The sequence below is a fragment of the Onychomys torridus genome, chromosome 5 (genome assembly GCF_903995425.1).
Source record: "Onychomys torridus chromosome 5, mOncTor1.1, whole genome shotgun sequence".
Classification (NCBI taxonomy): domain Eukaryota; kingdom Metazoa; phylum Chordata; class Mammalia; order Rodentia; family Cricetidae; genus Onychomys; species Onychomys torridus.
In genome coordinates, this window is record NC_050447.1 from 66,670,772 (window position 1) to 66,742,860 (window position 72,089).

Here is a 72,089-nt window from a genome sequence, read left to right on the forward strand (position 1 = left end):
ATGAAGATTCACAGATGCTGGGAATCTGAGCCCTCTGCATAACTAGGAGGGAGTTTAACACTTGATAGTCACTTAGTAGCAGTCATTCCTGACTATCACCTTGATGAAGGTGGGGAATAAGAGTAATTGGGGGCTTTTTCATATGGTAAGTTTTGTGGACTTCCTGAAACTTTTGAGTTGTTTATTTCCTGAGTATTAGTTAGCCTCCTGCCTGGATAGAATGTTTCAACTCAAAGGAAATTGCTGCTCAAGAGACTTGAATTTTGATATAGAATGATAAAGAACAAGAACAAAAACAAAAAAACCTAAGTTTAAATATGCCTGAAATATATTTAAACAAGGTAACAGAAAAATCACCATAAATTCCTAAGTCTTCCATTGAATGCAATAAAAGCATTCTAACATTTTGTTTAGCAAGTACTTTTATTTTAATAAATAATATTACCATTGAACTATGAGTCTCAATTATTTTCTTTGAACTTCATAGGAAAAAGTATGTTAAATGTTTTCTATTTTCATTTCTTTATTGTCTTTGACTCAAGTAGGTATCCTATATGTGAATCATCTTCATGTAAGGTCACAAATGGACCAGGACAATGTTTCTACTCAACTAGTCAATTCTAGTTTGAAATATATATATATATATATATATATATATATATATATATATATATATATATATATATGTGTGTGTGTGTGTGTGTGTGTGTGTGTGTGTGTGTGTGTGTATAATCACAATATGATGTACAATTTGTCCAATAATTATGTCCTTCAGAATTAGTATGCTGGATCCTGAGTCTCAAAGTAATGGTATTAGATGAAGAACAAGGAAATTTATTATTATGACCATGAGGATAAAACAATTATGTTTGGAATAAGTGTCTTTATTTAAAAAAACAAAACAAAACCCAGAGATCTAGCTTGCTTCTTTTACCACTTAAAGAAAGGGTGCAAAGTCAGATATGTACAAGGTGATAGTCCCTCTCCATATTGGAATTCTCAGACTCAAGAAAACTGTAAGAAACTTTGCTGTGGATATCGCTCTGTGTAAATAAAGTTCTGATTGGCCAGTGGCCAGGCAGGAAGTATAGGCAGGACAAGAGAGTAGAGAATTCTGGGAAGTAGAAGGTTGGAAGAGACACCGCCAGCCACCGCCATGAGAAGCAACATGTAAAGACACTGGTAAGCCACACACCATGTGGCAAAGTATAGATTAACAGAAATGGGTTAATTTAAGATAGAAGAAGTAGATAACAAGCAGCCTGCCACGGCCATACAGTTTATAAGCAATATAAGTTTCTGTGTGCTTTCTTGGTTGGGTCTGAGCGACTGTGGGACTAGCGGGTAAGAGAGATTTGTCCTGACTGTGGGCCAGGCAGGAATACTCTAACTACAAAACTTGTTTTGATTATAAGCCATTCAGTCTATATTATTTTGTTATAATAAGCCAAATCAATAAGGTGATAGATATTTATTTTCTTTGAATCAACTTTTTAGGGCCATGTCTCTTAAGCATATTAATTTCTTTTATCTCAAAGTTATTGCTGCTGCTCCCATTGTTCAAATAAGCTTGTAATTTGAGGACATTATTTGTTAGCTGATTAAGAAATAAGCTGATAGCATAAGATAATGAAAAGAGTGAGTTTTCACTCTCCCTTATATTTTTAATAAAAGCTCTTTGTAGAGTATTTCTCATATGTTAATTAGTAGTTGATTAGTGGAGCTGCATTATGAACTACTTGATTCACTTTTAATATATTGGCTATTCAATATTACCACAGCTAATTAAACATGTGATTTCTACAACTAATTATTATTATCTAAAGAATTAAGAAGTAAAGTCATTGTACCCAACAAGACAAATCATTTAGAGAGTGGGAAAATAAAAGCCTTATATCTACTACCCCTAACATTTTCCTCTTCACAATTTGCCCTATCTTCACAAACATTCCTTTGTCTAGAATATTGAAAGTTTACTGACTTAGGGAAGGGTACATTTGAGATAGTATCTTTGATAATCAACTGTGCTGATTTGTAAAATTAAAAATTTGAAGGAAGTAGCTATTTTAGGAATTTAAGAGAAGATGAGGGACCAGTAAGCTTTGCACCACCCCACTTTCCAAAAATGAAATCACATTATAGGTCATCAACTGATATCATCTGGGCACCAAGTATTCAGATGCTCAGTACATCTGATTAAACCATCACATTTATTTAAAGCCTAATAGTAGGTACTCATTCCTCATCAGGAGTCTCAACAGACCTGATTCTACTTTTTATTCTTCCACAGATTTTTCCACCTTTCAATATGTTATAATATATTCTTATATCTATTATTTAATGGCTCATGGCACTGAAAACAATGATCAACAGGGTTTAGCTTTGAAAATTAAGCACCACTATCATAAGATGGAGAAAATATTCATGAGGAATCAATGTTTATTTTTGTAAAGTGCTTTGAAGACTGTTTTCCTCAAATAAATACCATTAAAGAAATGTATTTAATAAGAGAGGTATATTAAAAAAATTGTTCAAAAAGAAAGGTCTTTGATAAGACATTGCTAGGATGGTTGGATGTGTTATTCAATGATGAGGTCATATCCATCATGTATGAGGAGCTTGATTGCAGAAGGAACCTAGACAAAGGTTCACCATGAATCCCACCATGATGACACTAAGATCTTCTGAATCTTGCTGGGCCCTTAGATAGACCTGCCATTTGACTTCCTAAGAATACAAGAATTAATTTCTTTCATTTTCATTCCATTAATTTGATTTTATGTCTTTTCAAATTCAATCTGTACAACCTTGAATAATACCCATGTTTATTGCTGTTATCTGAATTTGATATTTAGATCATTGGTGGGCATGCACCAGTGATAACATCTGAACGGCTCAACCATTCATTGAGTACCTTTTATAGATCAGGCTACACTAAGTTAGAGACATGTGCTACTACCTTCCTAATGCTTGCAGTCTAATCAGAGAAGCAAAGGCTAAAATGATGAATTATGTTACATATTATAAATCAATAGACTGAGCACAGCAAATAAGAATGTGATATTTGTTGGCTTTGCTTACCAAAGGAAGTCCCTTTTATGTAACTCCTGTTAAGCTGCTTATACAATTAGAAAAAAGCAGTAGGTAAAAAATTCAATAAGAGGATAAAAAGAAAAACAAGGGTGGAGACCAGAGATGCAGATTTCTTTGGTTTGTTCATGGATTTGAATGAAGATGGTATAACCAGTTCCTACTGGGTATGTTGAATTATGCAATAGAAGAGTGGGAAGAAGTAAGACAGAGATGTTGCCTTATTATTTTACAAAGGAGTAGAGATCAGTGAAGATGGGAAGGAAGCTGGGGAGATGTTTTTCTAAAGTGCATAAGGTTTTCCATTCTAGCATCAATGACAACAAAGCTTCTATAGAAGAGCAAAGGAATGTGCAAATAAGGAGATGTGAAAATGTGAGAGATAATGTAAATGGGATTGTTTAAAAATAATCTAGTAGATCAGGACATGCACACCACCATGAGGAAAGGGATTAATTCCTTTTTAATGAGAATTAAAACTTTTCTGAAATTTATTAAGATCCCCCTGCCTGGAGAATGTCTTTGGTAATTGGTGAGAAAGTATACAGGGATGATCATTTGCATATTATATTATATTATATTATATTATATTATATTATATTATATTATATTATATTATATTATATTATATTATATATACATATGTATTTCATATATACTAATGTGTATGGCTGAAGATATCCCATACCTGTGACATTCATAGAGTAAATATGTAATGCTCTAATACCACAGGTCATTTTATATCCCTTTCTTAACTCAAATAGATTCCTTGTCACTCTAGAAACTGCACTTTTGGACTCATGTAGTTGCAATATGCATAGCACACTGACATAAGTCTTAAATAGCATTTAATATACCCATGATGTGAAAATTTCTAAAGATGTATGCAGTAGTTTTGACAATACCTTTGGCTTGAGAAATCTCTGGAAACTTGCCCATCTAGTAATTATGAGTATTACTTCCTCCATGGACAGAACATTATCTCTGTCTATCAACCATATCAGTAATTATTAAGAACATGTAATCTGATGCAGATATTCCCATTTCTTATTCATTCTTAATTGCTTTCTAAGAGTGTATTTTTTCAATTGATATCCATAGTCTTTGGAAATATTCAGAAAGTTTAAAAAAAAAACTGTTTTTCATGCTTTTCTTTTATCCTTCTAACACAGAGAGGGGTCTTTTCTAGAACTTTACCAAATTAAATCGGCAAAGGAATAGTAGACAATCTTCATATGTATGCATGGAAGTGAATTCCTAATTCTAATTGTTGGAGGATGGGTGCTGGCCAAGTTAATAAATAATAAATAGTGCAACTAATCATTTACAAGAATGATTTCTTCATTCATAGGCTAAATCTAACTCATCTCCTAAGAATATCTATCAATCCCCTGCTTTTCTTGCTTTGTTCTCTAGAAAATATTTGACATGTTGAAAATGCTGTAGAAAGATAAAATTGTCTTTTTCAGGGACAATACTCTTTTAGAAAACAAAAGAAGACTCAAAGAAATACAAACTCAAAAACTACAGCACTACACAGTAAAAACTCATGATACCAGTATGTAAATGAGAACTTTCTGGATGTTAGGCCATACTGCAACACCTATGAACCACAGCAATGACCAGAATAGGAAGACATCCATAAAGATGAAACAAGTGGCACTTACTTGTTGGTGGCAACCAGCAGTTCTCTAGTTGAACTTAGGGCCCACTCAACAGGAGGGCAATTCTTCCTGGCACGGAAAACCTAGCCAGCTTCCTGGAGCTAGTGATGTCATGCACTTTAGAAAAGAATCTCCTACCTCCACTTGTTAGACCAGCATAATTCCTTATTACATCCTTAATCTTATCAGTACACCTACAAATACGTGTAGCTGCCACACACACACAAAAAAAAAAAGACTATAAAAAAAATGAAGATCTTAACCGGAACTCACAACTAGACACAATGCAGAGATCAACAGATCGTGGGGAGACCAACCCTGCCAGGGTAGAAAGGTAAGAGAGAATACCAGAGAGTCTGCAGTGAAACAGTCTCTTAGAAATAGAGGCACAAGCAAGACTAGAATAAGGGAAATATCAATGGACACGTTAATGTGGAGGAGAGAAGACTTCATGGGGGTCCCTTCTAAGCAAAGGAGTACAGGCAATTAATTACTGCTGAGAGGAGAACTGCCCTCTCCTAGGGGTGAGTCTCCTTATTGCTTGTCCAACACAGAGTGTTCAGCCTTGAAACCATATGCATACAAACAACAAATACGGACTAAGCATGTTGTAGTTATATATTTATACATACACACAGGCAAACAGACAGCACACACACACACACACACACACACACATGCACGCACGCACGCACGCACGCACGCACATGCACACATACACATGCACACAAAGTATATTGTATGTAACAATAATAATCAAAGAAGAAAGCTATCAATTTGAATGTGGGGAACATGGGAAGGACTAGAGGAAAGGTAGCTGGGAGTAGCTGGTAGGAGGGAAGTGATATATTTTAGTTATGAACTTCTTAAAAATATGATGAAAGAAGTTTCTAGAAACAAATGATCTTTTTGTAAACACACCAGTGAGGCACCACATACAGATCTGAATATATGCAGTGAACAATTGGAAACAAATTAACTTTAGGGTGTCCACTTTTCTCCTTTCCCCTCTTATTCTTTCTTGCTATTCTCTCTCTCTCTCTCTCTCTCTCTCTCTCTCTCTCTCTCTCTCTCTCTCCCTCCCCCTCCCCTTCTCCCTCTCTCTCTCTATATATATATCTCATCTCTTTTCCTTTCCTTTTTTCTTTCTTTAAGAGTGACAAGCCAGTCAGTGGACTGACACTATAAAGACATTGGTTGTGTGATCTGTGAAGAAAGGTGATATTGGCTGTGTAATGTGTGTAATTATAGCAAAGTTATTTGAAATGGTTTTTCAGTATTGACTCAATTTGTATCTTTGTGTACGTTTGCAGCTTGGAATTTCCCTCTGCAAAGTAGTTCTCCAAAGCATGTTTTCAGGAAATTAGAAGGTTTTTGTTGTTGTTGTTTATAAAAATATTAATTAATTTAGTAATTTAAGGTAATTATGTTCAAATGGTAATTTTTATATTTATTAAATTGTTTTTTATTTTTAAATAATTTTCTCTGGAATATCTGAAATCTATTGTTGAATATGTAACTTGTGTCAACTGTAGCACAAATTGTTAGAAGGTCTTACTAATAAGAACAAACCTGGAGCCAGGTATTGGGGTGAATGCTGAAAGATCAGAGAAGCAGAACAAGTCACAGCCACCTCACCTTGCCTGTTCCTCAGCTGATCCTGTTTCCTCAGATTGGATGCCTCCCAGCTGAATTGTGCTGCTCAAAAGCCTAAAAGCTTAACCAGCTCTATTTACTTGTCCTCACACCTTAAATACCTTTCTGCTTTCTGTCATCACTTCCGGGGATTAAAGGCTCTTGTTACCACACCTAGCTGTTTCCAGTGTGGACTTTAACTCATGGAGATCCAGGTGGATCTTTGCCTCTGGAATGCTAGGATTAAAGGTGTGTGTGCCACCATTTTCTGGCCTCTATATCTAGTGGCTGTTCTGTTCTCTGACCCTAGATAAGTTTATTTATTAGGGTGTACAATATTTGGGGGAACACAATATCACCACAGTCAACCCCTATATTCAATGTTGAGGGCAAAACACATGTCAGTATTCTGAAGGTGAGAAAGAGCTTCCTGCCTGTGGGGACATTGCTGAGTTTTTAATGTAGTAAGCAAATGACTAACATATAACACTTGAATTGGACATATTGAATCATGTAGGAAGGAAATTTGTCTTGGATCAGAATAATATGTTAATCAGTCTAGTGTATAGCAGCCAACTGAGATTTCTGTATGTCTAGTCATGTTGGTTGTCTTATTGGTGGAAAACAGGAAGATTCTTGCTTCTTCATTTCTTTATCACACTAATATTGTCATAGACTCTCTATCTTCCTGGCATTAGCTGGACTCATTTGCACCCCAAAAGTCATTATCTGCAGATATTATTGTATTGAGGAGAGTGACATTAAGGAATGAATTTTGATGTCGCACAACATTTAGTCCACAGTAAATTTCAAATTTCACAAATACAAAAGAGTATGGGACCTTTGAGGAAAAACACTACTTGAAGAGTTCTACTCATTTTTACCAAGAGTTTCTTAAGGCAGGAAACAAGTGATGCTTTAGTAACAAGTATAAAGTAGATGAAGAGACAGTGCATAGGCACACCATGGGACAGAGATATGCCCTGATTCACAGTTTGTTTACTTCCTGATAAACTCATCATAAGCTGAAAATAAGTAAAATGCATTTAATGTATTTAACCTAGCCATAGATTTGCAACACAGTACACTATACCTTGTTAGTTGTTTTACCTTATAGATCTTTGCAGTCCCAAAGCATTCCCAAAGAGCATCATACCACATATTGCTAGTCTGGGTAAAGATGAAAAAAATGAAACTTTGAAGGATATTTTAACTAATCCACAGTGCTTTCATACCATATTAAAATATAAAAATCCATCAGAAGCTGAAGAATCACTTTGTTCTCAAGCTTTGCTGGGCATGATAATGACAAGGACAGTTTGATGAAGCACATATTTCTGAGACCTACTTATGGGAATTTCATTTTGCAGATCTAGCCTGGGACCTAAGAATTTGCATTACAAACTAGATGTGAGGAATTGTTGATGCTATTGATCCCGAGACCACTCTTTGATTAGTAGGGTTATATGGTAATGTAAAATAATGAGATACAATGTAAATGAATTTCAGAAGTGTAGAGAGGAGAGCCAGACATGAAAGCAGACAAAGGTAGACAAAATAAACCGGTGCCATTCAAGGCCAAAACAATGGTTACACCATGGCAAGAAGGTGGGAAGACAGCAGGGGCTACTGGGGAAGCTTCTAGCCAGCTGATAATGGTCTATATCTTTATCTTTGTGCTGACTGCACAACTCTATGCAGCTACAAAATAGTCATAGAAGTGAATAAAATATCACCCATCAAAATTAATCAGACCCGAAGTCTATACAACTCAATGAACTTCTTTCTGGTTGGACCATGCCTTTAGAATAGAGACTATGGAGTATCAGATAAAGTCTTTTTTTTTTTTTTAATTTTGTTCTTTTTTTTTTTTTTTACTTTCTTCATTTCCAGTTACATTTGACAAAAAATAATGATGAGGTACAGACAAGTCTGGAAACACTAGTTACTCAATATTTAACTGACTCTAGATGCCATCATAGATATTGTCAGAAAAAACAAAACACAAAAACTGAAAATGACATAGTTTCCACCTTCAGATATATCATAGTTTAATCATGGAATGAGACACATCAATAAGAAAGATTATTATTTATGTCAAAAAATGGTGTAAAGCACTTCAGAGCTTCAAATGAGAGAAATATAACTCCTGATTTAGAAGTGCCACAGAGCTTTTGATGAGGTGATGGGAGTTGAGATGGGTCTTGGATTGATGTGTACTTTTCACAATTGATTTGCCTTCATATTTAAAGCCATTCTGTATCTTGGGTACTTTATGTTTCATATTTTGTTGAGATGACAGCTATTCAGCCTTTTTATTAAAGTTCAGACCCAACTGAGTCTTCTGGTCATCACTTTCAACATTAATTTGATTTACCCCATGTTGGCACTAGTTCAAACATGATTTACTTTGAAATTTGCTGAAGGTATACCTAGTTTATCTGATGCAGAAATCTGAAAAATAAAAAGGAAATGAGAATGTACAATCCATTTTTTTTTTTTACTAATTTAGTCATTGAAATGAGGTATATTCTTTCAGTTAATATCCAAGGGCACACAAATTCATTCCTTCTTTTTCACAAAATGTGGTCAGTGATATTATTAAACATATGTCATTTTAGATTCTACATTTATAGAAAAATGACAAAAATACAAAACAAACATAATACATTTTCAATCACAGAAATGCTGCAAATATGGATGTAAACATTATAGTTATGAAATTATGAATAAATTTAAGTAAAAGAGTATACGCCCACAGGGCTACAGAAATAACCCAAGGTTAGGATCACATGCAGCTATTGTGTAAGACCCCAATTCTGTTCCCAGTAACCATAACCAACAACTCACACACATGTATAATTCCAGCTCCAAGAAATCTAATGCCCCCTTCTGGGCTTCGCAGATAGCAGCAGGTATGTGTGCCTGCCTATGCATACACAGACACATAGACATACAGACACACAGACACAAACAGACAGACAGACACACATGCAAAAAGTAAAACAAATAACTATATCTTAGTTTTCTTTTCATGTTCCAAGAAATTCAGAATTGTAGATAACACAGCCTCAACCAGGCTTATATTTTTTCCAATGAAAACTCAGTTTTCATTCTATTATCTGGACATATTATTGGTTGTGATAATTTTTATGCCCAAAATGTCATGGATGAGGATTCTACTTGTTTGCATCCTCATCAATACTTGATAATACCAATACTTTTATGCAGACATTCTAATAGTTATATATTATCTTATTTTAGTTTGCTTAGTGTATGTTTTGTTAATGAATGCTAATGAATATCTTTCTTTTTTAGTATTAATGTAACATCTTTATCAAAGCAATAGGCATTTAACTCTTTTGTCATTTTGGGTTATCTGTTTAACGACTGACATTTGATAATAGTTATTTGCCAATTTAAAATGTATTTTAAACTAAATAATCCTAAAATAAATATGAAGCCACAAAAATACCTCAAAAGACAAAGCAGTTCCGAGTCAAAATGAAGAAACTGGAGTTAGCATCAAACCTGGTTTTTGAATATATTATAAAGCTATTTGTAACCAAAACAGTAGCTTCGACTACAAGTAGACTCAATGACTAATAGAACAACATACAAATTGCAGAAATCATCCAAACACTTATAGTTAAAGGAAATATGTTGAAGAAAATATAGTCTCCTGAATACTATATTTGGGAAAAGCCAATCACTACATGAATAAAATTGGACAAAATTATTTCTTACAGAGAAAAATTTTGTTGCTGTTATTTTATATATGTGTAAATTAGTACATAGATGGTACTGAAACAATGCACATATTCTTGTTTTATTTATCACCCGAAGAAACAGATTTAACTAGTTGAATCAATCATTATTATGTTTTTAGATTAACTATTAAATATTTTAATTTATACTATTATAATTGCTATTATATTTGATTAGTCCAATTAATAATTACTATACAGAGAAAATAGGATTTTTAAAATTGTTCTTATAACTTGAAAATTATTAAAGTCATTTAATGACATATTTTAATCAATATTTTATATGGCCCCTATAAACAATGGCAATATCTCAGAATTGAAATATTTTTCTTTCTCATACTTTTTCCCATGTATGTGGTGAGATGCTACGTATGTGGACTTCTTTGGAGCATCAACCCACAGAAACATGACTTTGAGACTTATTATTAATTATGAAAGCTTGTCCTTAACTTAGGCTTTTCCCCAACTAGCCCTTTTAACTTAAATTAACCTGCATTTATTAATCCACTTTCTGTCATGTGGCTTTTGACCTTCCTTACATTTTTGTGTCTAACTCCATCTGTGTCTCACTGGCATCTCTGCTTCTCTTCTTCCCGGAAGTCCCATCTACTCTCTTCTGCCTAGGTAGTAGGCATTTAGGGCTTTATTAAATCAATCAGAAGGAACCTTAGGCAAAGACAAATATTTACAGTATACAAAAAGATTATCTCACAACAGTGCTACAATGAATGCTTCTCATGAGACTGTTAGTATGATAACCTATATTGATTGTATTTTTGATATTAAACTAGTTTTGACTTCCTAGGAAAAGTCATACTTAGCAACTCTACATCTTGTTAGAGGCTTTTGCATCTACGATCAAGGAAAGCATTGTTCTAGAGTTCCCTTTTCTCATAGTGTCTCAGTCTGCTCTTGATGACTGTTCAATGAAGACATCATGACTTTTTTTCTATAATAGTTTGTCATCAACTGGTATTTTCTTAAGTGTTAAGTGTTAGTCACTCTCCATCTTTGAGGACATTTAGTTCTGGAACTTTTTACTGTTGAAAGATGTCTTCCCCTGTTTCTTTTTTAAGGTTTCTTTGTGATCTGTCTGGACTTGAGTTTTAGTGCATTCATTTGGATTCTGTTTTGGATTTATTTTAGTATTACATAGCTTCTTTAGGTTTAGGTTTATAAAAAGTTAGCAATTATTTTTCAAGTAAATTTTCAGTTCTACAATTGTTTCTCTCTTTTTATGAGATTTTTTTTAGGGTTTAGAACATTTATTATTTATGATAGAAGGTCCAATAGTAACTTATGCTATTATATAAATTACATGCTTTCAGTTTGCCCATTTGTATGCCTTTTCTTCCCAACCTCTCCACTTTATTTCTAGGTAACTTCATTGAGAGATTGTTTTCACTCAAAAAACCACTCATTTTAATAAAAGTATAATCCACTGGGGTTTGTTTTAGTGTAGTTATGAAGTGAAGCCGCCTGCACATCCAATTTCAACATCTCCAGCCATCTCATTTTTCAGACCTGAACACTAAACAACTTCTATCCTATTCTGTCTTGTAGAGTCCATGTTCTAAACATTTTGTAGGAATAGTAATTGGTTGCTGGCCTTTTTCAACTTAGCATACTACTTGAAACTAAATATTAGTGATTAATATTTCTTTCTGTGTACATTAGCAGGAACATAAAGAAAGAAAGACAAATCAATAAGCAAAAACACTAAGCCATCTAGCCAGATAAGAATTCATGTGTGAGAATCCTGCCTCCATTAGATCTTCCTGATGCAGCCCACTGCACACAAGATGATCCCAAGTTAAGTCATTTGAATCGAAGCCTTGTATAATACTAAAAGATAAAGATTCCCAAGCTAACTAGATGAAAGTATTATAAAATAACCCATTATTGCAGAATTTCTATGTCAAAGTAAAGGTTCCAGATGAAATCAGAGGGGAAAGATGACCTCTCCGATGGCTTTCAGCTGTTCCAATTGCTTCTTCTTTTTCTTCTTCCTCCTCTTCTTCTAAGCAAACTTGTTTATGGCATTTAGCCTTGGTAGACTTTAAGAGGGGGGTTCCTTATTTCAAAAGAGAAGTGCACTAAACAATCAACATATTAAATAGATTTTTGTTTCATAATGTCTACATCTATCAAAACAACAGGTTGTAGCCCACAAATACAATTCATTTGTCTTTGTCAATTACAGCGATGAGAGATTGCTAGTTTGTTTTTGCTGTTTTCCAGGAACAGTGGCTCAGGAAGTTGAAACACTGTAGGCAATATCAATCATCCATTATGAAACAAGGCAAACAATTTTCAGTGGCTTTCTTTCTCATCTTAGTAAAAGTGACAGACATGATTAACACTGCTCAGGTGTCACTGCACATTAAAGGAGTCAATGCTGACTTCAAAGTGACAGAGGAATAAGCTGCTGTGAATAGTCTGTGTGGAACAGCTTCAGGTAAGAATGTTTTCTGAGAAATTGCTAAAATCCACTCTCTAGTACAATTTGGCAAGGAATTTGCTAGGATGTGTTACAGATGATGGTGGTGGAAACACATACATGAAGAAAAGACTTAGTTGTATAAATATAAAAAACGAAAGGTGTAGGATGTTTAGCTTACCCATTGTAGCATTTATGGACAAATAGTATTCAGAAGATCATCTCATTTATCACACATCATTGAGGAATAGGGACAATAGGGACATTTAGCCATTCCCAGAGACTTAGCCATTATCTGTCAAGAAGAGTTGAAAGCCTAACTTACCCTACAGTATGTAACCAGCGATCTGATTCATCCCCTGGAGTTGTTTTTCTTAGGATTTATTTATCAAAAGATGAAGAATAAAACTTACCTGCACAAAGCGCTATCCTAGTCTCTCTTTGTGAACCCTGAATAGTTTTGGAAGTGAATTTTTGTTCATGCTTGTGGTTAACTCCACCTAGAATTACAAGGCAAAACAATGCATTCTGTGAAACTGCCAACACAGGAAGTTGTTTCCACACGAAACTGTTGGAATCACAATTGGTATCAAGCTGCTTTGTACATTTTCTTGCCCTGTCAAAAGTTAAATAAAAAAGCGAGATCTGCATTCCCTCATAAATTTGCATGGAATATATTTTCTGAACTGAAACTACAGTTCTAGCAGCATTTTATGACCTCAATACAAGTGCAAAAAAATCTCCATATTTCACAATCTATTTAAATGTGCAATCCAGGACCTTTCACCTAACCTTCATTTGGGAACAGGTTAATATGCAATATAACCACATGCTAAAATATCATTATCAAGTTGGAAGCTGAAATAGACTTCTATAAATGCCTTCAAATTGATGAATATGCTCAATCAGCATCACATGCCCACTGAGTGGTGTCTGCATTTGGAGATAGGTGTCTTTCTGAAAAGACATTTTAAAAGATAAGATATGCAAAATCTCATCAGAGATCAGTATCAATAGATGCGCATATTTCCCATGTATTTTGATTATAGTGAACACTAACTCTGAATTCTAATTAAAGTATTGTCTCTTCCCAGAAGTATTCCATCCTTCATATTAGAACCCATGTTACCAAAAATCATAGTTGAACATTATTGAAAATATTGACACTATTTTCTTTTAATGTAGAAAGGTGTAACCCAGGATACCCTGGAATTCCTTATGTACACAATACATATGAAGCACAGGCTGGTCTCAACTTCAGTGTACCTCTTTAGCCTCCTGAGTGATGGCACTGCAGGTGTGTGCCACTACTCACAGCTAACAGTAAATTATTTTGTGGTCAGTTATTTCAATCTTCTTATATAATCTATACCCTGTATTATGCCTCTTGAATTTTGAGGGCTTTTTTTTTTATCTTATAATTAACAATTTATGCATGGACACATAGAACAGTCATACTAATGTCCGTATAAATACTATACATAGAGTGGATCACTCCATTTGCATTATTAATGATAATTTTCTAGAAACAAATTTCCTCTAGTCATATTTCTAGGGAATAATTACAAAGTACTCTATAGACAAGTTTGTTAGCATGTTTCATTTTGTCTCTATTTTCTGACCTGACTTCCAACTGATTAACTCATTCACCATTGTAGACAAATGCTTCAAGTCGTCTTTCTTTTTACATAAAACAGGATACCTACTGGGACTGTATAAGTGTATTGGTCACTGTTCTATTGCTGTGAAGAGACACTGAGACCACAGCAGCTCTTATAAGAGAAAGCATTTAAGTGAGGCTTGATTAGTCTTTCGGAGGTTTAATCCATTGCCATCATGGTAGGGAGCATGGTGGCATGTAAGCCATGTAAGTGACATGATATTGGATAAGAAGCTGAGAGTTCTTCATCGAGCTATCCAGATCCACAGGCAGGACAGAGAGAGAGAGAGAGAGAGAGAGAGAGAGAGAGAGAGAGAGAGAGAGAGAGAGAGACTGGGTCTGGATTGGGCTTTTTAAACCTCAAACACTACCTCCAGAGACACACTTCTTCCAACAACATTACATCTACTCCAATAAAGCACTTCCTATTCCTTCTCAAGTATTGCCACTCCCTAATGACTAAACATTCAAATGTGTGAGCCTATGGGAGCCATTCTTATTCACACTACCACAATATGTTATTTGTCCTGTTACTGTAACTAAAGCAACTTAAGGAAGAGTTTATTTAGGTTCATTATTAGGAAGCAGTCCAGCATGGTGGACCAGTTTAAGGTGACCAGGCAGTCACAGTATAGCCATACTTTGGAAGCAGAGTAGAAGAATGTGAGTGAGTGTTCAACTCATTTTCTCCTTTTTATTCAGACCAGGCCTTCAGGGCCATTAAAACTTGCTGTCTGTGGTTGAGGTGCACTTCAATCAACCCAATCTAGACAATCTCTGACAAACATGACCATAGACTAACTTAATACTTATTCCAGCATGCCCAGCTGCTTGCCTCTTAAGTAATTATACATTAGGTTAAGTTCACAATCAATATCAAACGTTGTACAGACTGAATATAGACATTAGGAAAAGATATCCTTTCATAGTGATTCCAGGGCTTCTTGTAACTAACATCTTTTAGCTGGTATTTGAACACTGCATAAATTCAGATGTAAAACAGAACTCCAGATCTCTAACAAGTCATGAAATTTCAAGTCAAGTCCAGTCAAGAGATATGGCAACAAAGACCTATGAAGAGCTGAGATGCATGGCATTGAAAGACATCTGTCAGAAGCTCATCACACCTTCTGGATCTGTTCGGACCTGTCTTATTAAATGCATTTCCATTCAAAGATGAAGTCTCCCTAGAAATTCATTTAGTTCTGTGTTATGTAGACTAGACACCATCCAGATAAGGAAGGAGAATTCAAGATGTGTAATTGGTAGAGTCATAATTCCAGCAGCCATGGACTTCCTGAAAGAAATAAAAGTACAACGCATGTAACCTGTTGTTAAGGTCGTTACATTGCTTGTACATGAAGAGTATAAGAAGATCCTATTCATTTAAAAACTTCTTATATAATGTCATCATATTTAGTAACAAGCAATTCTGAATGTTGCTATGTACCACTTCACAGTCAATTTCTGATCTTCCCTGGTGCAAAAGCATTAACATTGATAGATAGCATCAAAAGACTCCCATGCCTCTTGTTTCTAGTTGGTGTCTTTAGCTAACAAGAGAGTAGGGGGATAGAGAATGCATCATATTTTAAATCTTCCTTCAATTAGGAGTGCAGAGTTTGTATCTTCTGGGTGTGCATTCTCTCACCAGGGCTGTGATGTGGTCAGAAAAGTTGCTATCTCACATCAGTCAGTGTTATCTACCTTTTGTCCTTCTTGCTTCCTCTAATGCCTATTAATTTAAAAATACTTTCCCTGTTAAAGCTATTCAGTTGACAGGAAGCATGCTCTCTCTTTCTTCCTAAGAGTGTGATGGCACAATAATTTTCACTAAAAATGGTCTCTGCAGATAGATCTTTCTATATCTGTAAGTTGCTCCCACTTTTGAAGAGGTGCCAGATAACATTCTTCTTGGTACAAATGAAATGTCATCATGTAGAGACAGCACAAACACACACACACACACACACACACACACACACACAATCACAACTACTGTGTTAGAGGAAAAAAGGTAAGGATAGAGCAAGATGTCTAGAGAATAAGTGTGCACTTCTTTCATGAAAATGGTGATTTCATACCAAAATGAAATATAAATTTGAAAATATTCTGTGTTCAGAGTAGATTTAGAGAGGAAAGAGTAATGTGGTTTTTTGTTATAAATTGTGTAATTTAAAAAAAATTATGTGTGAGGTACCAGAGAACAATAGTTATCAATAATTATCAATATCACCTGGTTACCAACCCTGTGGAATACAACAGTGACCTACGTGCAATATGTGTGTGTGTGTGTGTGTGTATACAGTAGTGGTACAACTATTATGGGAGAAGCTAACCACCTTTTGATTGGATTTTAGGACCACTTCATGAGGTGGAACCCATACCTGAAAGGTCTCTAGTGGCCAAGAAACTCAAGCTAGACCTGTCATGGCCTACAGGAAAAGTTAGTACTGATATTCTGCTAAAAGAACATAGCAATAAAATGACTCCTAATCACATACTACCATAACCACACATCTGCCTCAGCCAACCCATGTCACAGAAGCTTGTAGTATGATGGAATGAACTGGAGAGCAAGGAACTCTGGAACACTCAGTTCTAAATGAAATATTTTCATCAAGGCCCTCCCTTCAAAGCTCAGGTATCTATTTTGAAGAGGAGGCAGAAAAATCATAAGAAGCAGAGGTGATGGATGACTCTAAGGAAATAGTGTCTTTCAGACACAGCAAGACTGATGCATACATGAACTTGTAAAGCCTGTGGCCACATACACAAGACATGCATAGAGCCAAACCAGATTGAGTCCCAGTGCTGAGAGGAAGAAATAGATATGGGCTGCCACCTCTAACTAAGAAGTGATCTGCAATCAATAACAACTGGCTAAGGGAAAACTAGTTTTCTCTAAAGAGTGTCACTAGGTATGTCAACCATTCTCCAGGGTAGGCAGCTAGCCAAGGAGTAATTGGTTAGCACAAAATGACCTCAATGGTATGTTTATGAAATTATTTTTAAGGAATAAGAGAACATGATAAATGAAGAGCACATGAGACTAGGAGAAAGCAAAGTGCTAGAGAGGTCCCCAGAAATCCACAATGATACCTCCACAATAGACTACTGGCAATGGTCGAGAGAAAGCCCCAACTGACCTAGTCTGGTGATAAGATGGCCAAACACCCTAATTGTCATGCTAGAAATCTCATCCAATGTCTGAAGGAAGCAGATACAGAGATCCAAGGCCAGGCCCCAGCTGGAGCTCCAGGAGTCCAATTGTGCAGAAAGAGGAGGGATTGTATGATTGAGAATTGTTGAGACCAAGATTGGAAAAAGCACAGGGACAATAGCCAAACAAATGGAAACACATGAACTATGAACCAATAGCTGAGGAGCCCCCATAGAACTGGATGAGGCCCTCTGGATAAGTGAGACAGTTGATTAGTTTGAACTGTTCGGGAGGCACCCGGGCAGTGGGACTGGGACCTGTCCTTAGTGCATGAGCTGGCTGTTTGGAACCTGGGCCTTATGCAGGGACACTTCGTTCAGCCTGGAAGAAGGGGACTGGACTTGCCTAGACTGAATCAACCAGGTTGAGCTGAATCCCTAGGGGAGTCCTTGCCCTGAAGTAGATGGGAATGGGGGAGTGGGCTGGAGGGAAGGGGGAAAGGGAGGACAGGGGAAGAGGGGAATCCATGGCTAATATGTAAAATTAAATTAAATTATAAAATAAAAAGTTAGACATTTCATTGTGACAAATTTCTGAGAGATAAAATTTAAACCTCATGGTTTCAGTCTAGTCTTCGGATCGATCTTCACCTCCATTATGGCAGGGACTGTGTAGCAGAGCAGAGCTGTTCATGTTATAGGAAGTAGTACAGAGAGATGTAGAGGTGGATTCAGCTCACTGAAAAAAATCTGTTCCAGAATTAATCCATTCTTCAGGGCCAGACCTTTGGGATCCAATTCACTTTGCCAAATTCCATCAGCTACCAACTAGACCCTTAGTAACACATGAGTTTTTGAGGGCCATTTCATAATCAAGTAGCAATAGGTAATACCTGCTTCTACTTACAGTAGGATCTTGTTAGTGCCCAGAAGGACCAGAAAAGCCAATGAACTTTGTTCACAAAATAGCTTGAGTTGATTTTTCTGTCTTAATGAAAATCTCAAACTTTCATTTGTTCTGTGTATGTATTCTGAGTTGGAATTCTATTCTCATGTTTTTTTCCCCAATTAACAGTTTCTTTATTATAGATCAGTGTTCTTTTATTTTTCTTTCCTTAGCTATTTGATACCACCATTTGCTCTGCTGATTACTTCCCAGGAGCATAGCACAGTTTACCCAATTCTCTAACATGTTCATATCTGATATCTGGTGGCTCTTTTCTTGAAAGCTGCCACCTGAATACACTGGCTGCTATTTGTATCTAAGACATCTGCAGCTTGTCTTGTCAATTCAGCTCCATAATGTTTGTGAAAATTTGGTGACACATTTCTTTAACACTATCATATCTACAAGGGTTTTGCTGTTTCTCTTTTTCTCTAACACTTTGATGGATAACCCTGTCATAATTTCTTGCCAGACCATTTTGCTTTTTACAGCCCTTATTCAACAAGAATTTGTGATTATAGACCTTTCCTAGTTTAACTGGCACTATCATTTTTTCCTGATAACCTTGGACTTCTAAAGAATAAAATTTATGACTAAATTCCTAAATTGAATCATTATTTAAACAAATAAATATTCTGACTTTTTGCAAATCAATCTTCAACTAGCTGAGTATGTGATGATGATGTGGGATTATGTTGTTCCATAGAGAATAGAAAACATCATAAAGAGAAAGGAAGTGATATGATGCTTATAGAAAATGTTTTAATAAGAAATTACTTGTTTTACAAAGAAGTAGTTTTATGACTTTTTCATAATAAGTCATATTTTTTAATATTTTTAAAATCAAAACTTTTTTCCGCTAATCACAGTGTCAAACAAAAGGAGGAAGAAAGAACATGAAAACAAAACTCCATGATCACACTACAGGGTAGCTAGAAAGATTCTCTGCTTCAGCCAGTAAAACAATTTTTGAATGAGACCTACCTATTTTAACCACATAGATACTTATTGTTTCCTAGATTAAGAATAAACACAGAAAGGGAAAATCTCACCAGGCTCCAAAATCTAGACAAAAAAACTATTAATGATTAATAATGCTGACAGTGGAATAAATAATACCTCACATCCCCCATATCATCTCTCCATTTATCTAACACCAAGTAGTCAGCCCTGAAATCATATACATACAGGTAATGTTAAGTGTGTGTGTGTGTGTGTGTGTGTGTGTGTGTGTGTGTGTGTGTTTGCAATAATAGCTAACAAATAAGAAGGCCATCATTTGACAGAGATGGAAGGACAATGTTGTAATAAAAATTTGAATGGCCAATAGCTAGGCAGGAGGTATAGGTGGGACTTCCAGGGAAAGAAAAGACCCTGGGAAGAAGAAAGGTAGAGACCCTGGAAGACACAGAACAAGCAGGAGGAGAGGTAACAGCCACGAGCCACATGGAAGAACATAGATGAATATAAATAGGTTAATTTAAGTTATAAGAACTAGTCAGAAACAAGCCTAAGCTATAGGCTGAACTTTCAAAATTAATAAAAAGTGTTGGTGTCATTATTTGAGATTTGGTAGGACAGAGAAGGCTTGTTACACAGGGTGACATGGGAGAATTTGGGGAGAAGAATGGAAAGGAGGAAAATTATGTAAATGCATTTAATCAAGAAAAGAACTCAAATTTGATCAAGATTCTCCATTTTAATGATGTTTATAGTGTTACTAGTATGACATTTTCTCAACATTATATTAATAAGAACACTGGAAATAAATGTCCATTGGAATTACCTTACCAGGAATCTAGGCACTATTCAAATCTGATCTCTGATTTCTTCTATGACAGTTTGCCTATATTTTTAGGAGATATGTAATTAATGAGACTGGTGGAAAAAAGAATTTTTCCCATTTTTCAGCCGGGCGGTGGTGGCACATACCTTTAATGCCAGTACTTGGAAGGCAGATCTCTGTGAGTTTGAGGCCAGCCTGGGCTACAGAATGAGCTCCAGGACAGGCTCCAAAACTACACAGAGAAACCCTGACTCAAAGAAACAAAACAGAACAAGAAAATCATAAGCTCATTAATTGTATTCTCTGAGCAGGAAAAAGAGAACAAATTTTCTGGAAAAAGTCACACTTCACAAATCATACACCTATTCCATTCCCTTCGGAACCAGACTGGTGGGTTTAGTGTAGCGTTTTCCACTTTTGTTTATATGTTTTAAATCTCACAATGCTGTTTAATTTCTGTGGGATTCTGAGCCAGCCATTCTTTCTTTCTTTATGTGTAAGAAAAAATAATAGAAAAAAGTTAAGAGTTTTACAAAGACCACAAAGCTAGTAACAGAGAGGGTAAGCTGGTTCCAAGGTCAGTTAATTTTAAAATCTCATTCTTACGGATTCGTCCCTGTTTTTCCTTGGTTTGGTCCTGTTAAGAAAATGTCATTTATTTATATATTTTCTGAGAAAGTCCTACGTCACTCCAGAAGCCCAATGTACAAAGCAAATGTTCCCTAGTTGAGAGCTGTATTTTAGTTCTTACTTCCATTTTTTATTTCTTATTTTATGTGTGAATATATGTTTGTGGTATGCATGCATGGCTGCAAGTTATTCACCTTACTGTGGACACAGGTTTGTGTACTGAATGCATGAACACACATTAAGTGTTTTTGTAGATAGCTCTCCACTTTATTTTTTATATGTATTTACAAAAATTATTTTATGTACTATGCCTTTATAGATGTGTACCATGGGAATGCTTATTTCCCATGAAACCAGAAGAAAGCACAGAACTAAACTTATGGACAATTGTCAGTTGCCATGTGGATGCTAGGAACCAGACCTGGGTTCTATGCAAGAACAGTAACTGATCCTAAGCACTGAGCCAACTCTCCGTTTATTTAGGAGAATTCCCCCAGTTAAATGCAGAGTTCACTGATGGGCTAGTCTAGCTAGCCAACTTGTCTACATGGGTTCTATGAAGCTAAATGTGATACTCACATTTGCATCACAAGCATATCATATGAGCTGTCTTGCCAGGCCCAAGAATTAATTTTAGGGAAGTTTTCTTTTTCCTATATGTGCTGCCCCTATAATTACTTCAAATACACTATCTTTCATAGTTATTGAAATAATATTTCTTAAACTGAATGTATTACTGCTAATATAGGTTATTAGTGTTTTTAGACAAAAACTATAACTGAAGAGTTTTAGACAAATGTTTTAGTATCATGAAATATTAATTTAAGATTTGTTACATTTGTTTATGCTGTGAAATATTTGTTTAATGATGCAAAGATGTGTTGTATTCTTTTATGTTGCATTTGTTTAACTCCATAAAACTGTGTTACTTTGCCTGTCTCAACACCTGATTGGTCTAATAACAAGCTAAAGAGTTGATAGCTAGGCAGGAGGGAGAAATAGGTGTGGCTGGTGGGCAGAGTATAAATAGGAGGAGAAATCTAGAGAAGAAGAGGGAAGAGCAGAAAAGGAGGAGAGGAGGATGCCAAGGGGCAGCCACCCAGCCACACCCAGCCACATAACTAGTCATGGAGTAAGAAAGGAAGAAAGACAGACATATAGAACAATGAAAGATAGTCCAGACGCAAAATGTGTAACAAGAGAAACTAGTTAATTTAAATTAGAAAAGCTGGCTAGAAACAAGCCAAACTAAGCCTGGGCATAGCAAAAATAAGTCTCCATGTATTTATTTTGTAAGCTGAGTGGTGAGCCCCTAAACGGCCAAAAAGAAGAAGAAGAAGAAGAAGAAGAAGAAGAAGAAGAAGAAGAAGAAGAAGAAGAAGAAGAAGAAGAAGGAAAGACAAAAAACAACTATGCTTTTGAACTACCCTTCCTTCAGTATCTAATTTAAAACAGTGTTTGAATTATTCGTTCCAGTAGAACCCAAAGTAGAAGCAGGAAAGAACCTTGATGTAGACACTAAATATAAGACATTTAGTGAGGTGAAAGCTGCTTCTCAGATACTGGAGATGACACTGGTCAAGTTTAGACTCAAGAAGACTAGAAACAGGATGTGTTGGGGGGGAGGGTGTTGGTAAGGAGCCCTAGGACAGAAGCAGAGTGTACTTTCAAACAGTGCTCACCAGTAATGGATTAGTTGGGCTTGATGACAATAGTAGCAAAGGGGAAAGGTAGAAGACTAAGAGCCCATTTATGTAGAACCCACAAAATGCTACAATTATCCTAACTGGGATTTCAAATTGGAGTACAAGTAGAGATTCTTAGTGATTAAAAAAAAAATCTTTCCCATAAGACTGTTATGTTGATCAAATATTCTTAGGCAAAATGGAGTAATCCTTGGTACAATTATCTATTCAGCAACACAGACATATAGAATAAATTTAAGTAGAGAAAGTAAAATAAGTATGCTCCAATATTTTAGGTTTGACCTTTTCAACAGCTATGGCTTCATGAACCCTTCTTTGTCTGTTTATGTCAAATGTTACATCGGAAACTCAGGGACTTCTTTGATGACAGAAATAACTCATAGTAGGTAAATATACCGATCATCTTTGAAGGCTGTCTTTCACTCTCCCAAAAAAAGTAATTGAATGGTGTTAGATTGGTGATAAAACTCATTGGGAACATTTGATACTTTCACATTATCGGGAAAGGCATGTAAGGTAGAATAAAGCCTAAAGAAAAGAATCATTATCAATCAAGTGAGTTAAAATAATATTCATAGGAGTTAAGAGATGGCAGGGTCTCTTGCTAAATTATAGATTAGGAATAATTTAAGCTTCTGTGTGTTGATAATGCAACCATGACATTTATTTTAACAGTGTTTTCTTATACATCATTTGTCTTGTGTGTCTTGTTTGTACCAAATTGCTTTCCTCTCCCCATCTCCCCCTTTCCTCCTCCCTCTTCCCTCCCTCTATCCCCATCTCAATTTATTTGTTATTGGCCTGCAAGTTTTAGGGCATACAAGTTGGTGGGGAAGACATCCTTTGAGAGTTTGAAGTGCTTGGTTGGCATTGTGTCCCTAGTGAGAAAGTTAAAGAAGATGATTGCTGATGCTCAGACAGTTTTCTCTTCTTCCCTGTTTATTCATTATAGCACTCCAGTCCATAGGATGGTACTACCCTCATTAGCAGCATGTTTTACCCTTCTACTAAACTTCTATGTAAATGTACTTACAAATACACCACAAAATGCATCTTATGAATACTCTAGGTATTCATTATTTCAATCAACATGACATTAAAAACTGAGTGCTCCCCCACAGAAACATGCACATACAGACACACACAAATGCACACACATATATACATACAAATACACACATCACAAATACCCTACATTGCTATTTTATTATTATTCCAGAGGAACTGCCAATGTGTTAAGCATACATCAAGAATTTAATACACAAGCCAATATGTGCTTTTCATAAAAATATCAGACCTATTAGCTGAATCATTCTGAGAAATACACATTCTTTTGTAATTTCTTCATTATTTATTAAATCTTTTGTCTTTGCCAGAAGTAAAATCATGCCGTGCCAGAATCCAGAGCACTCTGATTGCGAAGTTCTCCCTCAGGGACATTTGTGGGCTAGAAAGACAACTGAACATTAACAAAATAAAGTCATTTTATTGTCTGAGCTGGAATACAGCACTCTTTTGAATATCAAAAGGGAAGGAGATTTAGATGAGGGAGGGGAGGAAAGTAGGGAGATCTACAGAGGAAAAGAAGAGAGAAGAGGACATGGGTGAAAGACCAGGGCAAACTAGAACAATACAAGGACAACACATATAAAGACTCATTATACTAAGTAAAGTAAGCTCACCTGGCTGCACAAGAAATAGACAAAGGCCAAGGGCATTCAGGCTTGGTAAATGCAATAGCAGCGTCCATGAGGAACAAACTGAAGAGTCCATAGACATGGTCAAGGGATGACCAAGAAATTGGGACTATTGATGATGTAAGGTTGTGAAGAGTCAGAATGAGGAGCCAAGACTACATGTAGCAGTGATCAAAATAATTTGATAGAGCACCACCAAAGGATAAGGAGCCAGAGGCCTGACATTTGAATTGCTCACTACAAGAGCATGGTAAGCTACTGGGTATTGGAACTCTAAGTCTTGGGCTATGAACCTGTAGCTTGTGTCAAAGCAATAAGGCTTCAACTTAGAATAACTGGAGCTGTGACCCTCTGGTTCTTATGGCCTTAAGCAAAACATCCCTGGGGTTTGAAGACCATTCTGTGATCCACTGAAAAGGACATAAGTGACTCTGTTTCTGTCCAGGTAGAGTGAAAGAAACTTTGGACTGATAATCATGACATCTAGAATGGAATGAAGTTGGTCAATACTATCACACACAGAATTTAAGGGAAGGAAATGTTCTAGGGAAGAAGATGCCATAAAAACAGAATGAAGACTAAGGAATCAACATGAAAAACATCCATGGAGGCTATGGATATCTAATAATGGAAGAACTGATGGAATAGCAATGTTTTATTGCACAACCTATTTCCAGTGGCTTTGTTGATCTAAAGCCCTTCACTTAGGAAATAGAAGGTATATTAAAAATTTGTACAACATAAAGTAAGCATGTGATTATGAACTACAGAAATGATCCCTGAAAGTATAGTCTTTGTAAGCATGTGATTAAATAGAAAACACACAAACAAAAAAAATCCAATATTTTACTACAAAATATAAACAGAAAGAATCAGAAGCATATGTGAGGCTTCTGTAGTTCAAAAAGCTAGAATTTCATGTTTTCCTGAGGAAAATTAGGGGAAGAAATCAGAAAACAGAAACAGTTATTTTAGCAGGATAAAGAAAGAATTGAGGACAGTTAAAGGTGTCTGTATTGTTAGTAAATATAGCTTAGCTTTCTAGGACTAAAATCTAACTTTACCTAAAAGACTACATAGACCTAAGTAAAATTTAAATATTATAATTTATATCTATATATATATATATAAATTGATGTCTCTCTATATAAAATCTGACATAGTCACACACACACAAACTCATATATACCCAAATACATATATGTGTACAGAATGAGGTTTTTGATCTGCTCAATTACACCAATACCATTGGCTTTAGATGCTATTATGTTGACTCGTCTTTATGCTAAATCACATAATTCTCTTTTCAGTGATAAATGTTGATCATTTTATCTACACACTAATAACCGTGTTTTATTGTTCAGCATGCCCAGAAAACATGCTCTTCTTTTAGATTATCAGACTCACACACAAGCTAAGAAGGTTTTATTTTCAATATATAGTTGATTTAAGCTCTCTGATTTTTTTTGGCTTTTTTTCCTTCCTTATAATTAACTGCACTGGTTGGGGCTGGAGAGACAACTTAGCAATTGAGGTCACTGGCTACCCTTTGGTAGGAGCAGAGTTTGGTTCCCAGCATCCACAGGGTTGGTCACAATCCTGTATAACTTCAGTTCCAGTGGATTTGCTGCCATCCTATGGCCTCTGTGGGCACTTGCATGCATATGATCTACATACATTTGTGTAGACAAAACTTCTACACACATAAAATATAAAACTAATTTCTTTTTACTCCAATGGTTTTGTAAGCACTTTTGCTGTCTCTTCTGATTGTTTTTCTACAGTCTGAAAAAGAAAGATAAGTTATCTGATGTGTTTGTCTCAAGAATTAGTGCCAGTTTCCTACTTAAGTGTATGTGAGCTATTTAAAGTCATACACTTGGAGTATGATAATTTTTATCTTTCTATATACTGGAACAGAGATAATGTGTAAATAAGTCCTAGTAAATGTGTCCTGTCTTAATCAACTAGGACTGTGAAAAGTGTGTTACATTGTAAAGTGATCAACTTGTTTCATTTTAAGATTAAAGTACATACAGAAAATGGTTGAACAGCTTTTGACAACCCAGATCTGACACAGGATAGAAACGCTGCAAGCCAAGTCATGCCTCTGCCATACTCATCCCTAAACAGCAAAATGTCAGTCCACAACCATTGCCTGCTTCATTCTGGATCCTCCTTTAAACGCTGGGCGATGGTGGCACACTCCTTTAATCCCAGCGCTTGTGAGGCAGAAGCAGGTGGATCTCTGTAAACTCAAGGTCAACCTGGTCTACAGAGCAAAATTCAGAAAAGCCAGGACTGCAGAGAGAAACCCTGTCTCGAAAAACTGAAAAACAAAACAAGCAAACAAGTTAAGACAAACTAAGAAATCACAAGCAAGTTGGCCTTTTTCATGTCAGAGAGGATAGAGCAGACTGGAAGCCACGCCCTTTTCTCTTCCATGTAAGCTTTGCTTGCCTTCCTGTGTTGACTGAACAAAAGTGATAGTAGCAGGTTTGTCTTCCATAGCAAGGTCAGAATGAATATCTGTAGTTTAAGCTGAGTGGTCTTCATTTATTTATACAAATACATTTTTGAGTCTCCTTGGAAAACCAAAAAACACATGCAAGTTAATCCCCTCCACATATCTTGGTTTCTGTAATTCAAGACTTTCCTCTGTTTCCTTTTTCCAGGATTTTCCTCAAATCTGTAAAATATGAATAAGTTAACTGACACAGGAAGCAGAAATTGATACCAGTTTCCCTTGTAGGTGGATTTAATCTCTCAAAAGCCCTAAGCATGAGATTTTTGAAGATTTTCCTTCTTCTTCCAATATATGGAATACAAGAGGCAGTGACCTGAGTAAAATAGATCTGTCTTTTTCAGATAGCCTGATAAAACAAATTTTCATGGATCAAATGATCAAGCAAACAACATGAATATATTTCCTAAAGTTCTAAATGCTGGAGGTTGAAGAAAAAAGTGATGCTATAGTCATGTTAATATGAAGACTTTCAAGGTGATATGTGGTTATTGTCTTGCTGTAGCGACAAATACAGGGATGAGTGCTGGTGAGCTTCTGGGGTATCTATCCTCCATAGGGACACTAATCCCACCCCCAGGAGCTCCAGCCTCATAACGGAATCACTTCCCTGAAGCTGTGCCATGTCAGATCATCAAACAGATGATAAGGGTTGCAAGAATCAATGAATCTTTGAGGAGAAACACATTCAGCCTATACAGTTTGTAAATACAGTATGTCCTTGTTGTAAGTACTTAGAGTGTGTTAGGTGGCGAATAAAGCTGGTATCTGTGAACCTGGGCGACAAGGGGCTCTGAATGATCATCTACTCCTATGTTGGAAAACATTTGAGTTATCCTGTTGCTCCAAAACAAGTTCCCCAGATTTACAACAAAAACAACAAAGAGGATTTCAGCTCTCTCTGTTCCACAGAGTACAATTCTGAGAACTATAAGCCCTGTTAGAATTGAAAGAAGTTTTATTCCTGTGGAACAGGTTCTGTTATTTTGTTTCTTTTCCAAATGCTTTGATTTGTAAAATGTAGCCTCTTCCTTTTTCCCCTTGTAGTTTTACAAATTTATGATATTTTTACTTTGAGTGTGTGGGTGTGTGCAAATGAGCCTCATGAGCTTCTGTTAGTTTTCACACTGTTTCTGCTGTGTTCTTGCTGAGCTTCTAAAACCAACTTGCAAAAATTCTGATTGCTACTATCTAAGTATCAGAAAAATTGTTATATCCTTCTTTGCCTTTCTGAACAAAATTGTATTTAGGAAGGCTAAATGCTTCACATATTTTTTTAAAATCTAAACCACTGGATTAGCATGCATGTGCTTCAGTATTAAGGCTGTATTTCAAATGATGTTCTAGGCAGCAGGTGACAGGGTACAGGTATGTGCTAAAAAATTGCTCAGGTTATGATAAACAGATTTTTTTAAACTAGCACTATTCAATTGCCCTCTCCAAGTCTGGACTACATTTTTCTTTTTCTTTTTGTTATTTCTCATGTTTGTCCCATTTAATATTTTATATAAGATTTATTTAGGCAGCTCCCAGACCCATTCCTCCTGATGTAAAAGAAGATGAGACCTCCAACAAGGTAGGACTTGTAATTTCCCTGTCAGGCTAATTTGGGAGACATCTGATCAGAAGGGAAGGCGATACGTCCAGAAACTTCAGAGCTACAAGTTTCTAGAGTTTGTAGGTGTTTTGCTCTGGGAAGAAAACAGCCTATTCAGGATGCTTCATCATTAGATTTTTTTTTTTTTAAGAAAGAAAAGAAAAATAGTAGGTAAGATAATGAAAATATTTTCTTCTATAAAACTAGATGAGAGAAAAATCTAGAAATTCTAAATTTTATAGCATTATTGACAATGGTCTCTGAAACCAGAAACTCATCTGGGAAGCACTGAAGTTTCTTTCAGGAGGATGAAGAGTTTCAGAGAAAAGAATTACTTGTATCAATGACATAAATATTTAAAATCATGCTTATTGAGTCCCAGTATTTCTAAGTGATTACAAGCAGTCACGTAAACCCCATAACAGCCTATGTAAGTACTAAAATAGCCACATACATACAAAATGATATAGTATCAATTTCACCTGGAGATTTTGATAGGAAATATTAATGAAGAGTTTTCTATAAACAGAAAAACATATGGGCAGAACAATGAGGCTAGGTGAAGAAGGAAAGCCTAGAAAATGTCCATAGAGACCCAGGGCTGGTCTCTCCAAGTGTGCCATTGTGAATATATATGTTCTGGAGTTGAAGATTTTCCAGAAATCAAGGACAGTGTTCTAGCTGGCTATAGAAGTCATCCTGAGTTAGGTTATTTTAAAAATAAGAGATGAAGACATGACACCATCATAAAGGGAGAAGCTTTAGTTGCAACAGAAAGTGCTGCCCACCTCACTTTCAAGGAGTATGAAGATTCTGAAAATCTAGCTCATAAAGGAGCATGCAGCAAAACAAGGAGGCATGTTGAAGAATAAAATCACATGATAACAAAAAGTTAAAAGGGCTGGGTGGTGCATGCCTGTAATCCCAGCACTCAGGAAGCAGAGGAAAGTGGATCTCTGTGAGTTTGAGGCCAACCTGGTCTATAAAGTGAGTTCCAGGACAGCTTCCAAAGCTACAGAGAAACGATGTCTTGAAAAACCAAAAAAAAAAAAAAAAAAAAAATGGAAGCTGAAAGTCTGTTTGATCAGAAAAATGTAAAGGGAACTCAAAACAGGGTGTCACAGAAGTATGCACAAAGCAGCTAAGAACTATCGCCCTAAATTCCAAATGAAATAAAGAGTTAGTTTTAATAAATTTCATAGTCGTATATTATATATCCTTTTGTATTAGAAATGAAATACTAAGTTTAGTGAAGAACTCAGCACAAGGCCTTTCTGACAGAATGGATCAAGTCTGTATGAAGACTTGATGATAAGATGGACGAATTAGAACATTGACAATGAAAAAAATAGCAAGAAAGTACAAACAGAACATGACTGAACTCCAAGACGTCATTACAAAACAAAATTTATGAATCACAAGCATAGAAGGATAGGTACATAGAAAAGTCAAAAAAGCACATTCATTAAAACTGTAGAAGAAAATTTCTCCAATGTAAGGGAGATGTGAGCATTTTGATAGAGGAAGAATTTAGAATGTCACAGCATCTCAACAGGAACAATGCCCTGAGTCATGTCATATTACAGTTAGGATGGATACTGTACAGAGCAAAGGATGGATAGGGAAAGCTAAAAACCAAAAACAATTCCCATGCACAGGCAAAGCTGACACAACAGTGGGGTTTTCAACAGAATCCAGGCTAGCAGAGAAGCATGGCATTCGAACCTTATCAGAACAATCGCAAACTACAGTAATCCATGACCGTAAAGCTGGTGCCACAGAAGACCTTTGTAAGAGTCACATGCAGTGAAAAGAAATGCAAGCCTAGTCCCGTGTCCACAGGAGAGAACACTTACAATGTACCAGTGGAGAAACAAACACAGATTAGAAAAGGACCAAGTAATACAAAACCAATAAAGGGCAGAAATCAATTCCCCAGTGAAAAGACATAGACTAGAAGCTTGGTCTAAAATATGGCTCAAATATCTGCTGCATTGTTTCTGCATAGCCCTGGCCAAGCAAACACCAGCTGAGTAAAAGGATGGATGACCCATTAGAAAGAAATGGAGCTAGGAAGCAGGAGTGTCCATACTCGCATCTACTGAGGCAGGAGATGATTTTATATTGGTCAAGAGAACAACAACTTTTAGTGAAGTTGGAAACACTTACATACATTAAAAAATAATTACTATAAAAAGGCCATCAACATGAAAGAGGGTGTGTAGCAGTACGTTGGAGGATTTAGAGGGCAGAAAGAGAAGAAAGAAATGTTATAATTAAATTATAAACTCAAAAATAATGAAAAATAAAATAAACAAAAAAGAGAGCAATACATCTTGAAGGTATTAGTATTCTAAAAATATATGCACCAAAGAGCAGCAGATTTCATAAATTTCATAAAACACCACTGGATGTAAATACAGATGATTTCAACACAGTAATAAGGGCTAGCTTTAACTCCAGTCTTTCACCAATACACTGGAAATCCAGTTCTCCTCCCCTCAACAAAGGAGAACAACAAAGAAACATCACAAGTAAATGACACTGTAGAGCAAGATGGACATAACAGACATTTCTATAACATCTCTCTCCACCACTGTAGACCATACATTCTTCTCAGCAGTCTAAGGAACTTTTTAAAACTGACTGTATGTTAGGACATAACAAACACCATAATATAGGAAATTTGAACTGACTTTCTTGGGTTCTGTTTGATTGTATGAGAAAAAATAGAAATAAAAGAGAAACAGTATGAAATACAGAATCTCACAGACACTAAACAATACAAAGGTGAAGGGGTCCTAAAGAAAAAAAGAGATAGAACTGCAAACAACTTCTAGAATTGAATGAGAAAAAAACTCACCATAACAGAACTGTGAGATACAATGCACATGGTTTCTGGAGGGATATTTAGACCTATAAATCCCTATATTAAAAATAAAATGATTACTTAATGATATTCCTTAGGCCTTGGAAGAACAAAATAAACCAATGTAAAGAAATACCCATGTAATGGTAGAAAATATCTGCTGGCTATGCACCTTAAAGGGTTAATATAGACTGAATAAAGAAATCATGAAGAAAAAATACAAAGAAACATGTTAGTCTTAAACAATCCTATGAAAAAATATGCTAAAGGAAGGAATAGGCATATCTCAAAATATAAATGCAAACAGCTAATAGAAAAATATGAAAAATATTAATTATGACTCATTTTCATAGAAACTTAAAAATATGTTAGTACTCCATCTCATCCACATCATACTATCTTTAAGAAAACAAGTAACAATAAATGATTGTGAGGCTATAGAAAGAAATAAAGAAGCCATAGAGACTGTTTGGTGAGAATGTAAATTAGTCAGTCCACTATAGAAACCAGTACGAAAGTTCTCTAAGATACTAAAATATCTTTACTGTATGATGCAGCTACACTACTTCTGGGTACATGTACCTGAAGGGACCTAAGACAGTATACCCCAGGGATGCATGTATACCCATATCTGCATCACTAGTCATGATATTTTAGTTCTGAAATCAGCTGGTGTGCCCATAAACAGAGGAATAACTAAAGAAAATATATTGTTTTGGAATATATTGATAAATTTGTATATGAAAAACTGATGTTGTTGAACTAACTGTATTTACATGTGATATTCAATTTGACAACTTAGAAAACTTGCATCCTCATTACTAACTCTTTCCCCTAAACTACAGACTCATGGGCTGGGTGTGTATATGTCATGAGTCATGTGTGCTTAACATTGCCATAGCTTCTGATAGCACTTCCCTTCTACAATCTCAGAATCCCCTACTTTTCATTTCCTTTTGTCCATTTGTGGGGGCATCCTTTAACTCCTCAGTCTTACTGGAAAAAAAGGTTTTTTTTTTTAAATTTTTTTTTTAATTTTACCCCTTTCATCGTTATAGAAGAATTTTTGTTGAGGCTTAGGCCTGCATCAAAAATGCAGAGAATACCTCTCACGGCATTTTCTACTACCCACTGCTAGTCATCCTGAAAACACTCATGGGCCATTAATGTGTCCCAGTTCTTGTCTCCTTGATCTGACTCCTTGACAGTTCCTTCTCAATCAGTAGGAGGGATGAATTTTAAGGTACTTGTTGTATTTTGCTTCTTTTTCATACAACATATTACAGTGTCTTGCTAGATGATCAGCCAAGGTTCTGGAAGTTGCTGCTTTGCAAGCCTTTCTCTTCCCGCCCTATTCTTATCATGCTTTTCCTTAACCCTGAAGTCATCCTCTTTGTTCTCGGCCCTTCTCCTAGTGCACACTCAAGAGTTTATTTCATTGCTGTCAGTCTGTACTCAAATGTCACCAAATCAGTGAAGCCTACTGAACTAATGTTGTGATCTTACTCCTTGTAATCTAGGTATGATCTCTTTAATAAAGATAGTATTGTTGTTGTTATTAATATTGTTATGAGCACTCCTTTATTTTCTGTTGAAATGTATGCATTTTAACCTCCACAAAACAAAACAAAACAAAACAAAACAAAAAATCAGTATTTTTTCTAACTGAAACGCCTCAGGTATAAGACAATATCTGGGAAGCAGCAGACATTTCATGCATCTATAAATATTAATGATGAATGAATAAAACAAATATCCAATACTAAAAGCAAGAAAAATGTAAAATGTGGTAAACATTTTGAAACTCCCATGGGATTTGTACTGCGTTAATTGAGGATCAAAACAGGATCTTACTAAATATGCTTAATTAATTGATGCTAAGTCTAGATAAAAGAAACTGTAAATTATTTTTTAAGTCATTGAATGCAAAACATTGGATGTTATTAAGGTAAAACATGCCACATTTAAATGGGGATGAGATAGAAGAAAAGGTAACTAGCCCATATTTCCTGTTGAGGCTTTTAGCAGAAGTCCCCTTCCAGACTAGGGAGCTGGAATGCACAGACCCAAAAAGAAGATTAAAGATCAAAATTAAGAAATATAGAAGCATTTCAAGAGCTAACATAAATATAGATACATATATAGGTACATATAGGTACACACACACACACACACACACACACACATATATATATATATATTACCTGTGCAATAAATCTTAAAAGACTTCAAGGGAAAAGAATGAAATCAAACTGTGGACGGGATGGCTCTGAGATCTTCGGCATGTAACAGAGGATTCTGTACAAATTTGACTCTTTGCAAGCAGGTAACACCTGTTCAATAGATAAGCTGGGCAAACAGAAACTTTCATCTATTGCACGGATCTGTCTTGCCCTGTCACCATCAGCTTATATTTAAATAGAAACATTGTTTAGAAACAACTTTCAAAAAGAGGTTAACTTATTTAGCTTTTAGTATCCTTCTATGTGTAACATTAGTTCACCATTCTCCAGGTACATTACAATAAATAATTAATTAAATGTGTAATATTAATTTCAGGGTTTGTTCTTGAAAGGAAATAAAGGATTGCCTGGCCTAACTGAGTATGCTTGACTTGAAAGGATCAGGTAAGAAGTTAGCATTCTAAATGAGCACAGGCAGAGCATGCTAGGGAGATGGCTCAGTAGTTATGAACATGTGATTTGCAAGCATTATGACCTGAGTTCCAATCCTCATGGAGACACGAAGTTCTCTGGGACTAACTAACCACAAACCTAATTCTGGAGTCAGTGAAAGACCCTAATTTGTCCTAGGGGAATAAGGTAGAATGATGGAGCAGGACACCTGACATCCTCCTGTGATTTTCACACATGTGTGAGTAGACACATAAACCTGAATACACGTGTACACATACACATACTGCAATGTATGTATATCACAATATACATACTTCACCCCACACAATACAAATATACCACCCTTCACAGCCGCCCCCCCCCCACGTGAATTAGCACCATCCTTGAAATCTTTGTGACCTGTATCATATTTAGCAATCTCAGGTGTGAAAATGGATAATTAAAATCAATGACTGAAAAAAGAGCCGTACAAGTGGCTTGTGAAATTCTTATTGCGTTTGTTTGAACACTAAAGAAGTCTATAAAATAAAACATTTTAGATGTTTTGTAAATGTCCAATGATAAGCAAAGAAATAATAGATATTGTACAAACTGTTAGCACTATTTCTACCAAGAAGTTTAACTTCCCTAAAACCAAAAAGAAAATTAAGAGTTACTTTTATGGATCTTTAAATTATTCCACACAATAGAAGTAGAAGGTATATTACCAAACTCCTTCTATGAGGCTACAATTACCCTGATTCCTAAACCAAACAAAGATGCAACAAATAAAGAGAACTACAGACCAATCTCCCTCATGAACATTGATGCAAAAATACTCAATAAAATACTGGCAAACAGACTCCAAGTACACATCAAAACAATTATCCACCATGATCAAGTAGGCTTCATCCCAGGGATGCAAGGGTGGTTCAACATACGAAAATCTGTCAATTTAATACACCATATAAACAAACTCAAAGAAAAAAACCACATGATCAACTCACTAGATGCAGAAAAGGCATTTGACAAAATCCAACACCCCTTCATGATAAAGGTCTTGGAGCGATCAGGAATACAGGGAACATGCCTAAACATAATAAAGGCAATCTACAGCAAGCCAACAGCCAACATAAAATTAAATGGAGAGAAACTCAAAGCAATACCACTAAAATCAGGAACAAGGCAAGGCTGTCCCCTCTCCCCATACTAATTCAATATAGTACTTAAAGTTCTAGCCAGAGCTATATGACAACATGAGGAGATTAAGGGGATACAAATTGGAAAGGAAGAATTCAAGCTTTCCCTTTTTGCAGATCACATGATTGTATATATGAGTGACCCCCAAAATTCAACCAAGGAACTGATACAGCTAATAAAAACCTTCAGCAATGTAGCAGGATACAAGATCAACTCAAAAAAATCAGTAGCCCTCCTATATACAATAGACAAACAGGCTGAGAAGGAAATCAGAGATACATCACCCTTTACAATAGTCACAAATGATATAAAATACCTTGAGGTTACTCTAACTAAGCATGTGAAGGACCTATATGACAAGAACTTTAAGTCCCTGAAAAAAGAAATTGAAGATGTCAGAAAATGGAAAGAGCTCCCATGCTCATGGATAGGCAATCTTACCAAAAGCAATCTACAGATTCAACACAATCTCCATCAAATTACCAACATAATTCTTCACAGATCTGGAAAGAATAATACTCAACTTCATATGGAAAAACAAAAAACCCAGGATAGCCAAAAGAATCCTGTACAATAAAACAACCTCTGGAGGCATCACAATCCCCGACCTCAAGCTCTACTATAGAGCTACCGTAACAAAAACAGCTTGGTACTGCCATAAAAACCGACGTGGACCAATGGAATCGAATTGAAGACCCTGATATTAATCCGCACACCTATGAACATATAATTTTTGACAAAGAAGCCAAAAATGTACAATGGAAAAAAGAAAGCATCTTCAACAAATGGTCTTGGCATAACTGGATGTCAATGTGTAGAAGGCTGCAAATAGATCCATATCTGTCACTATGCACAAAACTTAAATCCAAGTGGATCAAAGACCTCAACATAAATCCAACTACTCTGAACCTGATAGTAGAGAAAGTAGGAAGTACTCTTGAACGCATTGGCACCAGAGATCACTTTGTAAATATAACACCAGTAGCACAGACACTGAAAGAAACAATCAATCAATGGGACCTGCTGAAACTGAGAAGCTTTTGTAGAGCAAAGGACACAGTCAACAAGACAAAGCAACAGCCTACAGAATGGGAAAAGGTCTTCACCAACCCCACATCTGACAGAGGGCTGATATCCAGAATATATAAAGAACTCCAGAAATTAGACATCAAAATGCCCAACAGTCCAATTAAGAAATGGACTACAGAACTAAACAGAGAATTCTCAACAGAGGAAATTCAAATGGCTGAAAGACATTTAAGGAATTGCTCAACATCCCTAGTTATCCGGGAAATGCAAATCAAAATGACTCTGAGATACCACCTTACACCTGTCAGAATGGCTAAGATCCAAAGCACAGAAGACAGCTTATGCTGGAGAGGATGTGGAGCAAGGGGAACTCTCCTCCACTGCTGGTGGGAATGCAAGCTTGTACAGCCACTTTGGAAATCAATATGGTGCTTCCTTAGAAAATTGGGAATCCATCTCCCCTAAGACCCAGCTGTAGCACTCTTGGGCATATACCCAAGGAATGCTCAGTCATACCACAAGGGCATTTGCTCAGCTATGTTCATATCAGCATTATTTTCAATAGCCAGAACCTGGAAACAACCTAGATGGCCTTCAACTTAAGAATGGATAAAGAAAATATGGTACATATACACAATGGAGTACTACTCAGCAGAGAAAAACAATGATATCATGAGGTTTGCAGGCAAATGGATGGATCTAGAATAAATCATCCTGTGTGAGGTAACCTGGACTCAGAAAGACAAACATGGTATGTACTCACTCATAGGAGGATACTAGATGTAAAACAAAGATGACTAGACTGCTACACAACTCCAGGGAGGCTACCTAGAAAACATTACCCTAGAAAAGACACAGGGATCACCCAATGACAGAGAAATGGATGAGATCTACATGAAAAACCTGGATGACAGTGGGAAAAATGAAGGGCAAGATTTGAGGGAAAGAAAGCTTAGGGGAGCAGGAGATCCCAGCTGGATCAAGAACAGAAAGGGAGAATAAGGAATAACAGACCATGATTAATGATGACCACATGAGAACAGGAATATGCAGAGTGCTAAAGAGGCCCCCAGAAATCCACAATGATGCATCCTCTGTAGCCTGCTGGCAATGGTCTAGCGAAAGCCTGATCTGACCTAGTCTTGTGATCAGATGGCCAAACACCCTAACAGTCATGGTGGAACTCTCATCCAATAACTGATGGAAGTGGATGCAGAGATCCTCAGCCAGGCCCCAGGTGGAGCTCCAGGTGTCCAATAGTTGAGAAAGAGGAGGGAGTGTAAGAGCATGAATTGTTGAGACCAAGATTGCAAAAAGCACAGGGACAAATAGCCAAATGAATGGAAGCTCATGAATTATGAACCAACGGCTTTGGAGCCCCCAGCTGGATCAGGCCCTCTGGATAAGTGACACAATTGAATAGCTTGAACTGTTTGGGAGGCATCCAGGCTGTGGGATCGGTACCTGTCCTTAGTGCATGAGCTGGCTGTTTGGAACCTTGGGCTTACACAGGGACACTTTGCTCAGCATGGAAGGAGGGGACTGGACCTGCCTGTACTGAATCCACCAGGTTTAAATGAATCCCCAGGGGAGTCTTGGCCCTGAAGGAGATGGGAATGGAGGGGAGGGGATGGATGGAAGTTGGTGGTGGGCGCAGGAGCGGGGAGGACAGGGGAACCCATGGCTGATGCATAAAATTAAAACACAAATATAATAATAATAAAAAATAAAAAAAAAACAAAAAGAGTTACTTTTATGTCCATAAGCATATCATTTTTGAGTAAAATCACCATGGTATTTGATACTTTGTAGGTAATTTTGGAAGCTTAAATAACTATTAAGTTTGCAATAACTTTTAAAAATTTAATGAAAACAATTTGTTGTTTTAGAGTGGCATGCCCACTTTTAGTTGTGCCTGAAAACTGATTCAAGCTTGATTTTCTGAGTGCACATGTTCAAGAAAATATGCACATCTGTTTGAGAGGATGTATTTATGCATGCAGAAAAACATAGGGTATCACTCTGTACTAGCCTGTAACTAAAGCCTGAGAAGGCCTGTAGAAGTCACTTAAATGAGATGAACATGGATTTGCCTACAGCTCAGCTTCTAGGTGTCTGCAGCCCTGGTGGACACATTGACAGGAGATAGCAAGAAATCTAGAACTATGAGAGCCCTACTTTGCTACTCCCAGACTTAAAACCCACAAAATTTCAAACTAATACTTGTTGTGAAAATATATTGGATCTGTAATGCACAACCATAGATTTGGAAGCAAGCAATACCTTTCCATCACTGAATTTAGGTGATTAAATAATAAATATCAAACAATCAAAACATGTCTCATCCAGATGCAGGGGGAAATTGATTGTTATGGAAATGAAGGAAAAGAACAACTTTATACTAAAGTTGGCTTAGTCAAATGCTTGGAATAGATAAATAGCTTTTGAATAGCTAACAAAATAAAATCACTTGACACATGTACCATTGAGAGTTAATAGCTGAATTGATGGGGAACCTTTCCCAAAGGCATTGTGTTTTAATTATGTACAACCGTGTACTCATTTATTGTTAGTATATATGGAACCCTGAAAAGTCTCCTAGAAGCAACAGTTCACAGATGATTTTCAAACTGCCAAAGTATCCGCATTTAATTTTAGAATATTATCTCCCAGGAAACTGAGGATAATTGTGTGTGTGTGTGTGTGTGTGTGTGTGTGTGTGTGTGTGTGTGTGTTTGATTTAATTAATCTTTATGTAAATTTTTAAAAATTCTTTTGTACAGTTCTAGTATCATCTCTGTTGCTGTGACAAACAAGACCAAAAGCAACTTAGCGGAAGAATGGATTTGTTTGACTTATACTTCATTGACAGGAGTCAGGAAAGGGACTCAAACAGTAAACTGAAGCAGAAAGCATGGAGGAATTCAGCTTGAAGGCTCACTTATTAATCAACACTTGCCTAAAAATGGTACCCTTCAAAATGGTCTTTGCCATCCTACATCAAACATTAATTGAGAGATATCACTCTCTTAATGTGGCTCTCTCACATGACAGTAGGCTGTGTCAAGCTAAAAAAAGATAACTAGGACACACAGGCTCATACCCACACCACATATATGTGCACAAAATTATATGTGTGTGATATCCACACCAGCTGTATGTAACAGTTTGGTGTTCTTTTGAAGTTTGCATAATGCTGGTCATGATTAATTGTTTGGAAAGTGCTGTGGAATAATCCTCTTGCACACTATAAAGATTTGTCACTCAAATAAAATGCTGTTTACTAGTATCTAGGCAGGATGTATAGGTGGGCAACTAAACTAAGAATGATGGGAAGGAGTAGGATGGAGTCAGGAGTGGTCAGCAGGATGTAGAGGGAGCAAGAGATGAAATGCCATGCTAATAAATGTACTGACCACCAAGTGGCAGAGTGTAACTTAGGAATATGGGTTAACCTAAAATATAAGAGCTAGTTAGTAACAAGCCTGAGCTGTCAGTTGAACATTTATAATTCATATTCCGCCTCTGAGTTGGTTATTAGGGACTGGATTGTCAGGACAGGAATGGTCCATTTACATTTGGTGTCCAACATGGGGCGCCAGATAAAGCGTGATCCTAATTAGTCCTATCAATAAAAAACGAGGAGTCAGATATTGGGGTAAATGCAGAAGGATCAAAGAAGCAGAGGAACAGCCACAAGTGGCTTCTTTACCTCTCCAAATTTTCTGACTAAAAGGGCCAAAATCCTGTCTCCATCCTGCCTTATCATTTCTTGCCTCCTGTCTAGTAACTAACTCTATCTTCTTATCTCCAGGAAAGCTTTATTTGTCAGAACATAAACAAAAGATCACACAACAATTTGTAGCTACAGAAAGGAGGGTCAAAACAACAATGTGGTTGATTTCTCTCAGCTAGTCAAAGGAATGCTTCCTGTACATCAAAATGAAGGGAATAAAGTCATTGCCATTTCTAATGCCAACTATGTGACCTTGGAAATTTTAGGCAAATATTTATTTGAAGTTTCTCATTTACTTGTGAGAATAACTACTCATACATACAACAAGAATGATTAAGTGAAAAAATATTTATAATGGACTCCATCCCAGAGTCTCATCTCATACAAATTAAGTTCTCTGAAAATGGTAATTATTATTTTTCTCCATTAATTTTTTAATGGTTTCATTAACTTGGGAAATTAAAGCATGGAGCATTTTGGAGGCTGAAAATCATTATTTTCAAGTAGCCTTTACTAGATTCTGTATTGTGCCAAGTGTGAAGGAAACTAAAGGCAGAAGATAAGGTAAAGAGAAGGGGAATGTTCTTTGCTTTTATGTTTAAAAATATACTTTTAGTGGGAAGAAATACTACTATATTCATCCATATTTATGAAAAATAAATTGAACATTTAATACTGCATCTAAAGTAGTTGTGCAGGCCCTGAAATAATTATGAAGGACTTTGCCTTCTTTAGAGAAATAGTCTCAGAGGATAAAAAGGAATCAGTTCCATCTAGCACAAAACAGGTTTTCTAAAAAAGCTTTCAAATTATGCTCACCAAAGTCCTTCTATGCAGTAAGGTCACAATCAAATTAATTTTAATTTAACATACTCTATAGTTAGCACATTAATTTAAGCATACTACAGGCTAGAGTGAGACCTTTGCCTTCCACACATTTACTGTAAGCACATTATAGTTTTTATAAAGCTTTGCAATGCCAAAAGAATTCATTTGCAGAACTCATTGTAAAAAATTGAGTATATGAAATATTTAAAAGAAGTAGGAATGTGTTTGTGTTTGAATTTAATACATATGTGGTCAATGTTATGCTTACTTATTGAAAATTGGAGAGAAAATAAATGACAGATAAATTTTTGAGTAAGTCAGAATTTTTAAAAGCACAAATATCTGTAATTTTAAAAGACATTTAATTATGAGATCAGATTTAGTATTTTAAAAGAATAACATAATTGGAAAGTCAGAAAAAAATTTATTTGACTTTTAGGATAGTTTTCTCCATATATTCTTAAAATCCAGAGAACACTTCTTCTGACTAATTGGAGAAGTGAGGTCTAGATGTTTGTCTTCTATTTAAACATTTGGAAAACTGTAGAATAATCATGACAGTTGTGTGCACACACAGAACAATGGGTAGTACAGAGATAATATCACTGACAAAAGCGACATAAATTGTGCATGATGGCAGATGCCTGTAATGCTACTTGGGACATGGAGGCAGGAAAATCAGAATTTCAAGGTCATCCCAGAGTCCACAAAGAAGTTGAAGGTCAGCCTGGGCTATATGAGATCCTGCTGCCCCCAAATAAAGATAATGAAAGAACATACACTAACATGGCTAGCTACTTGTTTTATTGCCCTGTGGGAGGACACAAAGAGGGGCTGAGAGGTCTCACTGAATTGAGAAAATGAAGAACAGAGGCTGGGGTAAGAAAGAGGTCAGAATTTAGAGGATCAGTGAGAATAGAAAGAAGACGGAATGGTAGGAGCTGAGGAAATAGGAGGGGAATACTCTTCTGTAGTCAGACTGCTGCTAAAGGATCCCTTTAGGAGTATCTCAAAATTGACCTCTGCATGGATAAAAGGAAGTTTCTAGAAGTTTTGGCCAGGGACCTCAAAAAATGTAGCTCTTCTGAATCTAAGGTTTGGATAAAAAAGAAAAACATGTCTTTATCATCTCTTGAAGTCAAGTTCTGCTGCCAGTGAATTCTCTGAGTTTGCAAATACCTGCTCCAGTGGGTGTTGTATATGCTGTTCTCCTAGCATGTCTTTTGAACACTAGGCAAGTTTCATTGCAGAGAAGGTTAAATCATCTTATTTTTGTAATTGTTTCTTGTTTTGTATTTTAGTTAAGAAATATTTGTGAAGCAGAAGACTATAAATATTTCTGCTGTTTTCTTCTAAGGGTTTTTACAGTTTTACAGTTTTATCTCCGATATTTATATCTAACCCAATGCATGTAGATTGTTGGCTATGTGGTAGTCTCTCTCTCTCTCTGTCTGTCTGTCTTTGTATGTGTCTCGTTTTTACTCTCATCTAGCATGTGGATATCTAATTATTCACACATTTATTATTTTTTTAAAAAGAATTCTTTTGCCAATAAAACATCTTGCTCTGTTGTTAAAACAACCTCTTCACATATGCATGACTCTGGTTATGTTTTGACATCTTTTCACTGAACACTTGGTCACTTCTTAGGTAGTACCTGCAGTGATAGTTCATTCTCATCCCTCCCATGGACACTGTCTTTATCCCCTCTTTTGCTCATTGATCTTGTCTTAGGTATTTGTTGAATGATTGATATTTTTAAACACCAGATCTTAATTTTTGTTATTTTATTAGTTTTTTATCCTGATGGTTACATATCTTTTTTTAAAAAAAAACCTTTATTGATTCTTTGTGGATTTTATATCATGCGTTCTGTTTCTACTTATTTCCTTGTCTCCTCTGCCCTCTATTTTTGCAATTCTCTCCCCATCCCAGTCAAAACCAAATTTAAAAGAAAAACAAAAAACCAAACCAAACAAAGAAATAAAACAAAACAAATAAAACAACAAAAAAAGAAAAACCTTGTTATAGAAGCTGTAGTGTGGCCTGTTGAGTCACATGGTTAACCTTTTAAAAGTTCATTCATCTTGACTTCCAAAGGTTCACTGCCATGAGTCATTAGTCTGGTTCAAGACCTCTGGTTTCTGCTACACCACCAATAATGGGCTCCTCTTGGATATTCTGTTGTTGTCCTATGTCATTATCATGAAGATCCTGGTGTTTTGGATCAACAGGTTTGTTCCCTTCACCTGCTCCAACAGTTTATAGATTTGGTGGATGTTGGGGTAGGCCAATTTATAGCTCTGGTTCTGAGCCTGGGTAGTAGATGGATTGGTCAGCTCACCATCTATCACTCACATACAAGCAAGCTTTCCAGCACAGCCTCGGGTAGCTCACCCAGTGCAGTCTACGGCAATGATCAGAGCCAGTTCTCCTGAGCTCAGGCCCTCAGATCCATGTAGTTAGAGTTTTCCTGCCTGGCCCAGTCAGGACAAATCTCTCTCACCCGCCAGTCCCACAGTCGCTCAGACCCAACCAAGAAAGCACACAGAAACTTATACTGCTTACAAACTGTATGGCCATGGCAGGCTTCTTGTTATCTACTTCTTCTATCTTAAATTAACCCATTTCTGTTAGTCTGTACTTTGCCACATGGCTTGTGGCTTACAGGAGTCTTTACATGTTGCTTCTCATGGCAGTGGCTGGCAGTGTCTCTCCCCCCAGCCTTCTACTTCCCAGAATTCTCTTCTCTCTTGTCCCACCTATACTTCCTGCCTGGCCACTGGCCAAACAGCATTTTATTTATACAGAGTGATATCCACAGCAGATCCAGGTCACCTTCACTTGTCTCGCCAGGGCCAGCTGTGTTTTGCCTAGGCAAGATGTAGGGCCCTCTCTTGCAATTGGTGTAGGGTGCTTACAGGGTGGAGGTGGCAGGCTCTCATCCCCATAACAGGGTCAGCTTTAGTGTGCTGCCCAGGCAGGGTGCAGGGCCCATTCTCCTGTGTGCTGCAGCTGGTGAGGGGCAGGGCTAATTCTCTCATTCTCATGGCCTTGAGGTCAGCTTTCTGGCCTGCCACAGATAGCAAGTTGCAGAGAAGGAGGGCACCTTTCCTTTACCCATGCGACCCCATGGCCGACAAGGGGGCAGGGCAGGAACAACTCTGTTGCACTCACACCCTGCTCTCACACTTTCATGGCTGGCTCATCTATGCCCCTTACCCTGAAAGGGAAGCAGAGGCTGCTTTAGTGTGTTGTAGCCAGTGAGAGTCAGGGCTAACTCTCCCACTCTTGTGACCACAAGGCCAGCTCTCTCAATTGCCACAGGTGGTAATTGGTGAGAGGGGAGGGCATCTTTTCCTCACCCCTGCCTTGGCGTGGCAGACAAGTGGACTCAGGTCAGCTCAGAGCTCCAGTGGAACAATGGGTTAGCATATGGTACTTGTATAGCAGCACATGGTTATATGTCTTATTTTTACTTTGAGTTTAGCTTAATAAATGAATTCTTCTAGGCTTAAGGTAAAACAAGCAAAACATTTATTTGAGAATTATTCTATTTTCTAACAACATATCTTTTAAATTCACAAAGAGATAGGTTGTAGTCTCACCCGGAAGAAGTAAGAATGGTTATTTCCCATTGAATTCTTTCCCTTGTTCTGAGTCTCAGTCCCAGAATAATGAATACATACCTTCTCCTCTGAGACCCTTGAGCTGGCTGAATTGGATCCAGTAGATTTTGCAGAGTTAATATTGTAAAACAATAAAATGATCAAGCAGTCAAAACATATAACAAACATTAAAATGACACAAAGTTACGAGAAGAACATGTTTGGGGGAATAGTGAGTGAAGTAAAGAGGGAAATGGGAGGAGCTGTGATCACATTTTACAATCATAACTGACCATCTTTCCATCCCCAATATATTGTATTGTAATTCCATTCAGAATAGTCTCTAATGTCTTCCAATGTCTCATGTGGTTTCTTCTATACAGAGGAATTAACTTCAAAATACTTGGGAAATTTGTACTTGCCATTCTATTGTTAATCTCACTTATGCTCAAGATACATAATTTAAACTCTTTAAAATTTACTGAGATTTGCCTTATGTTATAAAGTATAGCTTTTGTTGATGACTATTCAATAGAAACTTGTGTACAATGTTTTTTCTACATCTGAAAGATTAATTTTTTTTATAAATACCAGTTTGGTATAGTAGATCATTTTATAATTTATCAAATTTCAGTCAAGCAGTTTATAAATCATTAGGGTAGAGCATCACATTCTATAGTTATAATTTTGGATTTGCCTATTTATTCTTTAGATATAAATTTTAGTTTGTTTCATGTATTTTGAAGATTTGTTGTTACATTTGTAACTATTTAAGAAATTTGTCTTTTGATGAATTGGTTAATGTTCCATTTCACTTATAGTAAAGTGCTTTTCAAGATACATGTTATTTATATTTCCTAGAACACTATATGTTTCAGTAATCTTGCATTAAGTATTGTTTATTAGAACTGTGCAGAAGTATATTTTTCATTTTATCACACACACACACCCACACACACACACACACCCACACACACACGTGTTAGCTCTCTCTTGTTCTACCAGAATAGGATGGAGAGTTCAGGAAAACACCTGAAGAAATAAGAATCAAAATCAAACCAAATAAAATAAAAATCACAAACACTAACCATAATAAGCCAAATGAATGACAAGCACAAGAAAATCTCCAGAATCCTCTGAAGAAACCTCAAAATAAAATACCAAATGGCAAAGAATGTGTGATAGGATGGAAATCTTAAAAACAACCAAAAGAACAATTATAGAGAGGTCCATAAATGAGAATGAAAACAAATCTCACACACAAAAAAAATACTCAAGTCACTGGCTATTGACTGATGTATTTGCTTGAACTGTGAAAAATATTGAAACTATGTTTCTTTTATCTTTTTTTCCCTCCGTCTCTCGTGTCTCTCTCTCTCTCTCTCTCTCTCTCTCTCTCTCTCTCTCTCTCTCTCTCTCTCCCTCTCTCTTTTGATTTTTCGAGACAGGGTTTTCCTGTAGTTTTGGTGCCTGTCCTGGATCTTGCTCTGTAGAGAAGGCTGGCCTCAAACTCACAGAGATAAGAATGGCTCTGCCTCATGAGTGCTATGATTAAAGGCATGTGCCACCACCGCCTGGCTGAAATTATCTTTCTTTTTAGTAAGAATACTAAAAAATAAAAACAGAAATGTTAACCTCTATATTTAGGTGGTTTTTTAATACTGGAAATACTTTTTAAAACTAAAAACATACTAAATAACTATTTTAAATTTGTAAGCTATTTTTTCATATAAATGTTTAGTAACTAATTTTTGATAGTATTATACAGACACTTCACCCACACTGAAGCAAACTGACACATCAGATGATTGTCCATCTGACATGAATTCTGTCTTTTTATCTAGTCTCCTGAGTTTATTTCTCACTATATCATTATGTTCGTGTGAAACAGTTGGATTTCTCTGTTTACCCCAAAAGATAAACTTTGTGCCAGGTTGTGAATCTGTAGCATCACTCTGGTCCTCTGGGTGCACTTCTTAAAGGGCCAGAGCTCTTCAGGCCATGGATGATTTATTTGGTGGGCATGGAGATGATTCCTCATGGTGTATGATGTAATAGAGGTTAGAGCTTGGGGTACCAGGAGCTCTCTTGGCAATATAATCTCTGTAAGAAAAATCTAACTAATTTAAGGAATCATGCATTTCTGAGTTATTAATAAAGTAGATTTGCCAAGATTACAGAATAAAACATTTATGAACCTTGCTTTGATCTTATAAATTTAAATAACCATGCATTCCATTTTGGAACTTAATTATATTCACTAAGGACTATCGATGTGATCAGGCCTCATTTAATTATCAATAATTTTAGATTGATGCTCATCACAGTGTCAATCATGAATATTTACAATGAATAAAATAGCCAACTATTTGATGATCATCTACATAGAGTTTGTAGCCTAATGATGAATGTCATGTGTAACTTGTAAAATTTGAATACAAACTATAGGACAGGTACTATGGAAGATAATAAATCCTTTCTGAAATTAAGATGATTTATATTAGTATTGTTGGGATTTGGGATGATTGCCTTTTACTGATTTGTAAATCCTTGAATAGTCTTCCTTGAAGTATAAAGCTTTAAATTCATTCAGGTTGGAATGTCAGGTTGAATTCTGTGCAGTTTAGGCCTGCTGCCTCCTTGAACACAGAACTGTTCTATATGTGCGCATTCTAGGCTGGACTTGTAGAAGTGCTTTCCTTGTTAGTAGCAATTCGGGGGTTTACAGTCTGAACAATTCTTTTTGTTAGATATTGTTTCTCATTTTCCAAGACTTGGGAAAACTCAGTGAGTCCTCACCCTCCAGAACTGAAAGGATATATAACAGAACATTAATCTAATCTCTCTGACTTGTAAAAGCTGGAGACAAACAGGCTTGTGAATAGCTAAGGAATGTTTTTGTTACATTTGGGTTTCAGCTTTTCTTACACAGGATAGGTTGGGTAAAATCTGCCTTTTGCATAACTGGTATTTACCATGCACGAGTGAAATTCATTTATGGAGGAAATTGGTTTATAAATAATCTTTTTTTCTTACCCATGAGACTCTACTCTGAAACTAAAACTAAACAAACCAGGCCTATGAATAATTGGTAGTTGTGTATTTGGAATTGTAGTGTGTTAATAGCAAACAAAGTATAGGCAGGCCAACATGGTAGATAGTTTCCTTTAGAATGATGGTTGGTTACTGTGAATCTTTGTTATTTTTGGTTGTCAACTTAATGGCATTTGAAGTAAACTAAAAGACAGAGCTCTGTGAAAGCAATTCCAGGAAAGACTGGCAGAAGTGAAAGACCCTTCCTCCATAACGGACAGTGCTTTCCAATGAAGGCCTGGCTAGAAGGAAGGTCTCAGGGAAAATCAGGGCTACTTTTCCCCTCCACCCTTCAGTCCTTAGCTGTGAGTACATCCACCTTGCTGTTGTTGCTGCTGTTCCTGCTCTAAGTAATGGTGGTTGTGGTAGTGATGGAGGTGTTGCTGATTCTACTACTGTTTCTGCCATCAGAACCAAACTTCTTCAGTTTGCCAAGGCAGACTGAAGCCCAGCAGCTCTCCAATACTCTTCCATCCCTTCAGTACCTGACTGTAACTGCTAAGGTATCTTTGCTGTTGGGCTGAAGGCTACAGTATACTTAGCCTCTCTAGTAAGCACAGCCATTGTTTAACTACAGCCATTATCACACAAGTCAACCTAGCAAACCCTCTTTGAAATGGATATTCATTCTATCTGTTCTCTTATTCAAGAGAACCCTGCCTAACGTTATTCTAATTCTCAATAGAGCACTGTCCCTGCTCCTGTGGGTGGGTTCAGATGGCAGGGAGGATCACCAGGGCAGCCAGAATGAAGTGGGGGGGGGGCGTGAGGAAACTGTGTGAAAAGAACTATGTGGCTCTCATAGGAAGGAACGGAAAAGCAGGGCGAGCAGACACAGGAGTGGATTTTTCTGAGTAAATTCACAAGCCTGTGGGGACATCATGGTTTGAATTTGGAAAGTCCTCACAGAGAATCATATTTTTATTTCATGATCCTTATGTTTTCAGGTTGCAGAGCCCTTAAAGATCAGTCCTGGCTGATAGAAGTAAGTCAAGGGTCATGGGGGACCTGTGCCTTGCAGGCTGATCCTGGTTCCAGCCTGCAGTTCTTTCTTTCTTTTTTTTTCCTCCTGCCTGAAGTTCTTTCTTGTTCTTCTCTTTTTTCCCCCTTTTTTAATTTTATAATTTAATTTAATTTTACATATCAGCCATGGGTTCTCCTGCCCCCCCTCCCCCCCCCCCCCCCCCCCAGCCCCCCTCCCCCAATTCCCATCTCCTCCAGGGCAAAGACTTCCCTGGAGATTCAGCTCAACCTGGTAGATTCAGTCCAGGCAAGTCCAGTCCCCTTCTCTCAGGCTGAGCAAAGTGTCCCTGCATAAGCCCCACAGGTGGATCTCCAGGAGTCCAATTGTGGAGAAAGAGGAGGGATTGTATGAATGAGAATTGTTGAGACCAAGATCGGAAAAAGCACAGGGACAAATAGCCAAACTAATGGAAGCACATGAACTATGAACCAAAAGCTGAGGAGCCCCCAACTGGATCACGCCTTCTGGATAAGTGAGACAGTTGATTAGCTTGAACTGTTTGGGAGGCACCCAGGCAGTGGGACCCGGACCTGTCCTTAGTGCATGAGATAGCTGTTTGGAATCTTGTTCCTCTCTTATGTGAAGTCCCACTGCCTCACATTTCCACTGCTTTACAAGCTCACTGCCCTAGAAGGAGCTATTTTTTCTGCCTGCCTTCTCCATCAGGAGAAATGGAAATCTTTTCAAAGTCTGGGCGAAAGGAACTAATACAGAGGCAGTGTTAGCTTATTTAGAGCCTGGTGCTGAAATAATTGATTTTGGAGATGATGAGTAAGTAGGAGAGGGCCTATAAGGAGGTGGTTGTCACTGAAAGACAAGCCTCAGAGAACTGCCTGGGAAGAGGGTGCAGGTGAAGTGACAGAGAAACAGGAGGTCAAGGAAGAGGACCCATACACGTGGAGCGTTCGTCAGAGCAAAGCCCTTGCAGCCCACACTTGTGGGGCAGACTGTGAAGCAACAAGGTCACAGAAGCCGAAAACGGGGGTGACAACACAGCCTTTAGCTGGTGATGGGATGTGGAATGTGAAGGATAGAAAGACGCACTTTCATTGATCTGTATGATGTCACCAAGGTCTCTTTCCACAGAGTTTACAAGTAACTTGAGATGTGTCAAGGTAAACAAGTGTTTACATTTTCTTTCTAAGCTGTGTTACATTTCATACAGCTGGAGTAAATTCTTTTCTCTTAAACCTTTGTCTCCCTTTTGACATTTCCATCTTTCCTTCCAGGACTTTTCTTGTCACTGTTCTTGCTGTTCATTAATTGAGAGACTGACCTCTCTCTTTTCTAACACTGTCTGTCTTCAACTTTGATACATTTATTTAATAGACTCAATCATCCAACATACACAACACTGTACTTTGTTGTTTATCTCCATTGCTTCTCAGCACTGAAGCTCATAGAGGCACACTTTTACCTCTGTATTTCTTCCTGTCACTACGCAGTTCACACATTCAATTTCTATGACTGTGTTCCACGACAAAGCACTGACATCACCAATTATTTACTCAGTAGAAATGTATCCTTTTAAGTTTGGGTGAAAAGATTTATTATTTTACAGTGATGACCGTAGAACATTTTGCAAGGCTTGAGAAATGGCTCAGAGGTTAAAGGCACTTACTTTTCTATCAAGGAACTTCAGTTTCCAATATCTACATGGTGTGGCTCACAAACACACCTGTAGCTGCAACTCCAAATGACTCAACTCCCCCTCTGGCCTCTGTGTGCATCACATACTTGTATGTATACACATAGACATAGACATAGACAGACAAAAAAAAATTCAAACTTTTCAAAGCAAAAAATTTTGCAATACTTCTCATATTTGAAAAAACTACTACGTAAAATATCAAAGCCTATTAATTATTCATGAATACAGAATTAATATATGCTTCAAACTTTGATTAATGAAAACAAGAAGTTAATAACTATACAGTTAAAATATATTTAGCAAACAAGGTTTATGAAAATGTTTCAGTAGAAAACTCTGGAAATTCACCTGGTTATGGTGATAATATGCACATTTTACATAGGAATTACCATTGTTGGTTATTTAAAATGCTGGTTTTTATTCATTGTTTATTGTTGAGCACCTGTAGAGAGTGTATTAGACAATGATCGTGTCCAGCAATAGAAGTAGTATAAATCAAACAATATAATCAGGGTCAGGTGAAATGATATTATCACATTTTAATTAAATTAAAAATCTGAAAAGTTATTTTATAAAATTTGTCCTTACAAGTTGAAATATTTTTTAATGCTTTATTCTTTGATATAGGATTTTTACATGACAGAAATTTAGTATACTAAATAAAGTAGAAGTGAGGTACAATTGTTTTACAAACTGGCATTAGAGGGCACTATTGGATGCCTTGTAGGAACTACAAAAATTGAATGTGCACAGTCCAGTTGAGGAATTTTTATAGTACGAAACTATAAAGTGTTTTATTTTTCATAATTACATGTAGATTTGGAGACTATTTTTTGGCATGGAAGGATGAGAAAGAAAGGATGGGGAAGGGATGGTGAAAAAGAGGTGCGATGGAAAAGATGGTGGAAGAGAGGGAAGAAGGAGGGAGGAAGGGAGGAAGGGAGGAAGGGAGGGAGGGAGGGAAGGAGGGAGGGAGGGAGGAAGGAAGGAAGGAAGGAAGGAAGAAGGAAGGAAGGAAGGAAGGAAGGAAGGTAGGAAATGAGTTTATTGGCAGAATCCCATTGAAGCTTGACAGTGAAAAGGGGAAATGTAAGATACAATTGGAAAGCACAAACCTTAGAAATAGTTGCCAAAGAAGCTAAATGCATTAAGATGGAGGGAATGAAACAGCCAGGACACTGCATGTTGATGTCTTTTGGCTAGTTTTAGAATGGGATGTTCTAGGCATCAGGAAACAACACTATTAAAAGGTTGCCTGCCTGGAATGTCACTCAGGATGCAGAACAACCCTAGCAAAGGCTCATTTTTCATAACATTACAAAAATTAATTGTAACATTTCAGTCAGGTAGTATTTATATATTTCCTTGGTATCATGCTGGGTACAGAAGAACTATAATTAAATGGTATTTGGTCCCAGTGTTTAAATAATATATATTTCCTTTGTTTGTTCACTCAAGACTATTTCTCAAAACAACTGTGGGAGAAATGATCAGGTCCACAAATACAATTTTGTATAGTAACTAATAAGTATGTTCTTTAAAGTTCACTAAGGTAAAACTGTCACTAAGTGGAATGAGAAACTAGAAAAAAAAATCTTTTTTTTTTGTTTTGTTTTGTTTTTTTGCATTCTTGGGCAAATCGTCTTATTTTCTCTATGATGTACTAAAATTGTCTATGATCTTATTCTTGCACACAGAAATACAATACCTAAAATACAAATATGAATATAGTCTACTTTTGAAAAAGTTAAAAATATGAGTATTTCAGTACTTCCAACATGGAGACATACTGTTTCCCAAATAAATGCAAAAACAGTTTTCACAGGTTCTGAGTATCTGACTTCTCTTTTCTACCAAGTGTAAGCAGAACGTTCAGTACCTGAGCACCTGACAATTTGCTGCTTACTTACTTCTAGAGGTTGAAGGGTGTTGGGCTTGTTGCCTGTTTTATGTCTTTAAAGGGGCTAGCATTTAACTCCATACTTCTACTTTATTCATCAGTAAATTATTAAATTGCACGGCTGCCTAGCCTAGGAGAATCTGTTGAACATGTTTTGTTTAGTTCTGTCTTTGGCAGCAAAACAAATTTCTCCACTGTAGTTTAATAACCTTGTGGATTGTAGAGAATGCTTCTTCACACATACCGGATGCTGCAATAACCCGTGGATGGTTTCACTGGAACATTTGATCATGTCTGGTCAACAGGCCATGTTGCTATTCCTAAACTAATTGGGGAGGCTGTGAGACAGAACGTGATAGAGGCTCATTTTTCCAATGTTCAGACTATTTTATTTTCTAGTCTGATTGCTAGAAAGACCATAAATAGCTGGAAATGCTTTGTAGAAATAATGAGAGCCTATGCATATATTTTCACCATTTTTATGTTTCCTCCAGTATAGTTGGAGCATAACTTGTTCCCTCAGAGATTCATGTTGAATCTTAGCCCTCCATATGACAGTATTGGGAGGTGCCCATGATTTTGTTAAGAGTGTCACTGAAAAGAAACCATTTCTTTCTCCAGGAAATGTGTTCTTGCTTTCATGAGGATGGATTAGTTACTGTGAGAACTGGTTGTTGTGCAAACCTTCTCTGTGTGCTTTGTCTCATACTGCTGAGCTAGCTTACCTCTCTGGCTTCCACCATGAAGACGAGGTGGTCCCCATGAACTTAGGAGAAGCCTGTGCTTGTGTTACATTCTTGATTTATCTCCTGGTTTTCATTAATCAATGTGGTTTTATTTTTTTTTATTAAGAAATTTTTTTCATTCATTCTACACACCAATCAAAGATCCCCTTCTTCCCTCTTCCAGCCCCCAACCTCCCAGCCCACCCCCAACTCTCCCCACAAGAAGGCAAGGCTTCCCATGGGGAGGCACATCCAGTAGAGGCAAGTCTGAGCCCCTCCCCCTACCTCAAGGCTGCACAAGGTGTCCCATCATAGGCAGTGGGCTCCAAAAAGCCCCCTCATGCGCCACGGATAGATTCTGATCCTGAGTTTTAATTTTTTTTATATTATTAAGAGTCTGTAAATAAAAAGCACTGTGTATTTAAGCTACAGAAATTTGCATGGTCATTGGGACCACTTTGGTTTTTAGGACTCTATGTTCTGAACGTATTGACAACACGCATTCTGGTTTTGTCTTTTATTTATTTTTTTCTTGTCAATAGACATCTTCTAAAGGAAGTCCTTGTGATGAGAGGCAGTATTTAACTGTATAGCAAGTGTGGTTTTTTTTGCTACTAGTAGTTGTGGAAAGCAAAGTGAGGATTTGATTCATGATGTTGCTTTCAAGGAAATAAATTAGAGTTTGCTAGCCTAGGCTGCCTTGTTAGCCTTTGATGAAATGGGTACATAAATGTTCCAGTATGGTGTATTTCAGAGGTGAGAAGTACAATTAGTAGCTGCAAGAAATTGTTGACCTGTCCCTAAACTGATACAGAAAAGCAACACATGTCCCATTTCTCACCCATGCATTCTTTCTGAAGAGTAAGTTTGTAATCAATTAAGAGCCACCTGACATTCAAAAATGGAATCAGTTAATATTAATTATGGATTCTCTAACTTATCTTAAACAATTTTTATTTAATATTGAATAACATTTTTCAGCGCTTATTTCAAACTTAGTTAAAGGTCACATTTTTACAAGAAAGGATTTATGTTTATTCTCTTTATAGAAAAGTAATAAATTCTCTACTCTTGCTTTTTCAATGAGTGCAATTAAAATGTTTATCAGAAGAAATAAACTTAGCATAAATGTGCATGCCCTTGGCTCTGAAGATTTCTCTTCTTCATGATTCTCTGATGTCGTATAATAATCGTTTTGCCCTAATGATTTTACAACTGGATGTTTGCTATTCATCTTTTGTTAAAAGTGTATTTTCTTAATGAAAAATGCATTTTAGTTATATTCATTAATTTATTTCAGATTCGTGTTAATTGTGGGAATTTAATTCTTACATATTTATTGAGTGCCATAAAGTTGAACAGTAAATTCATTCAAATTAATGTGATGTAAGTGTAGTAAGCCAATTTTTGGAGCAGGATGAAAATTATGTAGATTTGTTTTCAGTGCTCATCTAATATTAACTCATTGCTTTTATATTACATTTGTTAGTATTTACGCATTGGGAATTGTTACAAAGACTAAGATTGTTGGTGAGGACTTTGGTCATTTAAAAAGAGCCTTTCTTATTTTCTCTCTTCTACCATATCCCACTTTGCAGTGAAAATTACAAATTGCCACTCATTTTTGTTCATGAAAAAATAATAATGAAGCTAACCATCCCTTGGACTAAATTGTTTCCTAGAATTAGCCCTACATGTTATTAATGTCCTAATAGTGAGACAGATTGCTCTATTAGTTGTACTTAAAAACAAGCAATTTCCTTTTCATTGTTTGCTTAGTGTTGCAGATATAATAGCCTTTGTTCTAATCTGTAAGTGGACCACCACTAGCTGACATTTGTTGGGCTCACAATAGAAATATTCCAATATGAAAACACAGTAGTTTTTATCCTCTGCCCGTACTGCCTCCCATTTCTCCCTAGGTTCTGTGTATTCTGCAACTAGCTGAACAGGTTAAAACTCTTTAAACCCTTAAGAGCTATGGAGCTTGGATTTTAGTTTTATTTTTTTCATCATGGGATAGAAAAACTTGTGATAATATGTTTTTGTCTGCAATCAAGCTAGGCAGCTATGGCCTCACAAAGCCATCTTAACATGCATGTAAAGATATAGCTGCTGCAAGCTACCTATGGAAATGTCCAAATCTCACTAAAAAGGAGCCTTAGTCTACTTAATGAAATTATGTTTGTGTGTTTGTTTAAGGTGATGTACAGGACATATTGGAGGAAAATAAGTTTATTTCACAAGACAGCACAGCATAATTCCTCACAGATTTTATCCTTTCTGTACAGTCATTATTATTTCCCTTCCCTTCATAAATGGCAATACAAATATAAAGAAAATAAAAATTAAAGGTTCTTAGAACCTATCTGAAGAATTAATCTTTGAAGGTTCAGAAGGAACTTTTAGATACTTGCAAATGATAGAAATTATATTTCACTCATTATACTTTCAGGTTTCTAGTCTCTATTGGGAATCTGAGGGTCATATTATTGTACATACACCTATTCCACTTTGTGAGACTATATAATGTTCTGATAATTATCATTGTCTCTTTATACTTCCATACACAGTTCAGTATTTTCTAGAATATATATCCAAAATACAATCTATATGGAACAATATATATTGCTAGAAACTTCATGTAATGTTGCTAAATTGTCTTCTAAATTGAGTTTTGTGATTTCATTTCACTCATTGTCTATGAAATGCTCATATTTCTACAATACCAACAAATACACAATTATTATATTTTGCAATTTGGTAATGTTATGGATGATGAAATGTTACATGGTTTTGTTCTTCACTGTTGATGTTTCACAATTATGTTCTGAGTTTTAAATTAGCAGGAGTTACTTTTTTTTTTTTTTTTGAGCCGAGGACTGAACCCAGGGCCTTGCACTTGTTAGGCAAGCGCTCTATCACTGAACTAAATCCCCAACCCCGCAGGAGTTACTTTGAAATCATCAAAAATAATAAATAACTTCATTGAGTGTGACAAGTTAGGAAAGTTTTACGGTTTAAATCCAAATGCAGTTGCCTCATTTTAGACTGGAGAATGGCTTAGTCATTTATCTTTTATCTCAGCAAATCAGATGTTTGGCCATCTGCATTGTTCTCTCAGCTCATTCTGTCAAACAAAACTAGATCTCCAGCATCAAATTCTGGGTTAAAAGACTACTCTCCTACCAACTTCATTTAAGTTCTTTTAGAGTTTTGAAGAAGTTCTGTGGAAATAGAATATTAGCTTGAGTTTAAAGCAAACAAATATATACCCACATTCTCCTGAAAAAATATATCAATTATTTAAAATTTTTCTTTTATATATTTATTTGCAATCATCACAGAGAATTTATGAAGGTCAGAAGACCACTTACTAGAGTCTTTTCTGCTCCATATGTGTAGATGTAACCATCTTGTTAAATAAGAAACACAGAGCCAGTTGCAGAGTTAAAAAACCAAGAGATCAGAGCAATAGCTGAGAGCCTTACCCTTCACTGCTTCTGCTGTCTTTCCTCTCCACAAGAGACCTACTTCTGTGTGTCCTGTCTTTTTTATAGACTTTCTGTTCTGCCTTTTTATTGGTTGTAAAACCAGCTACATGACCTCCTCGGCACTGCTTGTCTGTACAGACCTCCAAGTCTTCTATGGCTGGTATTGAGATTAAAGGCGTGTGTCTGTCATGCTGGCTGTGTTCTTGAACACACAGAGATCTACCTAGCTCTGCCTCCCAAGTGCTGGGATTAAAGGTGTGCACCACTACCACCACCACCACCACCACCACCACCACCACCACCCTGCTTCTGCTATAGCTTGCTCTGACCTCAAGGCAACTTTATTAACATACAAATAAAATGGCATTTCAATACAAATAAAATATCACTATACATATGGATTTTAAAATCTCAGGTCATCATGCTTGGTGGTAAGTACCTTACTTGTTGAGCCATCTAACTGTCCTGAGCCTAGAAACTTGAAGTTATATAGAGACTGCAGTTTCATTTAGAATAGATGTTGAAAAAGATTTAGCATCACAACTTAGTCCAAGGTTAAACCCTTAGTGCATCTGATTGGGAACTTGGATTACAACTTCAGATTCACATAACAACAGCACTGAAGTTCGAAGTTCATGAAATAAAACATATATATATGATTTATTTCAGTAGCTTACAGGTTATGCTCTAGAAATTCCAACAATGGCTGCTTCCCAATGAAAACTCCAAGAATCCAGTAGCTGTTCAATCTACAAGGCTCTAAAAGCAGTGAGGAATGAACTTGCCAGCAAGATGAAGGGCAGACTAGCAAAGAGCAAACATTTCCTTCTTCCATGTCCTTTCTGTAGGATGAAATAAGAAGATGTGTCCCAGATTTAAGGTGGATATTCCCACCATAAAAAATCTAGATCTCAGGTAGGTCTTCCAACATTAAATGATCCAACCAAGACAAATCTTTCACAACTATATCCAGCTGCTTGGGATTTATTTAGCTCCTTATGTAGTCAAGTTGACAACCAAGACTAGCCACAACAATCCCCACAATAACAGAAAATATGATTCCTAGTAATTTTATGTATCAGAGAGGATTTTATAGGAGAAGCTGTAATATTGGGATACACATATATCTGTCTACAGCTCAATACTTACAAACTCTTGCACATAGTTGCATATACATATGCTTGTATCTCTCTCTCTCTCTCTCTCTCTCTCTCTCTCTATCTCTATCTCTATCTATCTCTATCTATATATATTAAACTTTTTCTTCCAGGAAGTTGACATACACAGCTGTTGTGGCTGAGTAAGAAGAATTAACAGAACTAATATCCTAAAAGGATAAGTAAAGAGAACTTTATGGATACAGAGGACTTTGATTACCTCTTCAAATTCACATGATATTTGCACTAAAGTTTTTACTTGACCATAAACCTGAGAGTGGAGCCAAGCCTTTCTGGCTACTTACATGTTGTCTCTTTATTTTTGAACCTCATTGTAACTACAAACATGATTATTTTTTATTCAAACTATTATACACTTTTACAAGGTGATATAAATGGCATATTGCATCTACAATTCTGGGAGCCAAGTAGGGACGTGGAAAAGAAGCCCTCAATTGTGATTTAAAGACCAGCAAGGATGATCCTTGTAAGGAGAAGCAATGACTTTTCAGCAAGTACTATACATGAAGAGCAAAGAGGCCTGAAAAACAGTAATTTCTTTATTTAACACTAATAAGAATTTTTCCCAGAAGTTATAAGAAGGTTATGTAGTTTCAGGAAAATGCTTTTTTCTGTAAAACTTTAAATGTTTAATTTTTCAAGTAATCCATGACTGGTTTGTAATTTTAATTGACAAAAGAGAAAAAAATTACTCTATGTATATGATGAATCTTATATTTGATATGATATCAGATAAACTTATTTTTCCTTGGAAATGATAAAATGTAGTTACCGTGATTGTAGGTTGTGTGATGTTTTCATTGGGAAAAAGAAAAATGATTGGCTAGGATTTATGAATAAATACAAGTTCTTTAGATGTAAAAACATAATCTGATTCTGAAATCATGGCACTCAAGTCTACACCAGTGAAACTTCGAAGTAGATTTGGCTACCCTGAATAGTTTACTTTGGAACTGGACATTTTGTTATTTCTCACTTCAGAATTCTTCCTCACCAGTGACTTCATAATTTGACATAATTTTTACTTTGCCTCTTCCACTTGGCCAAAGTCTTTCCCTACAAGGGTGACAATTTTATTGTAATGAATTTGTAGTAAGTTGGGAGATATCAAGTCTTGTTATTGAATCTTAGTTATAAATTAGGACATAAATTGTATTCTATATTTAACATATGTATATTTATATAATATATACATATAGTTTATATATAACATTTCATGTATAATATATATATATATTTATTTTATATACACATATTTATTACAGGCATTTAAAATTCAGTGCTTGGGCTTGACATGATTAAGCACACTGGCTGCTCTTCCAGAAGCCCCAGGTTTGATTCTCAACACCAACATAGCAGCTCACAATCATCTTTAAATTCAGTCCCAGGAGACCCACTGCCTTTTTCTGGCTTCTGAGCATTGCATTCTTATGGTGCATGCATAAATGTGAAAATAAATAAATATTTAAAAAAAATACTGGGTTATAGTCACTTTTTCTCTACAAGTTACTATCAAACATTTTCAACTAATTTGAGAGAACTTTCTAGAGTGTCACATGATTTTCCCAATTAGTTGTTGGTCACTGTCTTATTGTGTTTTAAAGTAAAAATCTAGCACAGTGAGTAGATATTTTAAGGCCCCAAATGTTATGATTTTAATCACTTAGGCTCAAACGTCTTGTTAGTAGAGGAAAAAGGCTGTGAGCAGCCACCATCAGTTTCCCTATGCTGGTGTGATTTGGATTCCAATACCTGTTTTAACGAGTATGTCATTCCTGCTTTCCACTTGGTTAGTTCTTAAAGCTTGTAGACTCGTTATTAATTGTCACAGATATCCCATGATATTTGTCGACAATAAAACTAACATTTCTCTTGCTGCTCAAATCATGCTAAACTTATATAAAGAAAAAAAAAAGTAGGTATGCCCAAAATCCAACCAGCCACCTAATTTTTTTATATTTTCCACTATCCCATAATTTATGTTCCAATGAATTTACTAGATTGATCATAATCTTAAGAATTCTAATCCTCATGAAGTAGTCATATAGCTAGAGTGGGAGGGTGCTCTGCCTGCTCAGCTGTCTGACCAACATCTATTCTGCTCCTGCAAATTCCAGGAACCCTGAAGGATTGCCGGCACAAGAAATAATGAGAGAGATGTTTTTTCCTACAGCCACCTCTCCAGATTCTCTTGATGTGACAAGTGTCCTCATAGGAGCACTATAGCCTGTAGCTCACCAGTGCCCTCACCCCTCTCCCAGCACTCACATGCCCTGTTGGGGTCTTTCCATATCACAATCCTTGGAGCATTGGTGGATGCTAACATAAAAGCTCTCTAAGCTCCATCTAACCAGTTAGCAAATACTCTGCTTTGTCTCCCCTACTCATTTTTTTCCACATAAGTGACATAAATGGATGATAAGCTGTTGGCATTTATTATTAAGGACTCAAATAAACCATCTCAGGGATTAAATTTGTTCTGTAAATGAAATATTGGAATTTATTAATAACAGCAATCGTTTTAATTGTTTTATTTTGTTTTTTTGTATTTAATTTCACACAAAAATGGAGAATCAAAGAGGAAAATTATGAATAGAAAATAATAATTGGAACAAGCTCATAAGTTTTTAAAAGGCTATATGCAATGTATATAAATGAGTTTTAGAACAAATGCTTCTCAAAACTCACCTTATTTACAAAATAAAAGTAAACATAAATCATATTTTTAAATCATGGACCATTTCTATATAATTAGCAACTTTTTGTCACTGATGGGTGTGCTGGGTATATTTGTGTGGTCAACTTTCAAGCCCCCACTTAAAAAGCAAAGGTTAATTCATTCAACAAACAGGAAAACCTATAGCAGAGAACTAGAAAAATAAAGCTATTCATGATTTTTTTTTTTACTTCCACGTGCTCAGTCCTTCCTCATCTCCTAATTCTCAGATGCTCTTACTCTCGATTTTACATGCTTTCTTGTCAAATAATATGGATAAGTGAGAAAACATATACTTTAATTTGATAGTGAAAGATGAAAATCCAATGTGAAACTCCACAGCTCCATTCTGAACAGCTACTCTGAGTATATGGCCATTTCATTGAGTTGTATAGTATTGGGGATCTGCTTAATCTGGTCAGTTGAGGGGTGTGCTTTTTTAAATTATTTACATTTTTTATTTACATTATAAGTTTAAAATAATTTTTAAAGAAGAAAGATTACTTTTTAAAGTGAACTTTTTATCACAGTTCCTCTGATTTGAAGGCTTCTTGATGTTGAGCATGGAAAATAGACACTTTTAGAGCACAGTGTTTTTTTATATATATATGAGAATAAAATTCCTCTTGTTGGCCTGGCTACTATTAATAATAGCTATCTTTTACTTCCTTTGCAGGAACTCCATAACAATTTGAGTCAAATCTTCCTCCACAGAGAAAATGGTGTCTAACTTCCTGAACAGAGCTCAGAACAATATTGTTTCTAATGAGTCATTCTTCTTTATAGAAAGAGACATATGGCCTCTGAACCCCAAATTACAGACACCTCTTCTCAGTAATTAGAAGACCAAAATAAAACACAGATTGCATTCAGTTTATTTATACATCCACAGTGTTTTTCATAGCGTTACGAGCACAAACTCTGTATGTACCAAATTTTAGCAAAGGTGTAATTTCTTTTGGATTCCTCTCTGTGAACACTTTTGATCTTCTTTGACAATGTAGTCAATGTGCTCTTATGTAAAAAATATTTATGGCAAAGTGGGGGAGAAGAGCCTCTTTCAGAAGAGTTTATTTAAAAATTAAACGATTGGTAGGTAGAACTATTAGCATATGGCATATTAAGCATCCCCTCATTCCCTCATTTCTTCCATCTCTCTTCACTTTTTTTTTCTTTTTTTTTATTATGTGTTTTAATTTTATACATCAGCCATGGGTTCCCCTGTCCTCCCCCCTCCCGCCCCCAGCCCCTCCCCTCCATTCCCATGTCCTCCAGGACCAAGACTCCCCTGGGAATTCATTTAAACCTGGTGGATTCAGTACAGGCAGGTCCAGTCCCCTCCTTCCAGGCTGAGCGTGTGTCCCTGTGTAAGCCCAAGGTTCCAAACAGCCAGCTCATGCACCAAGGACAGGTCCTTGTCCCACAGCAGATCACTGCAAGAGCATGAATTGTTGAATCCAAGATTGCAAAAAGCACAGGGACAAATAGCCAATCGAATGGAAGCACATGAATTATGAACCAAGGGCTGTGGAGCCCCCAGCTGGATCAGGCCCTCTGGATAAGTGAGACAATTGAATAGCTTGATCTCTTCACTTTTCTTAATTTTCCAGGGAACTTAACACACTCACATGTTCTACAGAAGGACATTGCACTTAAAGCAGTATTTAATACCAGACCATATGAAGAGGGTTGTGAGGGAAAAAAGTCCTAGAAACAAGAATAGTTGCTTCTTGTGAAGCGGCTTACATTAACTGCCCCTTAACAATTAACAATTAATTGCACTGAAATGATATGAAAAGAGACAGGATCTCACAAAAATAGCAAGCACATATATTTCTTTTATTTGTAACCAACTAAATAAATGTAACCTAGAATAATATTTGATGACAATCATGAATACTTAGAGAAGAGGTCCAGCAAGCAGAGAAATCATCCCTAAGGGATGATTGTTAAGACAAATGGCACCACATCTCCAAATCACTATCACACTTACCCAGGTGACACAGAAAATATGAAAACTGATGAAAATGTGTATGATTAATCAGAAAGGGAAAATGAAGTCACAGGCTGATACAACTACATAAAAATTTTTATATGAGTATACATGCAGAAAACATTGGAAATTTATTTGCATTTTTTAATTAGGTTCCAATCATAGTATATTTCTGTGGTTATTTACATTATTTAAAACTCTGAATTGAATATTCTTGTATTGACATTGATGAAAGCTCTATGGGTTATCTATGTTATATACATTAATGTCCTTTACACATCCATTCCCAAATCATTTGTACTGATTACACACAGGGGAACCTATGTGGTCACTGCAATAGCAGCTGGCAGACACACAGGTGCTCAAGCCTTCCATCTTCTGGGGAAGGTTCAAGATCATGGACAGTGCTGTGCTCTTTCCTCCCTCTGTTGTGTACATTATTAAGCAACCAAGTTCTCCTTTTCCATATTCACACTGAAGGAATTTCTATTCATTTCTTGTCTTCTGACATCTTTCCATCAATCAATTCAAAATAAACACATATAGGCACATGAATATCAGCACACATGCTCACACTCACATCTAATCTTTTGGGATATAAGTCAATTCACAGTAACAAAATAATGTATAATCTTCTTAAGTTTCCATTTTCACTACTCTCAAAAGAAGGTGTGATAAAGCTCTGCACCAACCACAGTAAATTTTCTCATGATATTTCTTGTGTTATTCCAATTGAAAACATAGATCATATAATTATCTCCCAGTAGGTGCTGAATGATTTTGTTGATTAGTCTTTGATTTGGATATACTGTGTCATTCTATAATCTCAGGAGAATGGATGAGGAGGTAATTCTAACTCAATATTAGGTACTAAGATATTCATCCTACTACATGATAGGTTACCTGGCAAGTTACTTCTATGTGTTCGTTATTATATTTTACATCATTACTTTATATTTATAATTAATATTTTCCTTTCTCATTGATATGGTGATATTTTATTTGTGCTGAAATGTGATTTTATGTTAATAATTAAAAGTGCCTGGGGGTCAGAGCTAATAGCAAGCCACAGCAGAAGTCTGACAGTTTTAGCACACACCCTTAATCCAGATCACATGACAGGCAAATCTCTTTGTGTTCAAGGACACCACCAGCATGGAGACACATGCCTTTAATCTCAATACCAACCATAGAAGACCTGGAGGTCTGTAAAGATAGGCAGTGACGAGGAGGTCATGTGGTTGGGTTTACAACCAATGAGAGGCAGAACAGAAAGTCAATAAAAAGACAGACACACAGGAAGTAGGCCTCTTTCTCAAGGGAAGGATGGCAGTGGCAGTGAAGGGTCTCAGCTCTTATCTACTGCTCTCTGACCTCTGGTGTTTTTAACTCTGCGTTTGGCTCTGTGATTCTTATTTAATAAAACCTTACAGAATTACATCTACACATTGACAACAGTTTTAATGCATTTTAAAATACATTCGAATTAAAAATATTTTACGTGTACATATGTGTGTGTAGGCACATGTGGAGACTTATCTAGGTCAGTGTTTGGGTATCTTCTTCTATTGCCTTCTCACCTTGTTTTGAGACTGTGTTTGCTCAGCTTTGCTATTCTGTGTATATAGAGTTAGTACTTTATATCTACCTGACAAATTGATGTTTTTGTGAAGTGTGCATGTCGGTTTCTATTTTTCTTTTCTTTTTTTTTTCTTTTTGGCTTTTCGAGACAGGGTTTCTGTGTGTAGCTTTGCGAATTTCCTGGAAATCACTTTGGAGACCAGGCTGGCCTTGAACTCACAAAGATCTGCCTGCCTCTGCCTCCTGAGTGCTGGGATTAAAGGTGTGCACCACCAACGCCCAGCAGTTTCTATTTTCAATACATTTCTTTATTTGTTTTCTTTTAGGTGTATGTATACTTGTATTCATAACATTCACCATTTGATGAGCCAAAAATACATTCTTTCTAAAACCAATTCTGAACATTGTAAACTTACACTTGAAGAGTTAATACATATATTCCAAAATTCATAGTTGTTACAACTAACATAATGCTTATCATTTTAAATAATTTAAATATGCAGTTCAATGGTATTTAAGATATTCATATTTTACTTCAGCTATATACATCAGTCATCTCTAAACCTTCCATATTCTCAAAGTGAAGATGTATCCATTAAACAACTCCTCATTTCCTTTTCACAGATCCTGGGGATATCATTCTTCTTATTGTATGTATAAATTTAACTGTTATTGTTACATCATATAAATAGTCATATAAGATTCATCTTTCTGTTTTTAGTTTACTTCAACTGTAATGTTTTCAACGATATCCCATGCTGTAAAATGTGTCACAGTGTCCTTTCATTTAAGGTCTGAATGATGTACCTTTACATGAATACATAGTTTTACATCTGCACATTCCAATGTCAACACACAATGCTATTAATACTGCAGGTGTACTAGTAAATCTTTCAGATGCTGTTTTCAATCTGGCAGGGGAAGGGATGGTGCTACCTGACCAGAAGCAAAGCTGTTGAATTATAGAGCTATTTTCTTTTTAATTATTTGAGAAACTGTCAAGTTATTTTTGACAGTGGCTGCAGAATTTGCATTCCTAATCAGAACATGCAAGGGTGCCAGGTTTAATGTTTTTATCTTAATGAGATTAATTACTAAGTCATAAAATTACCTGAATTTATCTGACTTCTGTTGTAGTATCTTACTCACCATTTGGTTCTGAGGATGCTCAAATTCCTGGCACCACAAACTAGAGTTCAACAGCACTCTATTAGTCTCAGATATGTACATCTCAGGAGAAAGGACAAGGTATACCACACAATATCACTTGAGGGTGCACTTGGAGTAGAACACAGTTAGGGTCACCAGGACATGGGATTTGCGGTGTCAATAAACTGCTCAACATCTACCACCCAGGAGAGAATGTAGTCACTTTGCCTGAATAATTCCATCACCAGAGAAATGAACCTCATCACTTAGAAATAAGTGGGAAATATATAGAAAACAAATGGTACAGAAGGCTGTCTGAGTAGGAGACTTCATCCAATAGAGCCTAATGGGAAGAAAATAAAAAGCTGGCAGTTGAGCAGCATTACTGCGTTCACTAGATATGTAATCACACCCAATAATATCTGTTGAGAATCAACTCAAAGGAGGAAGGGTTTCTTTGTCTCATGGTTTAAAGGTACAGGCTATCACAGCAGGGAAGGTTTGAGGGGGCAGGACTGGCTTAAGGATATAGCAGTAGGATCATGGGGCTGCTTGTACACATCTGGGTTGGTCAGTAAGCCTGGAGTGGTTAGAAAGAGCCAGACATTAGAGTTTCAAGTCCTTATGACAATGAGACACTTCCTTCAGCAAAGCTCCTAAAAGTCATGTGGCATCCCTAAAAAGCACCACCTGCTGAGGACTAGACATAATAGCCAAGCGCATGAGCCTGTGGGGAACAGTTCACATTATACCACCATAATACAGATTATATCATACACCAACACAGGCCTCACATCTCAGTGACATTTGGGGGAGAATATACTCCATGTTCTTTCTTGGCAACAAACAAAGTTGATGTTGAAATATGTAATCTTGAGTCATGTCACAGTGACTGGGTAGAAATGAACATTTTACTATAAGAGCAACGGAGTAAGACAGCTGATGGTTCAGCATAAAGTGTTAGCTTGAACCTGCGTATATGGTTATTGTATACTTCTCATAATCTCTTACTGTATACTGTCATACACTTATAGGAAAATGTAAATTATTTTAATTGTGTATAAACCATCAGTGGATACATATACACACACATACACACATGTTAAATATATAAAAACTATGATATATATATATACATAAAACTACTATATATATGTATGTACTGAAACAAATAGAATGTCTATCTTAAAACATTTTTCCTTCATGCAAATGTATGGTGATTGCTGCCTTGAGGAAAGCTTTGCAATTATTAGAGTTATTAGATACACTAGCTTTCTTTTTTATTTTCTCAAACTTCATTTTAATTTGGAAGAACTGTTGAATAAAAGATGGATTGCTTTTTACATTGGATTGATTAGAAGATATCTTATCAAAAGTAAATGTAATAGGAAGATTGCCACAGTTAGTAAAGAGCCTAACACGCATACACAAGGACTTGAGTTTGATCCCCAGAATGAAAATTTAAAAGCTAAGTGTGGTGGTACACCTTTGTGATCTCAGTGCTGAGAGGCATAGACTGGCTCATCCATGGTCAGCCAGCCTAGTAAAATTAGCAAATTTCCAATAAAAGTGAGAGCCTGTCTCAAAAAAATTGAGGGTCTAGAGAGATGGTTCGGTGATTAAGAGCACTTGCCGCCCTTGCACTGGACCCAGGTTCAATTCCAGCACCCACAGGGAATGCAATACCCTCTCCTTATTTCATGGGCACTGGGCACACATGTGTTGCATAGACATACAAGCAAATATTGTAATACATTTAAAAATATAATTATAACAACAACAAAAAATGTTGATGATGTCCTAAGGAACAATCCCAATGTGGAGTTCTGACACCCATGCACAGGCACACCAATGTATACACACACACACAGACAACATGAAGGAGAGTGAAAGAAGTTGGTCATTTCAAAGAAAAGAAACACTAGGCTTTATCCCAGGGAAGAAGATATTAGTACTGCAATAAAATCTTTGAATTTTGGAAAACTTATATCTGCCACTGAAAGCTTGACAGCTCTGCAATATATAAAGAATATTCTAGTGGGAATGACATTTAAAATGTCACTTTTTGTTAGTATATGAAACATAGCAACCTTTAGAAAATCTGGGTAACTTGGAACATCCAGTGATTTTCAAAACACTTTCACAAGCACAGACAGATAGAACACCCATGCACAGTACACCAGTAGAGAGGAAAATAATGAAATGCAGACAGTTTACTGCTATGGTTTTTCTAGTCTCCACCTCAGTTAATGTTTAAGGTGTAATCACTTAAGTTTGAATGTAGTGCCAAAGAGTGGTATCAACAACTACTAAGGTGACTAGTAAACACTACACTGTTTTTAAACTGTTTGCATAATGCCATCTATTCTTTTCTTTTATCTCAATGTAAACAACCTATTTCAAAGGTTTAAATACAGGGGCAGACATAGTTATCCTGCTGCTTTCTATTCGAATGTATGTTGGAAGAACCAGAAAACGTATATAATACTCACCATAGTAATCTAATATGTTTTCCTCAGGAAATATTTGTGTTTTCTATAAGAAATAACAGCAATCTCTAGTGAATTTATTATTTTTTCCAAAGATGAACAATGAATGCATACTTCAAGTGGGTTTTTTCATGTCTATAGCAATTGTATTAATAGATATAACCCATATGAAAAAGTCTCTTCAACTTCCTCAACATTTAATAGGAAAATATAGAATCTCAAATCAAAATGTGAGAACTTCTGCCCATATGTTATTGCTGGATATTGTGTCATTTATATTTTATGCACTTGATATGTAGAAATTTTAAAAGTCTAATTTTTTGAAGTTAGAATTTGTGTGATTTTTGTCTTAATATCATGCACAATGACAGCACAGGTTGTTACCTGGGCACTATCTTTTCACTAAGCATGTAAATAAGAAGTGTCAATTGAATTATATCTAATTTATACATTCATCAAATATTTATTCAGTGCTGTAATGTGTCAGTCAATATTTTGGATATATGGCAATCTCAAAGAGAGCAGGTACACACAGTCTCATTTTTTTATGCTATTGCAGAAACCATTTTGTTTAGTTTGCTTTTAAAAGATTATGGATTGAAAGGCCTTTGGTCTGGATCTAAGCATAGCCTTTATCTAGGGGGGAAATTGCAGACACCATAGAGACACTGGCTTTGTAATGTTCTGATAAGTGGAACTGCATAGTGATGAAAAGGGCTTCTGCTTCATTCAGAGTGGACCTTTCTTAGATATCCCAATCCCTTCCTTAATCTGGTCTTATTTAGCAAATTTGGTAAAAAACAAATGTCATCAAAGAAAAGTGAACTGGGCATGTGGATTCTGAAGAAGAGCTTCCTGTGTTGAAATAAAATTCTGAAACTTAGCTTCACATTCTTGAAGATTGGCTTACCTCTTTTTTTTTTCTTTTTTTTTTATTTATTTTTTTTTCCTTTTGATGGAAACAAATACAGAGACTCAGCTGGAAAATGTGCAGACAGTGAGTGACCTTGGAACACTGAGTCCTAAATAGGATATCTCCATCAAATTCCTTCCCTCAGGGCTCAGGGAAAACGTCAGAAGAGGCAGAAAAAGTGTCAGAGCCAGAAGAGATGGAGCAAACAACTTATCAAGGCCTTCTAAACCCAGAAGACGGATACATTTATGGACTCACAGACTGGAGCAGCATGTGCAGCACCAGCACAGGTCTGTGCCAGATGGAGTCCCATCACGGAGAGGGTAAGTAGATACGAGCCACATCCTTAACCTTGCAAATGAAAAATTAGTTTTCTCTGTCAAAGCCTCAATGGGTAGACAAACCACTCTTAAGGACAGACCACATGCCTAGCAGTAGACAGGCAACACAAATTGAATTCAATGACATATCTGGAGGTTCTTTGCATCATAATTCTTTTTCAGGACTTTTTTTTTTTTACTTTAAAGGTCATTAAATATATATTATATTTTCTGATTTTGTGTTTTTGGAGAATTTTTCTGTGTGTGAATTATGTGTCTATTTATATTTCTTTGGCTCCTTTGCCTCTGTTTGTTTGTGTATTTTGTTCTACTCCTCCGGTTGTTTGATTTTGTTTTATCTTATTTTATTTCATTATTTTTCTTTAGATGCTTGTTTCTTTCTTTTTTTTTTTTTTTTCTCAAGACAGGGTTTCTCTGTGTAGCTTTGGAGCCTGTCCTGGAACTCACTCAGTAGCACAGGCTGGCCTTGAACTCACAGAGATCCACCTGCCTCTGCCTCCCAAGTGCTTCTATTAAAGGCATCTGTTTTCTAAGTAGAGAGAGACTTGGAAGGGAGGGGAGGGAAGAGGCCCTGGGAGGAGATGAGGGAGGGCAAACTGGAATCAGAATATTGCATCAAAATCTATTTTCTTTATTTTATTTTATTTTTTTTAATTTATTATACTTGTGTTTTAATTTTACACATCAGCCATGGGTTCCCCTGTCCTCCCCCCTCCTGTCCCCACCCCCACCTTCCTCCCAGCCCCTCCCCTCCATTCCCATCTCCTCCAGGGCCAAGACTCCCCTGGGGATTCATTTAAACCTGGTGGATTCAGTACAGGCAGATCCAGTCCCCTCCTTCCAGGCTGAGCAAAGTGTCCCTGTGTAAGCCCAAGCTTCCAAACAGCCAGCTCATGTACTAAGGACAGGTCCCGGTCCCACTGCCTGGATGCCTCCCAAACAGTTCAAGCTATTCAGTTGTCTCACTTATCCAGAGGGCCTGCTGCAGGTCTACATGAACAACCTGGACAACAGTGGGAGTAATGAACGGCAAGGTTCCAGGGAAATAAAGCTTTGGGGAGCAGGAGATCCCAGCTGGATCAAGAACAGAAAGGGCGAACAAAGAATAACAGACCATGATAAATGATGACCACATGAGAACAGGAATAGGCAGAGTGCTGAAGAGGTCCCCAGAAATCCACAATGATACATCCTCTGTAGACTGCTGGCAATGGTTGAGAGAAAGCCTGATCTGACCTAGTCTGGTGATCAGATGGCCAAACACCCTAATGGTCGTGCTCGAACTCTCATCCAATAACTGATGGAAGTGGGTGCAGAGATCCTCGGCCAGGCACCAGGTGGAGTTCCAGGAGTCCAATTGTCGAGAAAGAGGAGGGACTGTAAGAGCAGGAAATGTTGAGACCAAGATTGGAAAAGCACAGGGACAAATAGCCAAACAAATGGAAGAACATGAATTATGAACCAAAAGCTGTGAAAATCTATTTTCAATAAAAGAATAATAGAAAAAGGATGACATATGCCATTATGGCTAAACACTATATAAGTGCCTGATTTTATGTGTGTGTGTGTGTGTGTGTGTATTTGTGTTTGTGTATCTACAAAATCAACATATATGTTTTTGTTTATTCATTATAAATAATTAGAACACATAAACATTGACTTTGGTATTTGTTTGGGAAATAATCATGTCCTGAGAGGGTTCTACTGAAAAGGAGAGAACAAACTACCAAATATATTTGTATTACCTTTACCTAAAGTCCTGGTGTGTCTGTTGTGTTGGTCTGGAGCTTATGGCATTCTCAAGTGTCAGTGTCCTAGGTTCGGAGATTATAGGTATACAGCACTACATCTGTCAAAAACATCTCTCTTGACAAAATCTAGGTAACAGACAGGCAATAATGCTGTGGGGAATCTTATGCTGAAAGAAATTACTGCAATTATGCTATGAACTTTCTGCCACTTAACACAGACACTTATCAAAATTGCAGGTGACATAAAGCCAAAGATACAATATGATGGCTAAAAGCATTAGTATCTAAAATAATCTCTATAATTTTAATATTGGGTCAAATTTAGCTGAATTAAATTTTGTCTAAAAGCATATATTTTACATTTGAGCGTTAAAAGAAGCAATATATACTCGAGGTAGTTATTGATTATCAGATTATTATTTGCCAAGTAATAAGCCACAAAAGCTCCATCAATATAAATTGGGCTTTATTTTTAGTATCACGATGTCTTCGTCACTTAGGGTGATGGGGCTTAGTTTAGGTAGCAATACTTCATGCTACTTTCAGAGAACTTGAAAAAAAAATGTAGGGCATATTTCCACAGAGCAACTTTGAAACTTAGTGTACTTGAAACTGCTTATATTAGGGGCTGAGGAGTGTGGAGATAATAACTGATCCCTAGACTCTCTCCACACATCTGCAGTCTGTTTATACTCCGCCTAACATCAATTATGCCGTCAGCTGTGTTGGAAGCAGTTACACCAATCATCCCAAGATGGCTACTGACCTCCCAGTTTGCCTTCAGTTCTTTTCTTGATCAGTGACAGTCTTCATTTAACTGACCAATTAAATTTTTATAAAGAATAAAAATTACAGTTATGTATGTGTTTATGTATGCTACATTGTGCCAGTGCCCACAAAAGCCAGAAAAGATCTGCTTCCCTGAAGCTAGAGTTACAGGCAATGGTAAGCTACCTGAAATGTGTGTGGCTCATTAAACCTGAGTCCTCTGCAAGAGCACTAGTACATTTAAGTGCAGAGCCATCTCTAGCTCCAAGTAATCCTTCTTTTAGGATTTAATTTCTAGGATCCTTATAAGATCTTAATTGAATTTGACCTTTTGGATTTTTTTTTTTTTTTTTTTTTTGCCTCAGTCATCACAATTGGAATTCAAGGAAGGAATTCCATTTGGAGTAGATAGAGAAATGACTCAACTTTCCTTAAGGTACAGACTCTTAAAACTTGCTAGAAATAGCCCTGAAGGGCAAATTTAAAATGCAAATGAAAATATTAATAGGAGGCTCTTACTGAAAACAACTTCCTAGTAGTTAAATCTGATGTGATTGGAATGAATCTTTCTAAGGACTAAGGATTTCCCCACTTGTATAGACTTATCAAGAGAGACTTCTATTTATGGTGCTCTTGACTCAAAAATTAATTAGAGAAATACAGTCTTTTATTCTGATATATATTTGTACTTCCAAGTATAAAAACTCCCATATAGCCACTTTTATAGTGCTTGCTTAATACACACAAGTCTATGAGTTTAGTCCCTGGTTCTACAAATAAGATAAAATAAAATATAGAAAATTTTATTTCTATTTTTTAGGGACAGAAAAGTTGCTCAGTGGATAAAGTGCCACCTCAGCAAGCTTAAGAGCTTGGTTCCCCAACACACACATAAAAGTAACAAATGGTCATGCATGTCTTGACCCAAGTCCTGGCAAAGGTGAAAACAGGTGGTTCTCTGGGTTTCATTTACCAGCTTGCCTTGCTGAAACAGTGATCTCCAGCTTCTTTGCTGAGAAAACTTGTCTCAAAAAATAGAGGGGAGAATAATAAAAGAAGCTATCCAGAGTCTACCTCTAATCACCTCCCCCCCACCCCCCCGCCCAGAGCTCTATATCTAAAAAATACACAAGA

At 36.5% G+C, this 72,089-nt stretch overlaps 1 pseudogene; it reads right to left on the minus strand.

The window, feature by feature from the left end:
- Positions 1–24,880: 24,880 nt before the first annotated feature.
- LOC118584969 lies at positions 24,881–24,978 on the minus strand (annotated as a pseudogene).
- Between the last annotated feature and the right edge of the window lie 47,111 nt (positions 24,979–72,089).